This window comes from Phascolarctos cinereus, unplaced genomic scaffold (genome assembly GCF_003287225.1).
Source record: "Phascolarctos cinereus isolate Bilbo 61053 unplaced genomic scaffold, phaCin_HiC Scaffold_726;HRSCAF=1367, whole genome shotgun sequence".
Classification (NCBI taxonomy): Eukaryota; Metazoa; Chordata; class Mammalia; order Diprotodontia; family Phascolarctidae; genus Phascolarctos; species Phascolarctos cinereus.
The window spans coordinates 254,211,290-254,283,378 of NW_027556098.1; the positions used below are offsets into that span (position 1 = coordinate 254,211,290).

Consider the following 72,089-nt stretch of genomic DNA (forward strand, 5'->3'; position numbering starts at 1 on the left):
AGTGTTAACATTTTAATGGAGAATACACATATCCCTTCAGAACCCTAAGGCCATGAGTAATCACAGAGGGAATTAAATAAAACAAAGACCCTAAGAATGCTTTTGTTATATTTTGGTGATCTTAAAGAAAAAAGAAGTGAAGGGGAAGACACAATAGAGACCTAAGGGGAAGGAAGAATGGGGGAATTTATATCACATAATTAGGTTGTGAAAGTAGAAGCCAATTCAAATGAAAAGGGGGAGCAGGCATCAATTGAACCTTACTTTTATCTAAATGATCAAAGGAGGGTAGAATGTGCTCTTGGGAATGTGAACACAGAGTTTGGTACAAAAATATCTACCTCAACAGGAAAAGAGTAGGGAAGAGAGGGGAGAAGGGAAAATAAGAGGGAGGATAGATTCAAGGAAGATTTAGTCATAAGCAAAAAACCTTCTAAACTCAGAGTGGGGATCATGCAGAAGAGTTTAAAAGGAATGTGAGGGTGATCTTTGAGTATATAAATACACACACATATAACATACACACACACACACATATATACATGTACGTATGTGTGTATGCATGCATGTTTTCCACTAACTGAGAACACTTTGGGGCTGGGAGGAAGTAGTGCTGATTTCAAATTTAGAAAGGGACTAAATGAAAAATTAAATTGCTTAACAAAGTATTCTATGCCTGGAGATAAGGTTGCCTTTCCTGATGACAAGTAACTTGAATGAATGGCCATTAAAAAAACAAAAAACAAAAAACAGGAAAAGTAAGTGGGGTTGGTCAGAGCTTATAGTCAGTAAATATTCAACAACTATTTATTTAGCACTTACTATGTACTTATTATGTAAAGCACATTGCTGGGATAATAATATTGAACTTATCTTGGCCTGTACTTCTAGCGTGGCACTTCCTCTCACCTAGCCCCATAGTAGTAATAGACTTGGGATCAGGACAATAGAAGAAAACTTTTAGGAAGACTGGGAGAGTCAAGATTGGGCAAGGAGAAGCTATCTGGAGAACTCAGCCTTCCAGAGTTATGAACATACCAGTGTCAGCAGACCAATGCTTTCCAATATTGGCGCTCTATGATACTTGCTCCATTGAGTTAACCAGGCATTAAGAGAACCATCAAAATCAGAGGTATGTAAAAGGTATCTTTGCTTAACACACACTGGTAGTTGTATAGGGAGGTCAGGGCAGATAATAAAGGTAATGAGAATACTTACCTGACAGGGGTGATTCCATGATCACTCAGGTGGGGTGATCCCTGCAATTTTCCCAAATGAGGGAAACTTGACTGCATAATTTGTGGTAGTGGGGGACTGCATTCATATTCTCCCATGAAAAAGACTTTTAAATAAATAAACAACATATAGGTAACAAGATAGGACATGCCATTCATAAGGAGCATCAAGCTTGAGTTATGACCAAAGGCACTTCATATGTAGCAAGGGATAAATTCATTCAAGCTTTAGCCTGGAAAAGGATAGGGTTGAGTAGTGGATCAGACAGCAAAAGCTCTCCTTCTCCTGGAACCGGGGTCACAACCGCAAGTACTAAAACCCTCTTGAGACACCAGTATAGCTGCTGGGTCTTTGAGTCAAGGCAACCTGGAGAAAATGGCCAATCAACATCATACTTGCCATGAAGAGATCAGTCTAGAGGACATTGTTCATAAGGGTGAAGAAAGGTTTCCAGTAGACAACACATTAAAATGTAAGCCTCTGCCCTGGGTTTGGAAGACCCAAGGAGGGAAGAAGACATAAGAAAAGGAAATTCTGTGCCAAACTTGAAGGTACAAAAGGAGAAGGAACAATCAGCAATTAGCACAAACCAACTCTTCAAGAGAAGAGCTAAAGGAAGATCTGCAGGACAAAGGTGTAAAGAATACTGCATACGAGAGCACCAAGATACCTTGTACAAGTGTGCTTAGGTGTGCTACCTGACTCTGATAAAGGTGGCCTGATCAATAACACTAATGCCAACTGACAAAGGAATCCTATGATCTTTGTGAGTGTGAGTCAATTTCCCTTATGTAAACAGGCCAGGTCATATAACCAGGGAGAGGAGGTAGAAAGGGGGGAGTCTTAAAAGGGGAGATAGTTTCACCATATTAAGGAGGTAAACAGTTGAGCTATGGAGCTGGAAGAAAGCATATGTCCCTGAAAAGGAATGGAGTCTTCTTTCTGGTAAGGCTAATATCAGTGCCTTTCCCACTCTGAGGCTGCCTCATGGGTAGTGTGTTAATAGCAGGCTTGTGGACTGATATTCTTAAACTGGCCCTTATACTTCGGCAGTAGAGCTAAATGTTTGGGTGGGAGTGAGAGCAAGAAGGTTGGATGAGAACTCCAGTTGGCAGAGATATACAGCTTTGGGAGCCCCGACTACTACAGTGACCTTCCCTGTGGGTCTTTTGTGTTCCCTTGTATTGTGTGTCCCTGGGAAGGTCCTATACCTTGGATTATATAACAAGCTACCTAAGACCTGAGACACAAAGTACACCAGAACACTAGGTGGTGATGACTCTGAGTCATAGTGTCAGTGAAGCTATATCTTTATGTTGTATCTTTAATGTTCTGAAACCCTTCCCCATTCTCTTAAGCATTCTAGTGTCATAGATTGTAAAACCCTAGACATCTGCAGTTGCAGGACCTTGTCCCCTGTTTTATCTAATCTTTGTATCTCATCTAGCCCTTAGCAGTGTTCTGAACAGCATAGGCCTTTAATCAATGTTTGATTAATTGAAATGAGTGGATTAAATATGCCTCATGATCACTTCTTGCCTTGGGATCCTCCTTTGGGAACATGCCAATCAAGCAAGCAAGTCAATCAACCAAACATTCTTTATGAAGTGCTTACGATGTGTCAGGCAACATATGATTAGGCAAAGTGTCATTGCAAACCATTCTCAGACACTAGGGAAGCTTTATAGGGACCCAAGGATCTGGATGGAAGGATCTTAGGGTACTAGCTGTCTATATTTATAAAAAGAAATCCCTCAAAGAAGGTGAAAAAATTCCTCTTACAGATTCTGGCAGGGTGTGGGATGAGCAGGAAGAAAGGACTTATATTTTGTATGTGGCATTCTTGGATGTCTGAGAGCCACAGGCATGGGCTGGAACATTAGTGAGTAATGGTGGGCATTAACATTTCAACTAATCATGGAAGTCGTGATCGATTCCAGAAATAATCAGAAATTGAAGAAGCAGGTAGAGCAGAAAAGGGACTTAGAATTTGCAGGGGGATTGTGAACAAAGGGGAAGGGTGTCATGGTTGAACTTGAAATTGGGTGAGAGCTGAAAGCTCAGTTAAAAGAGATTAGAAGAGGACAGGATAAATCTCCATCAACTTTCAAACCCATGAAAAATCTAACATGTTTTTGCAGGCTGCAAGGTTCCATCAGAAGAAAATAACTGAAAGCTGGTCAGGTCAGAAGGGGAAAGGGTTAGCTTCCATCAGCTTTTAGACAGGGAAAAACCTTAACCTGTGCTTTATTTGACAGAGCTTGTTTTAGAGGAAAATCTCTTGGAGATCCACATGGAAATTACTTAGATTGAACAATGCTTTGTTTCTAAAGCAGGTCTAACATGCTAATTATTTTACTGTACAATATTATCTGAGACACCTACAAAGTATGCTTTGGCAAGTAGAAAGCAGTTTATCCTGTGAAGTACGCTCTTTAAGACAGAGATGGTCTATTTTTAACAGTCCTCAGGTTTGTCACCACGGAGGTGATACTAAGTTGTCCACACTGCCTCTTCTTAATTGTCAGGGACCTTTTTCAGCAGGGGGCTACAGCAATGTCTGGAAGAAAGCAGAGAAAATACAGCTGCTCCTATTTTCATGCCCATTATCACTACCTTTCACCAAATTTTTCATCCTCATTTCATGCACCACCTTAGAATTAAAGTCTCTGACAGTGACAGTGTGGAGGTCTCCTCCCCCAACCTTTCCTGGAGACTTGCACATTCAACGGAACAAGAAAAGGCTACAGAGAGAACACTGATAGGTCATAAGGACAGGGAATTATTTGTTTTCAGGGATCTATTAGTCATGTGACTAAATTTCTGGAACCCGCTTAGGCATTAAAACTCTACAGACCCTCTTTGTACATTTTAGTTCATTTCACATCACAACTAGTACTTTTTAATTCAAATCACATCTTCAGGGGTTCATTCTTGTTGGTGGCAATGGGAGAGACAGCCTGGTATGGTAGAAAGAATGCTGGATTTGGAGTCAAATAACATAGGTTTGAATCCTGGCTCACTTCATTGTGGATGCCTTAGTTTCTTCATCTATAAAACAAGGGTGCTGGACTAAATGATTTCACAGGTTCTTTGAAAACTATAAATCTATGATCCTAGAGTATAAACATATGTAGTCAGAGGACCTCAGTTCGAATTTTGAATTTTTCACTCACTACCTATGTAGCCTTGGTCAAATCTTTTACTTCTCTGGGCCATGGTTTTATTAATTCAAAATTCTTTTCCGTGTTCAAATCTGAAATTGTGTACATGCAAATACTAAACCATTAATCAATCATTGTCAAGTCAACATTTATTAGGTGTCTTTTGTGTGCTACGGTGCTAAGCACTGGGGATACCCTCTCCCCTCCCCCCCCCAAGGAAAGGAGACAACCATAAATGCCAGGCACTCTGCTAATGGCTTTATAAGTTTTATCTCATTTGATCCTCACAACAATGGGGATATTATTATCTCCATTTTACAGTTAAGAAAACTGAAGCATACCTACACGCTGAAACCCTATACTGCTTTCAAGGTCCACCATTTTTTATAACTACAGCTAAAAAATGAGACCCCTGCCTTTGAACTCTCAGTACATATTTTGGATTGTGTTTATTTACGTAAAAATCATTTCCTCCCATCCCATCCCAGATTGTAGACTCCTTGTGGGCAAGGATCTTAACCTTCTTTGCATCCTGCCCCCTTCCCATGCACAAGAGCAATGTCTTATGCATAGAATGTAATCAATAAAAGTTTTTATTAATTTGTTAAATCTGTTTCAAAGTCTTTATGCGATATACAGCTCTATCCACATTACATATAACTTCCTTCCATCTGTCGACTCCAGATAGAGTCAGGTTTAAATCCTGATAGCTTCTCTACTGCGGGACCCAGCGGAGTGGAGCTGAACAGCTAGGCTCCTGTCCTGCTGGACAGGCTTCCAGTGAAGGAAGCCTGCAAGGTGAGGGCAGGGGAGGTGAAGGTAGATAAGGTAAGGTGAGGCAGGGCGGGGCTCCCAGCACAAGGCCAGCCACCCTTGTCAGCCACCACTCAGGAGGCTAGTGTGGCTCGGTGTGGGTTGGGGGACGCAATCATGGATCCTTTTTCAAAGCATCGCCCTGATTTCAGTAATCGCCTCACTTGTGCAGGGCTTGGGCCTAAGTGGACTGGCTGTTGTCCAAAGCCCTAATTTTATTATTTTTTTTCAAGTTGGGAAACCAAGTCCAGAGAGGTGGAAGGACCTGGCCGAGGTTATATAGTATCCGGGGGCATATTCGAACCCAGAGTCCAGACTCCAGACCCTGGGCCCCTCCCCACACAGTGTGGTCTCCTGTACCACTTCGCAGGCCTACGGCCTCACCCCCATTCCAGGGGTGTGTGTATGCTGGGGGTGACGGGCTGAACAGAACGTAAACCAAGGAAGTCCTCGGCCCGACCAGAGCCTCGCTCCCTCGCCCTCAGTCGTCGAGCGACGTTAAGCGCATTCTCAATTACAAGACTTTAACGCTCGCATTCTCGGTCGGAGGACTTTAATTCCTCCGGCGCAGCCCATCCCCCTGCCCGCAGCTCTGCTTTCCCTTTAAGCGCCACTTGCGGAAGCTCCGCCCACTACGGGAAGCGGCCGGGCTCCTCCGCTTCCGGCGCTGCCTTGACTTTTGTCTCCCGTTCCTTCCAGTCCCATATCAGGTAACTCGAACCTGAGGCCGCAGCTCCGGGGTGGGCGTATGTGGGGAAGACCCGCGTCAGGGTCACCTCCTCCCCGTCGGGGCGCGGGCGGGCTGCCAGGGCCCACGGGCCGGCGTCCTGGGGGCCACACCTCCTTCCTCGCGTGCCTCGGACCCTGCGCCCCGATACTCGGGCAGTGGGCCTCCCCGTCCCGGCTGCGGGAGGGACGTTCCCGGGCCAAGCCACAAGCACTTACCGAGAGCATACCACTGCACCCCTAGGCACCGGGGGGCCGCGGAGGGTCACTGAGCGGCGGGTGGTGGAGGTGATGACAGCGCAGGGCGGTGGAGGTGATGACACAGCGCAGGGCACTGGAGGTGATGACACAGCGCAGGGCACTGTGGGACCTCGGCGGGGGGCAGCAGCCAGAGTGCTCAGAGAGGAGAGCTCTTGGCAGTGAGTCAGGAGGAGCTGCGTGGAGGAGGTGACAGCGGGGTTACACCTGGAATACAGATTTAACACATAGGTCAGGCTGCCGGCCGCTGAGATACCTGAGCAGCAGCCGACGGTGATTAAACACATACATCCTCCTGGAATTTCACAGTAGCCCAGTTACCTGGGTATTTCTTTTCTACGAGATAGACTTGAGTCCCTCAAGATCACGTGGCTAGTTAGTTGTGGATTTGAATCCAGCTCTTCTGGCTCCAGCCTCTGTCGCTTCCAATAAAGATTCTATGAGATTGGGTACGGGTGCCCATTTCAAGAATAAGCAAGAATGGGGGACAATGCCTTAGACAAAGAGAGACCAGGTTGAGAAAATACTGGAAAGGTTGGTTGGAGCCTAGTGAATGCATGATCTTGAGTTTAAACTTCATTCCTAGGCAATGGGGACCCACAGCAGGTTTTTGAGGTGAATGCAGTGAAGGTGATTTACAGAGGAGATAGTCTGAAGACAGGAGGCTTACAATAGTTAGATGAAAAGAATACCCGAAGTATGGCCGTAACAGGAATGGAGAGGGAAGGCCCCGAATAAGAAACATTTCCTGTTCTTTGGCTTCACTGAACTAGATAGGAGAGAAAGGGGGTAGAAAGGCTTTGAGTGTGAACAATCTTGGAAGTTTTGATAGCGAATTAAACATCCTATCTGAGTGGAGGAGAGGCAAGAGTAAACAGGGTTAAAAAAAAATAAAAAAGAAACAAGCACACTTTCCCTAATCTCGCCCTTTTGCTTTCTCCCATATATCTTGGAAGGACAGCCTTCCAGAAGAGAAGTTCTATTTTTCTTGGATACCCTCATGACATAAAGTTTCTGAAGGAAATAGAACTGTACCATAGAGTTGCCATTCAGTTTGCTCTTAAGTGTTTCAGCTTTGCTAGCGAGGCTAAGAAACAAAGCTACAGAGAATGCAGAAGTATAGTCTCACAAGTTTCTAGAAGGTTCTTGGAAATCAGTCATCCTGTGGCTTCTTTTATAGTAGGGCTCTATCCAAGGTTTTTCCCACATATCTGAGTGAATCTGTGGTATTTTGGAAGGAGCCCTGGGCTTGGAGTCAGGAGACCTATGTTCAGATCCTGTAACACACTGACTGTGAGATTGAACAACTCACTTTACCTCCCTGATGATACTCAGTCTTCTCACCTGTCAAATGAGGAGGTTAATATTTATAGTATAGTTCTGAGGAAAACACTTGAAATGAATGAGGTTAGGCAACTTGACCTGAATTGTAAACACTAGATCATTGTGTGGAATGAAAAGAAAACCTCAGTTTTCCTTTCACACTTTCTCTGCTTAGGTCTTAGCATGTATTATTACTAGGAATATTTTCCTTTTTTTTGTGTGTGGGCAAAACTCAGAGGCATGCAATTGAAAGCAAGATTCAATAGTTCAGTAACAGTGTAGCCAAGACAGCTTCTGTCAGAATCTCTTTCCAGAACTCTTGAAGAACAAATGAGGTATTTTGTAGTGGTGTGTCAACTTAGCTAGTCCATATAATAAGACCATTATTCCACTAGAACTTCAGATGTGTAGCTTTTACATCAAAATAAGAAAGACCTTAACTGTGAATATTGGCCTAATAAAAAGAAAACCTTTGAGTAAACAGTGAAGAGGTTATGATAAAACATTTTTATTTCTAGATCTTTCTGTAAACTATAAGTGTTGTCTCTTACTATCTGCTTCTAAGTACATAGAAGCTAATTAATTTTGTAATATGACCATACAAACTAATAACATTCCCCACCTCCATGATAATTATTTGGTGGTCTACATACAGTATTTAAAATCCATAAACATAATTGCATACTAGAAAAGTCTGATCATTATAAAGAAAATGTAAATATCTGTAGTTTTTCCTCACAGGTGCAATAACAATAATATTTAGTAATTTGCTTTATTTTAAATTCAAGAATTTGTCCCCAAATAAATTAAAAATATTTATCTATTTCTTGTTACTACTACTTAAGTACTTTCATTCCAGTGAAATAAGCTTGAACCACTATTCTGAGGGGAAAAAAGGCTTTGATAGACTCAAACTATTCAGTTGATTGTTTTATTCATTCAACAAATATTTATTGAGCTACTTTTAAGACACTGGCCTAGGTGCTACAACACTAAAATAATTCATCTGGCTAGGTTGTGTTTAAAGCAAACAATTGGCTATTGATTATTTCACTTCAACAGACGTTAAACACCTATAATGCTCAAAGAACTGTGCTGGGCATTGGAGATATGAAAAAAATCCTAGCCCTCAGGGAGTTTATAGTACAGTCTGGTGTCAAGTAGACATAGTTTAACTGTCCTAATAAATTAAATCAGGCTTTCTAAATACTAACTGTAGCTTTAAGGCAAAGGCCAGTCTGGTGCAGTGTAGAAAGGACTGTTGGTCCTGCATCAGTCCTTTCAACCACTGTCAGTACTTCTGTTTTCACATAAGAATCAGCAATATTCCTGGGGCCCACATTGCTCTACAATCAGATGCTACAAAGCTGTAACATAAGAGATTATCAGTCCTAAGTGTTAGCTTTCACATATTCACAGGAACTTGAGAATTACTGTGCTGAGTCACAGCACGGTACATCTTTTCACAATACACTGCTCAAAGCCTCGGGCACGGGATGTTGTGTAGGAGAGAAAGGCTTTCTTTGGTAATTTCAGACTCTAGATGTAACAGATATAGCTCAGCCATCCTTTAGTGAGTTTTTCCTTTAATATACAGTGATTCAGCCAGAAATATAACTAAACCTTTCAAAATTTTGTAGGCAATTTACGTAAGATTTACTTGTCCCAAAATTATTAGGCTTCTTTTGTTGATTCCAAAACTCCATCTCAATACAGGGGGAATTTACTGACGTTCAGTTTCTTATGCAGAAATTTGAAGCAAACAGGAGATACCTTGCTCTTTATTTTCTTATCCAGAACCTACCTTTATGCTATGGCAAGTTTTTCCCTTTACCTCCCACCATGTCTCCAGCAAGCCTCTCAGTTATCATCAGAAACCACCAGTTCTGACATATTGTGCTTTAAGGTGTGCGAAATGTTTTCCGTGTTATTTCATTTGATATTCACAATAACCTTATGAGGTAGAGCCTACTTCATTAACAAATGAGGCCCTGAAAGGTTGATTTGTCCATGGTCACACAAGAATTAAATGTCAGGGATAAGATTCAAACTCAGGCCTTTCTTCCTCCAGATCTAGCACTTCATCCACTAGCACTGCCATACTGCTCTCCAGTATTAATGGGAAACAACAAAGCCTCTGGCCATTTGCCAGCTTGTGTCATTAGGAAAGGACTAAGGCCCACAGGATTTCTGTTGCCACTCATCTCTCCAGCCCTGCTCCCCGACCCGTTTGAGGAATAGAAATCCTCAGTACATAATAAAGGTGAGAATCCTTGAACTAGTCTATTCCAAAGTACATTGATGAACTTCCACTGTGTGGGGGTTATATTTTCCTTTAGTGTTTTCTCCGCCTGGTCTCATGTTACTGCCTCTCTGACAGACAAGAAGTAACCCCACTAGCTTACAGCTATACCTAACTCCATCATCTCACATATTTTTTTTTAATGTCTTTTAAGCGTTTAGGCAGGGATGCATTCAGGGTACTCCCATTCTGTGGCCTACAACACTTCTGGATTTCTCTTATGTCATTAAAAGGAGGCGATCCATTCACTCTCCACTTTAAATGTGTGAAGTGACCTACAAACACGTGAACACTAACTGGATTTGCTAGAGGAACAATTATGAGCATCCCCCTCAGGGTCTGCTACTTTACTTTTAGTATGTTCTTAACTAGGATGATTGAGATCTAGCTTTAGCTACCAGAAAAACAAATACTGATAGGCAAATTTTGGTTTGTCCTTTCCCCCCAGTTATCAGTTTTCATTTAGTTTTCTCAGTGGGCCAGCTTTATGGCCCATCCCATTTAGGATACTCTTGGGTTCTGTATAAAACCAAATACATTGGCCTTCTGTTAGTCAATAAATGATATGAAATGTGTAAGATGCTGTTCCTGTATCTAGTATTAGATACCACAGCATCTCAGTAAATGTCATTTGTATACTGAAGATATTTTATGCATCTGGAATTGAAAGACAGCTAGGAAATAGGCAAATGGCCTATGAGTGCAGATAGGTTAATAGCCACAGATACCCTCTAGTCTTTGGTAAAAGCCTGATGTGAATTTCCCATGTGTGGGATCTTCTTTTCCAGAAACCAAAATTCCCCTAAATTACATTCAGTGGGATACTACAATATCTTCTAGGGCCACAGTGCCAGGTTAAAGGGGAAAAAAATTACTGAATTTAAATAACTTTGTCTCCCTGCTTTCTTAGAATGACAGCTCTTATGAGGAAATTCATACATCAGACTGTGAAAACTAGAATTAATTGCAGTGATAGATATTTTAGTCCACAGATTGTGCAAAAGAGAGCACTAACACAGTTTGGAGTTATCACTGTTGCCAAAAGATTACCACTGCCTACATATGCTAACGCATTTAGTACAGTTGGAAACACAGAAGATGAAACGAACAAGAAAAAAACCTCAAAATCAGCTTTTGGCAATGTTGGGAGAAAAATTCATCACCGAGTTCTTCAACTACTTGATAGTAATGGGAACAATTTGGGAATGATGCACCGAATGAACGTGATTCGTCTAATGGAGGAACAAAACCTGAGACTTGTTTTACGGAACGCCAATGCAGACCCTCCAGTGTACCAGTTAATGTCAGGAAGGCAGATTCATGAAGAACAGCTTCGACTTAGAGAGAAAGAAAAGACTCAAGCAAAAACAGGTAGGTATTTTATTAATCATTTCAAACTTGGAAATTGTGAATATTGTAATATTGTCCTAAAGCATCTGGCATTTCCTTGTTCATCTCTCACTTTACTATTTTTCTCATCTTAATGAGACTCCTTCTGCCTCTATTTCTTCCTTACCATCTCTTAATATCTCTGTTTAAAAAAAAAAAAGATTAAGCAAAAGTATCCAAACAAGTACTTTATTGCCATTAGGGGAAGGAAGGAGGTCCTTATTAGGTATTTTCTTTTCTCACAAATTCCTAGGTGTTAAAGATTACCTTTTTTGAAGTAATGATAGATCTCTGTTAACTATTATGCACAACCAGATAGGTACTTAGTATTGTTTGTGTTGTTAACATGAAAATATTTATTAAATTATTAATTGCTTATAACAGTAAAGCATTTTGGAGAGCAAAGTACATTGAACCTAGAATTAGGAGATCTGGGTTTTAATTTTTGCTCCGCCCCTTCCTAGACATATGACTTAGGAATAAACTGCTTAATCTTTCTGAGCCAGTATCCTCATTTGTAAATAGTAACTTGTCCTTGTTGTGTGCTGTCTGGTGAAATTATGTAATTTATTATGAATTATAAAAACTAGAAATCTCAATAAAAACAAAGTATCATTATTTTCTTCCACCAAAGTGGTATTCTAATTACTTTTTTGTTTACCCAGTTTGTTAGCCCATTCATTGAACAAAAGGGCTAAGGAGGTAGCAACTAGCAATTTGGATCCCTGCTCTAAAAAAAATGAAGTGGGTTAATAGGCAAAAATTCTAGAGGTGACTCGGGATTCTCAAAAACTCTGCCAAGAGAGTATGAACTTTTGAGTATAGTCCAGGCCTCCAACTGTGGTTGCAAGACTAGCCTAGCTAAATTTTGAAAGTTCTGTTAATAGAGGGCTCATCACAAAGCTAATTTTATTTTTTTTAGTACAGCAACTCATAAAACTGTTAAGGCATGGAGAGGTTACAGTCTTTATCAGTGGAAGGAATACTAACAATGCTGAACTTGCTAGATAGAGATTCAGTCCTATCTCATTAATAGTAAGCTTGCAAATATCATTGTCTTTAATTAGGACCTCCCCAGTTAAAGGAATCAATCTTTTCTTCAAATATTGCACAACATGATTTGGACATCAAAATTAAACAGATTCAGCAGTGGATTCAGAAAAAATATCAAGTCCAAATTACAGTAAAGAAAGGGAAAACTACAGACCCAGCAGATAATATGGTAAGTACAATCAGGTATAAATACTTTTTACTGAACATGCTTTTTTAGACTAAGATAAAATTACATGCAACTAAAAGTGTCAAAACATTTAATTTTAAAAGTTAGCTGCTGGGTCATTATCTAAATGGTATTATAGGATCATGTATTTAAAGTTAATGAAGGAACTGGGACACTAAAAGGTTAAATGACTTGCCATAGTCCTCCATAATAGGCTGATCCTTTATCTGGAAGATGGCCATCTACCTGAGAGCCAGTGTGGCTTCAGAAAGGGCCAAGGAACAGATGAAATGGTGTTTGCTGCCCATCAACTCCAGGAGAAATGCCAGGAGCAGAACTAAGGCCTGTACACAAGGTTTGTAGATCTGACTGAGGCCCTTGATACTGTCAGTCACGAGGGCTTATGGAAAATTATGTCAAAATTTGGTTGCGCAGAGAAGTTCATCAGTATTGTATGTTAGTTTCATGATGGCATGCTTGCCCAGGTTCTGGATTATGGACGATGCTCTTGTGCTTTCCCAGTCACCAATGGAGTGAAACAGAGCTGTGGGCTTGCTCCCATGCTTTTTAGCGTGATGTTTTCAGCCATGTTGTCAAATGCCTTCAATGAGGACGAACTTGGCATCAGGGTCAGTTACTGCACTGATAGTAAATTCTTCACCTTGAAAAGGCTCCAAGGCAAGACCAAAGTGGAGGGAGTGTTGGTGCATGTGTTTTTGGTGGTGGTTGTTGTTTGCAGATGATTGTGCACTCAATGCAGGCTCTGAAGCTGAGGTGTAACAAAGTATGGACTAATTCTCTGCCGCTTGTGCTGATTTTGGCTTAACAATTAACACCAAGAAAACAGGTGCTCCATCAACCAGCACCACACCGTCCATATATGGAACCATCAGTTATAGCAAATGGAAAAGTTTTGGATGCTGTGAATAATTCACTTACCTTGACAGCATACTTTCCAAGGATGTTCACATTGATAATGAGGTTGACACACACATTGCCAGAGTTAGCTCAGTGTTTGGGAGGCTCCAAAGGAAAGTGTGGGAGAGAAGAGGTATTAGACCGACTACCAAACTGAAGGTCTACAGAGCTGTTGTGCTGACCGCATTGTTGTATGCCTGTGAAACCTGGACAGTATACCAGCACCATGCCAGGAAACTGAATGGATTCCATTTGAATGTCTTAGGAAGATTCTGAAGATCACCTGGCAGGAGAAGATACCAGACACTGAGGTCCTTTCTCAAACTAAACTGACAAGCATTCAAACTCTGCTTCAGAGAGTGTAACTTTGGTGGCTGGCCACGTCGTTCGAATGCCAAATGTACACTTGCCAAAAGGACTATTTTATGGAGAACTCTCACAGGGCAAGTGCTCACATGGTGGTCAGAAGTAATATAAGGACACTCTCAAAGTCTCTCTTAAGAATTTTGGAATTGATTGTGTGACATGGGACTCACTGGCACAGGACCACTCAGCATGGAGTGCCCAAATGAGAGGAGGTGCCATGCTGTATGAGCAAAGCAGAATTGAAGCAGCTTAAAAGAAATGTGAGGTGCACAAATTTATAGAATCTACCCCAAAATGTTCCCATGGACTCTTCTGAGCTCTATCAAGTATTGGTCTGATCAGCCACAGTTGGGCCCACTGTAGCTTGACTTTAGCATAGTGATGTCATTTTGGTCAAAGGACAACAACCATGCTGTGTGCCAGGCACTAATCTATACAAAAAAAAGGCAAAACCTTGTACCTGCTCTCAAGGAGCTCATAGTCTAATGGGGCAGAAACTGTATATATATGGGATGAATTGGGATAATCAATAGGAGGAAGGCACAAGCGTTAGAGGAGGTCAAGAAAGGCTTCTGGTAGAATTAGCTACAATTAGCTAAAATAAGATTTTAGCTGAAAATTGAAGGGACCCAGGGAAGCAAGGATGAGGAAATGAGGGAAAGAATTCCAGGCCTTCGGGACAAATTGCCTAGAATCTGGAGATGGAATTGTCATTGGACTGCAGAGTTGAAGCAGAGTAAATTTTTAAAAGATTAGAAAAATAGGAGACCAGGTTGTGAAGGGCTTTGAATGACTAACAGGATTTTATATTTGATCCTGAAGGAGATAAGAAGGCAATGGAAAATGAGGAGAGGGCATATTTGTATTAAAATTGACCAGTCAGGCTTTGAACTCAATTCCTCCGTATTCCAAATTCCACACTGTAGGCACTATATCACCTTGCACTAGGGTAACTAAGCAGGTTTGGAGGTAGAAGGTAAAGCATGTCATCTGCCAAACATAGCTGCTACCATTTTCTGGCAGTTACCTCCTCATTACTTGCAACCCTCCATTTCCTGCTTCAAAAGGAGGTTTATGGACCAATCTGCAGTCCCAGAATTTGGTCATGCTGAGTACATATATAGTGTTGCTCTTGAGACAGAGTCCGAGATTGTCATTCTTTGTCGTTTCAAGTTCAGTGCATTTTATCTGTCGGTTACCTGGCCTTTACTTTTTAATAACTTTGGTTATTCTATAGGTTTTCGTTGATTATCAGTAGATGACTATATTAATTTGGATATGCACAACTGATTCATTGGATTTAGCCTAGATTTATACTGTGCTTATTTCCAAAAAGACTTAAATAATTAAACACCTAGAAGACGACAGTAACGGACCAATTTATGATTAAGCGAGGAGGAAAGTAGTATGGTTGGGTAGAGGGCTTTGCCAATTAAAATGATGTATTTTAATTGCATATTACAATTGTATTGCTACTACTAGCTAACACTTTTCAGAAAGGCTTGTTAATCTAACTACATATTTATCTGAACAAAAGGACTTAGGGGGTAGCAACAAGCATTCTGGCTTTGAGATCTCTGCTCTTAAGAAAAGTAAATGGGTTAAGAGGCAAAACCTGGGTTTAGTTTTGTCACTTGACAACCCTCTTAGTCCTTTAGTTTCTCCACGTAGAAATTAGAAATAGAAAAACTGCCTTGTGTGACAGAAAAATTGTGAAGCTAAAGTATCAAAGTGTAATACAAATACAAGGCCATTTATATATTCAACAGATATTTAATGAATAGCTCCTATGTGCAAGCTATTGCTAGGCATTAAAAAGGAGAGGAATTCAGAGATCTGTCAGATAGACTTAAGTCAGGCTAGTCCAGGATTTTCATGACAGTTCTACTTTTTGAGAAAATAAGTCTGCTTTTAAGAAGGCTTTACAAAAGGGATAACCTTTGTGAGGCCATGTATTCTAATTTTTTAGTTTAGAAATATGGTTACTGAAGATATATTATTTGCTTTCCAGAAGCTTACATTTTAGAAAGAGCAGGTCAGACATCAGACAAAATTGATTCAATGGAAAAAAAAAATCTGTTAATTAAGCACTTACTGTGTGCAAGCTGTGTGAGACAGAGAGGCACAGGCTGCCTATTACAGAATGAGGAAGGTCTATGTTGAGTCCTGTCCCAGAGTCACTTGGTGCTCCAGGTAACTGTAAGCTGTAAGTTACAGAGGAGTTTCCAGTCTCTGTTGGTGGAGAGACTGTCTATACTTGGAGCCTGCCTCCTTCCTCTCCCACCCCCTTATCCACCCTCCCATCCCCACCTAGTGCCCAGATACAAAGGTAAAACCGTACACATTTGTCTTTCTTCAAGGACTTTCAATTTGGGGTGTTTGGGGGGGGCAGGCGCAGGATAGAGGATTATGCACAGATCATTGATATAGAGGTGCTATAGGAGTATATAAGATTCCCAAGGGAGAAGGTACCGAAAAAAGAGGGTCAAATGCAAAGACTTGGGTTCTAAGGTAACCTTGTAAGTTCTGAAGGACTGAGCATGTTGAGACCAACTAAAAGGCAATTTTAGTAATCCACATGAGGAAAGAAGGTCCTAAATCACAGTGAGGATGGAAACAAAAGGAAAAAGACCCTAATATAAAGAGTGATTGGACTGGGGAAGGGGATGGGAGGGGGAGGTGGAGAAGGAAAAAAAAAGTTGAAGATGACTCCAAGTATACAAGACGGGGTGTGTTGGAATGATTGTGGTATCATTAACAGAAATAGAGAATTATGGAATAGGAAATCATTTGTGCAAAAAGATGAGCTTAACTTTGATGTTATAGAAGGATATTCAGGTAAAAAGATCTGAGAGCCAATTAATTCTGTTATTAAGCTGTCGTTAAATTAACTTAGATATGAAGACAGCCAGAATCAATTCCACAATACTGCACAGTGCTAGCTCATGTAAGCATTGTCTTCACACATTGTTTTTGGTTTGGTCATTGGACTTGCTTAGCTCATGGTTCTCTGACGTTATCAATACAGGTGATAATAAAAAATATTCATAACTTATTTTTTTTTGTACTTTCTTGAATTTCTTTTTCCAATCATAGTTAATGCTAGCCAGCATCTGGCACAGTTCCTTGCATATAGTTAAATACTTCGTGTACTAAATTAGATCTATATAGGCAAATTCCCTCTGGGAGCCTCTTTTCAATTAACTGTGCTACACTTATCTATAATTAATCTTCATTTCTGTGTCGATGCATGTTATTTATATAATGGTTTATCTTTTTTTTTTGGTTAGGCAGTGGGGTTAAGTGACTTGCCCAGGGTCACACAGCTAGTAAGTGTTGTGTCTGAGGTCAGATTTTAACTCAGGTCCTCCTGAATCCAGGGCCGATGCTCTATCCACTAAGCCACCTAGCTGCCCCACAAGGGCGTTCTAGATTTGGGATAGAAGGCAGATTGTGGCATTTCTCACTCCCTAAACTAGTGCCCACATTCTTAGGCAACTGTTTTGCAGCTCTATCCACTGTGCCACCTAGCTGCCCCATATAATGGTTTATCTTTATATTTTAAAATGGTGTTTAAAAGTATGTTAGGCAAAACATATAAGAGATTATTTATTCCATACAAAGTTTCCTCAGTAGGAGGTATTTCCATGGGAGGTCAGAATTCATACTATAAAAGCTTAAAATAAAACATTTGTAGAGTCTTGATATTATGTGATTTTGTAATGGTACTATCACCTTTTTTTCTTGTCAGATCTTCCCATACTTTTCTCATTGACAGAAGCACCTCACTAGTGGGTGGGGTAAGAGGAAGTCATCTCCCACAAGTGTCTCCCTATCTTTTGCAGCCTAGAGGTATGGGAGAAATAGATCATTTGGCAATACACCAGATTTCTTGAAACTCTGTCACATCCTCCCAAATCTCTGCTGTACACATGTACTACCATATATACCACTATCACTCTCAGCCACCACAATGCAATGACTCACATACTTATCCATTAGCCTAGTTCCATCTTTGGGCACCAGTGGCCCATACCAGACAAGTTAGAGACTTCTTAAAAGGAAGCTCTCTGTGTCAGGTGATGTCCCTTTATGATTTTTGGCTACTGTGTAGCAATTATTTTGTGACTGGCAGCAATATATAAAGGCTCCTGGGCACATTATTGCCAGCGTTGGTCAGGATAATTTCATGCAGAATATGCTGGGTATTTTACCTGATCAAAATCACATCTAGATTTTTCAACCTCAGCTTTCCAACAATGTCTAAACTCTGTGAGGAAAGGAATCACATCACAACCCAAACTCCACAGACTCCACAGTGTCTAGTATAGGGTCATATCTAATAATTGGAAACACTTGACAATCCTAATTTTTACAAATGTTTGTGTTTTAACATAGAAACTTGATTTTGGTTATTTTTTAGGAGGAGCTTTTCAACAAAATTCTGAAGACTATGCCTGAACTAGCTACCTTCACATCCAAGCCCCAAATCATAAGAGGTGGAAAAGCTGCAACCTGTGTTTTTCGCCACTTGAGCAATAAGGAAATGGCTACATATAGGAAAAGTACAGAGACTCAAAAAAGTAGAGACACTCTGAATAAGGAAAATAGTTATGATACGGAATCAGATATTCTGCAGCAGTGATATTTTAATAAAGAAAAACTTTCAAAGGTGAGAAGGAAACTGATATTTTTAATTAAAAAAGCTATTTACGTAAGTCTACATATGTAATATTTAGCCAAGGGTCAGTATTGCAACAGTTGAGAGCATGTTTTCTTCAAAACAGTCTGATGACTTGCCATTTTTTGGCAATGTTTCTTTAATTTTGGGAGGAATGTATCCACTGAGGTGAGAGGCCAGGCTCCGTTTTCCAGAGGGTCGTTTCACCTTTGGGAATTTAAAATAAAATCAATCACACATCCATACAGGTATTTCTCTGAGTAATTTTTATACATCTGAGCAATTTCTTGAAATCTGAGTATGTCATAAGTTTTTCTTTTTGTTCTGGACCTGCAGTTTCATTGGTGTAAAGATTTCCTATGAGTACAACTAAGTGGACAACTCATCCATAACTTAAGAGTCTTAGAAAGTTGCCCAAGGCTCTGAGAAGTTAAGTCATGTACCCATGGTCACACGGCCAGTATGTGTCAGAGACAGGACTTGAACCCAAGTTCAAGCACTTACAATATTACTGTCTCATGACACTGTCTCCTCTTAAGAACTACAGTCAGCATCATTAAGTTAAAAGCAAGGTACTTTGGATGTTCAACAGAGAACTGAACCTGTTTCCTAAGTTATATGTTAACATGAAATCACACTTTTCACAAGTTCCAACTTACTTTAATCTTTAATTTTCTCTTGTCAGGATCGTGTATAACGGCATGTCTTGTAAGACTTTGCTGCAATGAAGGAAGGAGAAAGGTCAAACCAGATATTCTTTATGTACAAATTCTAAACCTATTAAAAATGTCATGAGTTAAAAATCTCAAAAAATCTGCTAGTTGTACTATCATTAAAGACTTGTCTCCTCTGCCACTCACCAAACACTCTCTCTTACTGGAAATACTCATCTTCTCAGGTAGCAGAGGGTCAGTTTCCTGTAGCTATCAATTTCATCTCTCTTCTTCATATAAGCTTACTGCCTCCTCCCAATATTAGTTGTTTCCATGAAAAACAAAACTGTAAAACTAATGAGCCCACACTCTTGGCCCAGTCTAAGAAGGCCAGTCTTAAACAAGAAATGAATGACCACATCTGCTTATCCCATGTAAACTTCACCTTACTCCATGTGCTCTGTAATGCCAGTTTTTTCTATCTCCATATATCAAGAAATGTCCACAAAAAGTAACCCAAAGTCAAAATGAACATACAAATAACAGTATCTATCCTTCATGGTAAAAGTAATTTTACCTTGTGGTCATCATTTAAGTTGTTCTTCCGGTTCTACTCCACTTTGCATCAGTTCATACAAGGTTTTACTAAAAGAATTGCTTAGACAGGTGTATTGGCTTTATGTTTAGTAGCTGGCCACAGGGCAAAATGCGAACTTACTTACTTTCATGGCAAATGATTTTCCACAGCCAGAATATTCACAAGTAAATGGGCGCTGTTCCTCATGAAAGGAAAGAATATGGCTTTGAAGATTAAACACAGTTGTGTACGATCTGCCACAGCCTTCTCTTGGGCATCGGCACACCTCCCGTTCTGGAGCATGAATTTTCTTATGCTGCTTAAGGTAGTCTTTTCGTTTAAAGGTTTTCCCACATAAGTCACATGTTATCTCCTCTAGTTGGGAGCAGGGGAAGGAAGAGAAAAAAGCACAAAACTAAGTTAAGTTACAAATTATTTTCCTCTGTCATACAGAAAAAGTCAGTCTTGAGTTATATTTACTCAGATCCTGAACTATAAAGTGTTAATATCAACATCATTTATAATTAGGGCAATTCAGAAGGGAGAAGGGAGTAAACATTTATTAATGCCAACTATGTACTTTTACAAATACCACTTTGTTTGAGGGAACCGTAATCCAGTTTTCCAGCTTAAATCTTGTCAAGGTTTCTACACTATATAATCCAGAGAGAGTCATTCCCCTGCTATGAAGACCTCAACATGGTGACTATGGAAAGATGGCATCTTTTTTTAATTTTTTTTCCCTAATTACAAGTAAAATCAATTTTTAACCTTTATTTTCTGCAATTCTGAATTTTCCAAATTCTATTCTGACCTCCAACCCCTGGCCCTTCATTGAGAAAGCAAGCAATAGGATAAAGGTGATACGTGTGCAGTCATGCAAAATATATTTCCATGACAGTCACGTTGTAAAAGAAAACACCAAAAAACCCCAAGGAAAAGAAATAGTATGCTTCGATCTGCATTCAGATTCCATCAATTCTTCCTTTGATGGTAGATAGCATTTTTCATCATAGGTCCTTCAAAATTGTCTCAGATCTTTGCACTGCTGAGATTGGTTAAGTCATTCACAATTGATCATTGTACAATATTGCTGTAACTATGTATAATACTCTCCTGGTTCTGCTCACTTCACTTTGAATCAGTTCGTGTAAGTCCAGATTTTTCTGAAAGCATATTGCTTAACATTTCTTATAGCAATAGTATTCTATCATAATCATACACTACAACTCATTCAGCCATTCTCCAATTGATGGGCATTTCTTAAATTTCTTATTTTTTGCCACCACAAAAAGAGCTGCTATAAATATTTTTGTATATCTCTTTAGGATACAGATATAATAGTGGTATTGCTGGATCAAAGGGTATGCACAGATTGATTGTCCTTTGGGCATAGTTCCAAATCGCTCTTCAGAATGGTCAGATCAGTTCACAATTCTACCAACAATGCATCAGTGTCCCAATTTTTCCACATCCCCTCCAGCATCTGTCATGTTTATCATGTTAGCCAATCTGATGGGTGTGAAGTGGTACCTCAAAATTGTTTTAATTTGCATTTCTCTAATCAATAGTGATTTAGAGCATTTTTCATAGGACTAAGCTTTGATTTCTTTATCTGAAAACTGCCTGTTTATATCCTTTGACCACTTATCAACTGGGAAATAACATGTATTTTTTATAAATTTGACTCAGTTCTCTATATATTTGAGAAATGAGTCCTTTATCAGAGATACTTGTAAAATTTTTCCCCTAGTTTTCTGCTTTCCTTATAATTTTTGTTGCATTGGTTTTGTTTCTGCAAACTCTTTGGTCCTAAATTCTTCCCTTATCCATAAATCTGATAAATAAACTATTCCATGTTTTTGTAATTTGTTTATGGTATGACCCTTTATGTATAAATCATGTACCTATTTTGAACTTATCTTGGTATACAGTTTGATGCTGGTTTATAGTTAGTTTTTCTATACTTAGTTTCTGCCATACTCTTTTCAGTTTTCCCAGCAGTTTTTGTTAAATGAGTTTTTGTTCAAAAGCTTGGATCTTTGGGTTTATCATATACTAGATTACTATGATCATTTACTATAATGTAATTTGTACCTAATCTATTCCACTAATCTCACACTCTATTTCTTAGCCAGTACTATATTGTTTTGATAATTACTGCTTTATAATACAGTTAGAGATCCGGTACACTAGACCACATTCTTTGACATTATTTTTCATTGATTTCCTGAATATCCTTGAGCTTTTGTTCTTCCAGAAAAATTTTGTTATTATTTTTTCTAGCTCTATAAAATAACTTTTTGATAGTTTGATTGGTATGATGATGAATAAATTGATAATAATTTGGGTAGAACTGTCATTTTTACTGTATTAGCTCAGCCTACTCATGAACAGTCAATATTTTTCCAGTTGTTTAGATCTGATTTTATTTGTGTGAAAAGTGTTTTATGGTTGTATTCATATAGTTCCTGGATTTTACTTGGCAGGTATACTCCCAAGTAGTTTATATTGTCTACAGTTATTTTAAATGGAATTTCTCTTTCTATCTCTTGCTGCTGGACTTTGTTGATACATATAGAAATGCTAATGATTTATGTGGGTTTATTTTGTATCCTGCAACTTTGCCAAAGTTGTTAATAATTTCATAGTTTTTTAGTTTATTCTCTACAATTTTGTACGTATAACATCGTATCATCTGCAAAGAGTGATAGTTGTTTCCTCATTGCCTATCACCTTTTTCATTTTTTATACTAGTAGTTCGGTTTTCTTTTTTTTTTTTAAATCAAATTAACCCATGGTTTATCTATTTTACTGGGGTTCTTTTTTCCATAAAAATTAGTTCCTAATTTTATTTATCAGTTCAGTTTCTTAATTTCAATTTTATTAATCTATCTTTTAATTTTCAGGACTTCCAATTTGGTGTTTAATTGGAGATTTTTAATTTGTTCTCTTTAGTTTTTAGTTGCATGCCAAATTTGTTGATCTATTCTTTATTTTATTGATGTAAGTGTTTAGAGATACAAATTTCCCCGAGTACTGCCTTGGCTGCAGTTTTGATATGTTGTCTCATTGTTGTCATTCTCTTTAATGAAATTATTGTTTCTATGATTTGTTCTTTGACCCACTCATTCTTTAAGATTAGATTACTTCATTTCTAATTAATTTCAACCTATGTTTCCACGATCTTTTACTGAACGTAATTTTTATTGCATTATGATCTGAAAAGGATGCATTTAATATTTCTCCTTTTCTGCATTTGCTTGGGAGGTTTTTATGCCCTAAAACACAGTCAGTTTTGGGAAAGGTGCTATGTATAGCTGAGAAAAAGGTATGTTCCTTTCTATTCCCATTCACTTTTCTCCAGAGATCTATCATATCTAACTTTTCTAAAATTCTACTCATCTCCATCACTTCTTTCTTGTTTATTGTTTTGGTTAGATTTATTTAGTTCTGAGAGGGGAAAGTTGAGGTCCCCCACTCATATAGTTTTATTTTCTATTTCCTCTTGTAACTCACTTAACTTTTCCTTTATGAATTAGGTGTTATACCATTTGGTGAATGTCTTTAGGATTGATATTACTTCATTGTCTGTGTTACGTTTTAGCAAGATGTAGTTTCCTTCTTTATCTTCTTTAATTAGAATTATTTTTGCTTTTGCTTTGTCTGAGATCATGATTGCTATCCCTGCTTTTTTTTTTTTACTTTTAGTATATCTTTTTTTCATTTGGACCAATTTTGCTTTTTTTTTTTAGGAGTTCTCTTCAGTGGATTTTTTTTTGCCTCTTATCACCTGGCCTATTCTGTTTTTAAGGTGTTATTTTCTTCAGTATTTGTTGTACTTCCTTTAACCAAGCTTGACTCTTTTTCATCATTTTTTTGCATCCCTTTCATTTCTTTCCCCAATTTTTCCCTTACCTCTCTTATTTTTAAAATCCTGTAATCTCCTTCTCACCAGCTGTCCAACCCCCTTACCATCTATGGGCTAAGAGCTCTAGCAGTCGCTGTCACAGATTCAGTTGTGCCCAAAGCCTGCTGCTGGCTGCCTTGTGCAGGGGTCCAGGACCTTGCTGCTGGCTTTCCAGGGGCTCAAGGCCTCACTGCTAGCTTGGCAAGTGGCATGTGCTGGACTGCACTTTCCTCTTACCCCAATAAGACAGACTTTTCCTGCCAACCTTCTAAGTTGCTTTCCTCTGGAAACTGCCTGCCTATTCATATCCTTTGACCACAAATCATTTATCAATTGAAGAATAACTTATTCTTTTTTTTTTTTTGGCTAGGCAATGGGGTTAAGTGACTTGCCCAGAGTCACACAGCTATTAAGTGTTATGTGTCTGAGGCCAGATTTGAACTCAGGTCCTCCTGACTCCAGGGCCAGTGCCCTATCCACTGCACCACCTAGCTGCCCCTAAGAGTAACTTATTCTTATAAAGTTGAATTAGTTCCTTTGAAATGAGACCTCATCAGAAAAACTTGCTGCACCCCCGCCAACTTTCCAGTTTCTCTTCTAATTGGTTTTGTATAAAAACTTTTAAATTTTATGAAAATTATCCATTTTATCTCCTGTGATCCTCTTTGTCCTTTATTTGGTCATAAACTATTACCCTAGCCATAAATCTGACAGATAACCAACCTTCTTTGCTCCTCATTAGTTTACATCTTAAGTTGTGTGCCCATTTGGAGCTTATTTCAGTATATGGTGTGAGTTATCAGTCTATTCCTAGTTTCTGCTATACTACTTTCAAATTTTTCCAGCAGTTTTTTTTGTCAGATAGTGAGTTCTTATCACCATAGCAAAGGTATTTGTCAAACTAGACTACTCTGGTCATTTGCTTCTATGTTGTGAACCTGATTTGTTCCACTGATTTTTAGAATTTTTATTTTGGTCTTTAATTGGATTTTTAAAATTTGTTTTCTAGTTTTTTTTTAGTTGCACACCCAATTTATTGATCTATTCTTTCTCTGAAGAGACTTGATATCATGGATTCAAGTTTTCCTATACTGCTAATTATTTCAGCTGTGCAGCCTCTAAGTTAGAACATCTGTTCTCTTCTACTGTCCTTTTTATGTACTTCTAATTTCTTGTGAACCATTCTGGGAATAGCATGTTGTTTACCTATACTCTCTTAGGATTCCACAAGGTTCTGTGTTTATCAGGTGTTGGTTATGAGCTTTACTTACAGAATTTTCTTCCTTTTGAAACTTTTATTGGTTTTAGTATTTCATCATAATATTCCTATCAATCACTTTCTGATTCCTTCCCCTCTTTAACAGTACACAAACCCCTAGGGATGGAGTGTAGAACTGCCTCCGCTTACTCCAATAGTGGGGAATTTGCTTTTCACTGATCTTGGTCTGTGCTGTAAGAAGTATAGTAGCTTCTGGGAAGATTTAAGTTTCCTTTCCTTCACATTCAGTGCAGCCACTCAAACTACCCCCTGCCCTAGTTCCATCCTCAGTTCTCATTCTTTCCTTCTTTGGCTAAGCTGAATCGGTTTCAACCACTTTTTGCAGGGCATTAGGGAGGAGAGGATGGATCTTCTGGGCAAACTCTGCATGCTTCAAGGTCCACTATCATAAAAGCCATTCCAGATAAAAGAAAGCTCAATCTCCTCCTCCCCTCTAATCTACCCCTCCCTACTAGATAGACAGTCTTCTTACTGCTCTGTGCAGCAGTGTCCGGGAATAGGCAGTGGGGGTTAAGGGGGGTGTGGCACGGTGGTGGTGGTGCTGGCAATCTCAACAACCCCTTTGTGGGTCTTAGGTACAAGCCTACGGACCAGTCTCTACACTCTGCTGGAGGATGGGAGCTGACAGGGGAGGAGTGCTGATTGAGCACTTAAATATTAGTGATCTCCAGTGCTAATTTGTTAGGCTGCTGCTTGTTGGGGTTCCTGTTTTCTTGTGCTGTGGATTTATCTATATTTGTTCTACTTATGCCACATAATTCCTCTTTTAGGTTGACTTTTTTTTTGTGGGAGAGAAATTTAGCAGGCCTGGAGGAAAAAAAAATCTAGTCTGTCTTGTTGGTCATACGGGTCAATAGTGACATGACGATAACATGATGTAAGACATCATTTTTACCTTTATGAGTTTCCTTCATGTGTTTCAGTAGCTCCGTCCATGTTTTTGCCACAAAAGAACAACCCTTTTGGCACATATAACCTATTTTTTAAAAGTGGCATATTGTTAGTTTAGCACAGATGATTTCAATCACAGATTTACTAAATTATTAGGCAAATGCAGAGATTATATGATGCCAATTTTATAATTTAAAAAAAAGAGGTCCCTAGCATCTTGGGTGAACTTATGGAAGTAAGCCTATGAAAGAACCCTAACAAGAGCTGAATAGGATGACAAGTATGAATAAGATGATATCTGATCTGTATCACTGGAAGACATTCAAATAAATAAAATCAGATATTCATGTGAATATATAACCATATATTCTTAAACCGTGTGTGTGTTAACATATATATATATCAGACACATATATGTGCACTTATACATGTGCGTGCATGCACACTCATGCATGCACATACACATACACACACACATACACACACACATACATATACACATATACACACATACACCCTCTAAGAACTTAAAAGAGACAGCATGACTTGGAGGATAGAGGGCAGCCTCCTAACACCTGACATTTCATTGCTACATTAGATACATTCCAGGCAACTCCAATGAAACCATCCACTAAATGATCAGCTTTTATTTCACCACACCTCAAGTAATGGGCTCAGCATACAAATGTAATAGAATATATTGACAACTGCACCTATAAAAATGTAGTATTCAAATTGAACAAATGAGTATGATTGCAGCATTACAGCTTAAAACAGTGATGTCCAAGAGGAAAAACATGGATCCAGGATTAATTTTTCCACAAGGAATGAGGCTATTCATACAAATTCAATTTGAATTAGGAATCTTGCATCATTAGGTCCTGGATTCTCCATTTTGTGCAAAACTTCCTCTTCCAGGAAACTGACACAGCTATGTATGTATGATATGATAGACCTAACATGTGACTCTGTTACTTTTGTTTGTTAATGTATTTGAATGCTATTGAATAAGAGCTTCATTTAATTAAAGGGTATTTCATTTAACTTTTCAATCCCCCAGGCAACTCTCTAAGACTTTAAATTGCAAAGAAATTACCAATCTTTATTGGAAGATGGAGTCTCTTCAATGGGGAATCATAGATCTAAACCCAAAAAATGGGAGAGCAGGAGAGAAGCAACTTCAGCAAAAACACTAACACACCAATTATGTCTGATAGTTTATGTGATATTTCACACCTTCAGTCACTCACCTTTGCAATGAAGGGTGTGAGATATACTTTCTCAACTCTCCTCCAGGGGAAAACCTGGTCATTACAATTATACATTCTTACTTTCATTTTAATATTTCCATTTGTATGGCTGTAGTTGTGTATTTTGTTTTCCTGGTTTTGCTCTCTTTGATCTGTATCTGTAAGTCTTCCCATGCTTCTCTGAATTCTTTATATTTATCGACTCTTTTGGTACACTGATATTCCATTATAATTATGTCCCAGATCTGTTTAGCTATTCCCCAAAAGGTGGGCACCTCTTTTTTTTATAGTATAAAAAACACTGCTATAAATATTTTAATACATATGAGACCTTTCTCTCATTGGCCTAGCAGTAGAGTCTTTGCAACAAAAGGGATGAAGATTTTAGTTCCCTAAAAGGTATTATACAAATTACTTTCCAGAATGATTAGATCTATTTTTAGCTCCACCTATTTTTAGCATATTGCTGTTCCAGTCTTTCCAAAACCCCTCCAACATTATCTATTTTTACCTTTGTCAATTTTCTGAGTGTGAAGTAAAACCTTAGAGTTATTGATTTGCATCCCCCTCATTATCAATGATTAGGAGCAATCTTTCATATGATTGCTAATAAATAACTTTGTTTATGTCCTTTAACCTCTTATCCACTACAAATAATGTATATGGGTCTTGTATATTTTATTAACTCCTTGGATAACCTTGGATATCAGAACCTTATCAGGTACTTAATGCAAAGCATTTCCTAAGGCAGCAGTTTTCTTTCTTAAAACTACCTGCACTGATTTTGTTCACGCAAAATCCGAGGTTGTGCATTTCAATTTCATACATTCAAAATTAACTGTCTTAACTTTTGTGATCTCCTTTACCCTATCGGGTTAAGAGTTCTCCCATTGGTTATAATTATCAAAGTTCCTCTACCTATTTTGCTTTAATTTTATTTAATGATATGACCTTTTAAATCGAGTTCCTTTAGAACTTATTGTGATATGGTGTAAGCTTAAAATGTAACAGGGAAGTGTTTAACAAAATAAACATACAATACAAAATAGATAATGTTAATATGAGGTTTTCTAAACAATTTGTTGGCTACAGGGATCAGTTTCTATTGAGTTTGACATCACTAGTGTAAAATCACATCCAAATCTATTCTCTTCCAGATTACTTTCTAGTTTCCCAGAAGTTCTTGGAAAATAGTCTTGCTCCTAAGTACTTTAATATTCTCTCACATTGGATGAAATTAGATTATTTTCTGATTCTTACTTATCTAGTCTGTTTCAGTGATGTACTTTTCTATTTTTAACCAAATAATTCTTTTTTTTTTTTTTAGGCAATTGGGGTTAAGTGACTTGCCCAGGGTCACACAGCTAGTAACTGTCAAGTGCTTGGTCTGAGGATGGATTTGAACTCAGGTACTCCTGACTTCAGGGCCAGTGCTCTATCCACTAAGCCACCTAGCTTCCCCGTTAACCAAATAATTCTGATCATTACTTAAAAGAACTGGAGGTCTGCAAGTGCTATTCCCCCTTCGTTGCTTCCCCCACATTCTCCCATTACTTTCCTCCAGATACAGTGTTATTATTTTGCTTAGCTCTATAAAGTATTTCCTCCTTGGCTTGACAATATAGCACTAAAGGGCTTGGAGCCAGGAATAAGACCCAAATCCAGATCCTGCCTCAGACACTAATTAGCTACATGACCCTTGGCCTCTCTAACCTCTATGCCTCAGTTTACTTATCTATAAGATATGGAAGCTGGACTTAAGTGATCTCAATAATTCTTTTCACTCTAAAACTATGATTATACTGTCATGGCCAAACCATGTCTTTCCAATTAATGAGATCATTATTTCTTTTAAGAGTATTATACTATGTCGGGTATGTTTGTCTACCTTCATTCTTACTCCCTTCCAGTCATCATTTCATTGGCCCTACAGAAACAAAAGCCCTTAGGCTTAGAATCGCTGACCTACCCAAGTGGGTTTTCCCATTTTCTCCCTCTCATAAGTTTCATGAGCAATGGAAGATACTACTTGGGTAAAAGTGGACTTCCCAATGGCACTCAATTCCAACATATGGACTTAGAAATTCATAAAGCACCAGGATTGGATTATTCTGAAGACACACTGTTGCTATTTAGAAACAAACAGAAAAGATCTCAGCTTCTGTTACCTTATCATTTGAAACACCCTTTAAAAAAAGTCTAAGGCTTTATTCACCAAAGAGATCAAAGAAAGAAAAATATCCATAAGAAAAAAGATTATAGCAGCTTTTTGCTTTAAGCAAAGAACTGAAAACAAAGAGGTATCCAACATCTGGTGACTGCATGAACAAATTATTGTATATTAATGTAACAGAATATTATTGTTCCATAAGATAAAAGGAAAGGGATGGTTCCAGAGAAACCTGTGAAGACTTGCATGAACACTTTCAGCTCATATGGGGAGGAGGGGTAAGCAAGAAGTCCAGACCTGTGATATCATTGGTGTACAGAGCTTGAAGTGAGGAAATTTCCTCTGTCAATGTAGATTAGCAATTATTTTGCAAACTAATTTTAGATAATTCCCATGAGGTTAAGTGAATTATCTGGGTTTGCAGTACCAGAATATGTCAGAACTAATATCTGAACCCAGCTTGTCCTGATTCCAAGGCTTACTCTACTATCCACCATTCCATGTTGTCTCCTTTAAAATCACTTAGTATATTAAAAAGCATACCTATTTATTTTTGAAATTTATATAGTACTTTTTCTTCCCAAAACTAAAACTGTATTAATGTAAATTTGAATATTTCAAATTTCAAAGAACAAATACTACAAAGATTTTTTTTAAAGCTTAAAAACTAAGGAGATTGTGAAAAGTCTGCATGGTATACTTACACATAAAAAGACAGATGACATTCCCTCCAAAGGCCTACTTATTTTGAATACAAAATTCCACAGACATTGGAGAACAACATATGATCTTATTGTGTTGATAGATAAATTTGGAAAAAAAAGATGCTTATAATTTAGAGTAACTACACTCAGATAACAGTTCAGGAACATTTGATACTCAATGTATTTAGTACATAAGGCCTATCTGAAAATACGTACGAGAGCTGAACATGCTGCCGATTATTTCACATCAGAAAATCTTTTTTTTTGCCTATGTATCTTATAGTCTTCCAGGGTGAAGATGCAGAACAATAAAGAAAAACATTTAACGTTCTAGAAAACAAATGCACATTCTCTATAGAATTTGTTGCAGAGTATAATGTGACTGCTATAAGGAAAAAACTAAAATTACCTTCATGTATCTTCTCGTGTCGTTTTAGATGGCCAGGGGAAGAAAAGTGTTTTCCACAGCCTTCGTTGTTACATCTATATAAACGACATAATTGGATATTAGCCAGTCTAAATCGACAGCTACATTGAGTACATAGCTCAAAATTTAAAGATGAGGCACAGATTAGTTTGTCTTGATCTTCCTCAAACTTAACATGTCCAGATCAGAGTTTAGTGCCCTTCCTCCCAAACCTTACCCTCTTCTGAACCTCCTGTTACTGCCCCAGCTACCACCATCTACTCCAAGCTTGAAACCTCGCGTCATCCTCAACTCCTCATTTTTACTGACTCCATATATATCCAGCCTGTTGTGAGATCTCATCACTTCCACCTTTGCATCTCTCTTCTAAGTTCTCTTCTCTCCTGTAATCGTCTTCTAAATGGTGTCCCTGCCTCAACTCTCTCCTCACTCCAAGCTATCCTCCACTCAGCTACCAAAATGATTTTCTTAAAACACAGGTCTGCCCATATTCCCATGGCTTCCACAAGCTCCAAAGGCTCATTACCTCCAGGATCAATTATAATTGTAATAACCAGCAAATTTATATAACGCTTTAAGGTTTGCAAAGTGCTTTACATGTAATCTCATTTGCTCCTCACAACAACCCTGTGAGGCAGACGGTTTATTTTTCCCATAAACCAAAGATGAGAAAGGTTGAATTGCCCAGGGTCACACAGGCAGTAAATGTCTGGGGCTGTCTTCAAGCCCAGTACCTATCCACTATGCCATCTAGATAGCCAGTCCTCCTGTGGTTCTTCACACCATGGCCCCTTCCTGCCTTCCCAGTCCTCTTACATTTGACTTTCCCCTACACACTCTATGTCACACATCACCAAATCTGTGATCTGCCTACACTGGCCCACTTGCTGTTCCTCACACAATACTCCATCTCCCTTCTCCATTCCTTAGCACTGATTTTTCCGATGCTTGGAATGCTCTCCATCTTCCTCTCTCCCTCTTTAGTTTCCCTGAGTATAACAACTTCAAGACTTCCGCTCAAATCTCACCTGCAGGAGGCCTTTGAGATTATCTTCTACGATGTATTTATCTTTTATACACTGATTTATGTGTTTGTTGTCTCTAGAGGCTGTCTTTCCCTTTCTTTATATCCCCAGCACTTACCACAGTACCTAGCACACAGTAAGCGCTTAATAAATGCTTGTTATACTTGACTCCCCAACAGTACATCCTTCTAACCCCTAGACATACTAAACTGAATTACAAAACCTAGTAATGTCCAAATCATAGATAAATTCGAATTACCAGTTGAACAATCTTGACAAAGACTAACACAAGACTATTATTGGGGGAAAATAATTTATCTATATTCTATTCTTGGATGACTTTGTATTTATTTATGACCCTGAAATGTTATTGTATTTCTCCTTCCTGCACATAAGTGAAAAACATACATGGCTAGAAGACAGGTATACTGCCACATGTACTCTTGGAATCACAGGATCCAGTAAGGCCCTCCAGAGGTGATTCCTTCTCCCAGATGTACATGTCATGTAGAACAGCCCTAGTTTACTTAAAACGATGCCACAGAGTTGTGAATTTCTGTGGGAAATAAGGTCAGTAGACACTTCAGTCTGAAGTGTAACCATAAGGGGAAAAAAAAAAGAAGACCCAGGTAGAGCTGCTTAAGCAAAAACATCAAGAAAAACATGAGTCAAAGCGGCATCTCGGCAAGTAGGAACAAGATGCAATAGCTGCAGTCACAAGCCAAAGGACCCTCCGTGCATGTGCAGTGAGCAAAGGAGGGCTGGCAGAGTGTCAGTCTTTCCAGCCACACCTGCTCTTGGATAGGAATCACCATCAACAAAGTCTCAAACTATGTTATGTGTCATCATCTCCAAGGATGGAACTTTCCTTGCAAGCCTATTCCAATGTGAAATCATCATGGCACAGGTCTAGCAACCCTTCCTGGAGAATACCTTACGGTCATTCCTTTTGTTCTTCTGTCCACCGAGCACAATTCATCAGCATCTTCTTCACATTCCCTTTCATATACGTAAGGTCCAACGTGAACAGCCAAGCCCTCTTTTCTTCTTCAGGCTGAACTACAGTTCTACTAAGGTTCCAACAAGCTATTTAATCCCTTAATTCATTTTTCATTTGGACAAATTTAGCTAATTCAAAACCCTTCGAAATATAACTGATGAGAGAGAATAAAGCAATCTTTAATGGATTACGAGCACTTTTAAATACCTACTTGAATAGTGGTTCATTAGTATGTTGGCACTGATGGACTTTCAGCTGCTGATGTTTCTTAAAAGACTTGCTACAACCTTCAAAGTCACACTGTTAAGAAAGATTGGTTAAGATTTTAGAGAGAAGAATCCGTCACAAAAAAAACCATAGCCTACAACATGATTCCCTCTAGCAAGTAACATATAACTGAGGCAATATTTGCTACTTTCTCCACTTAGTAAGTATTAAATTCTTTTGTTTCTGGGTTTTAAAGAGGTCGGAACCTTATAAAGAACTTTTAAAATTTCTGCAGAGCCAGTATACGTAACAAATACTTACTACATATTGTTTTTGTTGATTTTCATGTTTGCGATCAGTATGTTTCTTCAAGTTCGATTTTGTGTTGAATTTCTGACCACAACCAGTAGCAGTGCAACTATAAGAAATCATTAAAGAGAGTCAAAAAGGAAAAAAAAGAAGCAGTTTAACTTTACATCTGTCTACCCTCATATTTTCCTTAAAAAAATCACCTACTCCACCAATAGGCAGTTATTATGTTCCAGGCACTGTAACAGATGCTGGAGATGCAAAGATAAAAAACAGAACAATCCCTGAAATCAAAAAGCTGCCAAGTGCTACACTAAATTAAGTCTATCAATGCTTTTAAAGTTGCATAAAGAAACGTGGATGTTACAAAGTGACTAGGATGGATAAATTATGTTTGGTGTATGGAATCTCAGCTCATATTAGGCATAGGAATGGCACACAAAGTACTGCCTGTCCTAGAAACACAAATACTCTCCACATCTGAACCAAAAGGAAATTAAGAGATTAGGAACTTGATTCCCCTGGCTCCAACCCTCCGACCTGAATTTCCAAAGAGACCAAAGAAATGAAAATGAGCATCACATAAAAGTCAGGAGAGAAGTAGAGAGGGCATTGGGGTTGTGATCAGGCTCTAATGCATAACCAATAGGGAGCTTTGAAGAGTAGAAGTAAAAGATGCCATTCAGGCAATGCATGACAGGAAGAGAAGAAGGAAAATGGGTGGTCACATGGTGAAGGATGACATGTGGTCAGATCGAGTACAGGACAGGTACATGTGACATCAGAAGAAAGTGAAGAAGGCTTCCCACACAGCAGGTGGACTCCCAGGAGTGAATTTAGGGCAGGACATGGATAAGAATCACACATAGACTAGTTGAGATCTGCATCTTCGAAGGAAATATCTCAACTGATGAGACCACAAATCCATGTAAGCATTTTTAGCCTATACTACTTCTTGGCTCCCAGGTAATCCTGATATGCCTCATCACAGCATGGAGGTAACCTTACATCTTTGAAGACTGCACCAAGGAAGTACAAGCTCTGGCATGTCTCATCATGCAGAAAAGGCTTTAAGTACAGGCCTGAGGACATACTGATCTACCAAAAAAAAAAAATACTGACCTACAAACTCTTTCCCCCATCCATTAAACACACACAAGTGAGTGTTGTTATTGTCAATTCACATCAGAAGATGAAAATATTGGGAAAATATGTATTTTTGAACATGTGAAGTAATGGCAAAGTTTCCTTCTAGCTGGCCACTTACAAGGCACCAACCTCCTTCCAAAGCCTCTGAAAGATAACACCGACTTACACGAATGGCTTCTCTCCCGTATGTGTCAGCACATGGCGACTCAGATGGTAGTCTCTGATAAATGCTTTGCCACAGCCTTCATAATGACAAACAAATGGTCTCTAACAAAGAGGAAAAAAAATCATTATTTTAATCTTGCCCTAGTTGGCTGTTATGATGAAGATACTAATGCAGTAAATTTGGCATCATTTAAGAGCCTTAATGCTAGATAAGGAAAGGAAGCTAGTAAATGCTTTCTTATATTCAGAGATGTACAGTTCTTATTCATTCAAACACTTATGGAACACCTACTATGTTCAAGCCCAGAATAGCACTTTCTGTGCAATCCTTAATTATTAGCCACAATGAATTACAGAAATGCCACAGCCCTGCTCTCTTCATTTTAAACTATGCCAGTCAAGTCTTATCACAAACTTCAAGGCACTACTCAAATCCTCCTACTGAATTGAAACGTGGTCCTATGAAATACTGCTGGAAATAAGTGGAATATGAATGGGAAGTAGGCCACATTTGGCCAGAGATTTTCAGGGCGTTGGTACTAACCTATAGGAAAGCTGACTTGTAAAAACACAGTCCTTCACATTCAAAAGATGAGGACACATTAATACAGAGTTAAGTTACATTAAATGCTGAGATTTTTTTCAATATAGGATTATACTGCAACCAAATATAGCAACCTCCTTGATTGAGTCTCACTGTCTGCTCTTGGTGCGCCAGGTCTCCACCCCAAGGCATGATTTAATCTGTAATGACGGAACCTGTGGTAAACATGCAAGTCCTACTTCATCCCAGACAAGCCCAATGACTACCCTAAAACAAAACCTCATACATACCACACCTGAGAACGCACACAGAAGTACTATTAAAGCATGGAAAACACCATTTGAAAAATGGCAACACAGTATGGATGCTAATTTACAACCAGGTCCCTAAAGACACTCATTAGGCCCTGGCATCAGATCAAGATAAAATATGTTATTACCAAGGGCGGGCAACCATGGAAAATTTACCAATCCAAATATTAGGAAGTCAACAATGTATGTAATAATGTATATTTAAATCCAAATCAACCATCATCACATTATAAACTGCTTCTTGACTGTTAGTTTTCTCAAGGCATATTTTAAAAAATATTTGGTATCAATTATTCTCTTTGGCTATACACAAATGACATAGATATAAACAAGTAGTTTCAGGGGATAAAAAGTAATTTACTGGCCTAACAATGACCCTTTCCAATCTACTCCCACCCACTATACGTTGAATGAACACTTCTGCTACTTCTCTTATATGGAACAGTCAGTCCTGAATTTACAAATATTTTAATTTTTTTTTCATATTTATGGGGTTTCATGGTTCACCAGGTTGTTTCTCATTCTCACATGATCACTTAGGAACATGCTTCCTATTCTGTTCATACATGTTCTTGTTAATGCCTTCTGGGCCACCTCCTTGGTGTAAGACATCACTGGTAATATACCTATAAATCTACCACATTTCTCCCCGTTGCCCTTAGAAATTACTTATAATTTTGGTTCTTCTGAGTTCATGGTGTTCCATGATTCACAATCATAAAGCAATACCTGGAGAATATTGGTATTAATAAAACAAGCAACAGGAATATGGGTTGATAGTTTCTTGGCTGCCCTTTTTTTTTTTTCTTATTATAAGAACCTTCCATTATTTTCTTCCTTTCTTTAGTCATCTTCCTCTCTTCAAGATCAAAGAATTTCCAAGTTGGAAGGGCCTTTAAAATCATCTAGTTCTTTCCATATCTGCACAGGAATCCTCTCTACCCTACCACCAACATAGCAACTGATGTAGCCTACAACCTCTATATACAAAACTTCCAATCCTGCCTGCCGCATCACCTCTATGCCCCCAACAGGGCTATTCTCCTCCATTCCCAGAGTAGCCAGTTATGGGCATTTACTGTGCAACCCTAGAATCTTATTGTTTTCATCAAACATCTAAGATTTCCAATGGGATCATCTGAAGAAAGGAAATAGGTGCTTGGATTGGAAGGAAGAGGAAAGAAAGACAAATTTTGAGGCTTGGAACACTAATAAACTGGCAGGCATGGTCAGAACACGGTAGTGGACGGGTTTGGAACAGTCTGAGGGTACTGCATGACATGTGTATGCTCTCTGAAGGCCAGCTTACGAAATGGACAAATACCCAAACTAAAATAGTCCTCAGTCCTATGCAGCAGCCTCATTCCAGTGACAGTGGGAGCGTGGGGGGCAGAGAAAGCAGATGTGGCTAAAACCATGTAACATGTAGACAGCTAAAATGATGTCTGTCAATACTTGTTAACTTTTCACTTCTGTTCAAAGAGCAGTGGAGATGAGGTCACTACCAGAGGCAATGAGCTATATCCCCATTACATTCTCATGATCAAGGAAACCAAGACACATGAGTAAATTATAGCTAGATGGAAGGACAACTCAGACAGAGCTGGTTTATCATTTACCTACCAGCAACAAGAAAACATGACTTCCTAAGTCATCTGGTCACTCTGCCTTCATCTTATAAAGGTAGGGATAAGCAGATGAGCTCTGAGGTATCTTCTAACTCTAAATTCTATGAACTTAGAAGAAATTTGTAAGACAGACATACTAGCTACCACTATCCCTGTTTTGCTGCTGAGAAAACTAAAATTCAGCAGTTAAATGAGTTTCCCACCACCACATAGATGATTTAAATATCTGCATCTCTCCCAAATCCAAACTGAGAATTCTTTCCACTCTCCCACACTGTTTCTCTCTAATAGTAGAGCACAGGCTTTTCAACAGGTGAGGGAATGAAAAGAGTGAGGGAAAGTCTGGATCAGCCACTACTGGAAGTTTCTGGTGATAGTATTAAGAGCATTCCTGTTCACAGAAAGAACTACATGAAGCCCAAGGTCCTTGCAAGTTGGAAGTTCTATTATTTCAATGAGGAGAAAATGCCACAACAATGCAAGAAGATAACAGACAGTTCTTTCATTAAGGAAAAAAAAAAGCAATCAAGATACCAATCAACTCGCATTTGCTGCTTGTTTTATCAACGCCAATGTCTTATAAGTGTTGCTGTATGACTGTGAACCAGAATACTGTGATATAAATAATTCAAAGGTCAATGGAAAGACACATGGCGGACATTACCAATGATGTCTTGCACCAGAGAAGTGACCCAGAAGACATTAAAAAGAACGTGTGTGAACAGAATAAGAGTGTGTGCTCTATCAAGAATGAGAAACAGTCTAAGTGGCATACTGGAACTCCCTACATATGAAAAGAAATGAAACGAAAAGAAGGCCTCTAAACATAAGTTCCCAACTGGAGAACTAATGGAAAGACAGAGGAAAGAAATATAGACAGCAAGAAGGAATGGAGAGTAATGCCCATGCTGATGAGGAGAATGCAGTCATTGTGCCCACAGTGATGAATCATAGTTCCATCACCTTCACAACAGGGCATGAAGGACCTGGGGAGAAGGGTGTTTTGAAAGTTTCCAAATGGGATCCAGTTCATCTGATGTAGAAAGCAAAAACAAAAGATAAACTTCCTTCATTTCAAATTCCACGTCTTGGTATCTCGGCACCCAAATGATGAGGGAACAATCAGACGCTGCAAGGCTTCTTACTCCCAAGAGTAAGAACTACAACTGGTTCTATTACTCATTCATCAAACATTTGTTAAATACCCATTAAGTATAAGAAAATGCTAGACTATAACCCTACAATTAAATGACCTTATGGCTAAAATATAATGCCTTTATGGGCTAACATTGGATCTAACCTTGTTTTGAAGATTGCGTACCTTAAAGCTATATATATGAGCAAAATATTTTACATATATGATCTCATTTGTTCCTGAAAACAACTCTGTGAAGCAAATGCTAATGTTATTCCCATTATACAGATGAGAAAACTGAAGGTCCAAAAGGTTAAGTAAATTGCCCAAAGGCACAAGGCTAGTTAAAGTCTCAGATGTGATCTGAACATGGGCTTTTCTGACTCAATTTCCACTGTTCTATCCACTGTGGCACACTACCTGGCAACACAGAATAGATTCTTAAGATAAAGGGAATCTTTTTCTAAGTCCAATTTACTTACGAATGAACTTTTGGAACACAATCCTTTCTTATGCTGAAAAGTACAATACTGTTTTGCACCATTCACCCACTGAGCATTTTGATATTGCTATAACCTGTCGCGGAACATAATTTCCATCTATTATTTCTACTAAAAACGCTTATTTATCTGGTACTTTAAGTCTTGCAAAGCCTTATCTCCACAACAACCCTGAGAAATGAGTAGTTCGTGTTTAAATGAGATAAATGTATAAAAATACTTTGCAAACCTTAATCTATTACATAAATGTCAGCTATTAGTTTTATTATATTTAACCCCACTGAGGAAACTGTGGATATGAGCAATTAACTGATTATCAACTAGTATGTGAAAGGAGTGAGAGCTGAAACCTAGGATCCTGACTCCAGGACCAGCACCCATATACTACCTCTAGAAAGTACCAAGAATGTTCATAACTAAGGTGTATGTTTAATTCAGCTGGGCAACAAATGAGATTACAGCACCTTTAGGGAAGGAAGAACTTCATGTCTACTCCTGACAGGTTACGCAATTTCTCTAGGTCTAAGTTTCCTCCACAATTCAATAAGGGGTTGGACCAGTTATCTCTAACACCTCTTCTGGCTCTGAATCCTATGACAGAAGAGGTGGGCAACTCCACTAGACAGAATTTAATGTTACAAGTTAAATTAATCTTCAGTGAATACAGTCAGGCATAGAATTGGATATCATAACGAGGGCGGGCAACTTGGTATAAGAGATAAAAGCCCTGGACCTGGAGTCAGGAAGGTGTGGGATCAAACGCTTTTGTGACCTTTGCCATATCATTTATCCACTCTTGATCTCAGCTTTCTCATCTGCAAAATGGGGTGATTATAAGAATTACATGATGTAATTGTATGTAAAGCTAATTTTTGTTGCTGTTCAGTTGTTTCAGTCGTGTCCAACTCATTCTGACCCCATTTGGGGTTTTCTTGGTAGAGATACCAGAGTGGTTTGCCATTTCCTTCTCCAGCTCATTTACAGATAGGATCTGAGGCAAATAGGGTTAAGTGACTTGCCCTGGGTCACACAGCTAGGAAGTGTCTGAGGCTGGATTTGAACTCATGAAGATGAATCTTCCTGATTCTAGGCCCAGCCCTCTATCTTTACCACCTACCTGCCCATCTTTTGGGGGTTTTTTTGGAAAAGACACTGGAGTGGTTTGCCATTTCTTTTTCCAGCTCATTTACAGATGAGGAAATTGAGGCAAACAGGGTTAAGTGACTTGCTCAGGGTCACACAGCTACTAAGCGATTGAGGCTGGATTTGAACTCAGGAAGAGAAGTCTTCCTGATTCTGAGCCCACCACTCTATCCACTAAATCACCTAGCTAGTGAAAAGCTAATTAGTGCTACATAAATGCCAGCTATTACTCTTACTGAAGTCTACCTGTCCTCAAACAAGACACACCATCTCTTGACTCCATGAATTTTCACTGGCTGTCCCCCACACCTGGCAACCTCTTCTTCACCTCTGCCTCCTGGCGTCTTTCAAGACTGAGCTAAATCCCAGGAAACCTTTCCCAATTCCCCTTAGCTCTAGTGCCAATCCCTCTGCTGGTTAATTCCTGTTTATTCTGTATATAGCTTGTTTGTACATAGTTGTTTGCATGTTGTCTTCCCCGTTAGATTGTGTGCTCCTTGAGGGCAGGGGCTACCTTCTGCCCTTTTTTTTTTTATTTTGGTATCCCCAGAGCTAAGCACAGAGCCTTGGCACATAATAGGTGCTAATAAATGCTTACCAATTGACTTTATCACCTGAGTAGGACTCAGAACTGGGGCAAAATTAACACACCAGGGCTCAAACATGAGGCATAGTAAATGTTTAACACATGGTTCTCCAAAAATAAATGTACAGGCAACACACTTTTAGGTTTAATCTGCATTATTAACATTTTCCTTATCACTTTCTTAAGTCTGGACAATTAACCAATTACATCAAGCCCTGATTGACAACTTTTGCCCATTTTGAGGTGTAAATGTGTGCACTAAAAAATTAACCATCCTATTAGGTTAGAAAGCTGGCTCTAGGCTACCCTTGGGCCTGGGTTTTATAGGATCCTAGACTTTAGAGTTGGAAGGAACCACAGAGATAATTTGCTTCATTGTAGAGATGAGGAAATGAAGCCCTGAGCAGTGAGTGACCTGTCCAAGTGACCCAAATGGCTAATTAGTTCTCCGGCTGCAAATCTAGCACTGTACCACACTGCCTCAATCGGTAAAAACAAGGGGGTTGGATTTAGATGGCTTCTGAGGTCCCCTCCGGCTCTGGACCTGCCTTTCTATGACCCGAGATCGAAATTATGAATATTCCTTGGGAGCTGATGACAGGAAAGAACCGGAAAGGACGCAAATGGGTGCCTAAGTCACAGAACAGTCTCCTAGATGGCATTCTGGTAGTAATGATACCACACTTCTCCTTTAGGAACTAGGAACTAGAATTTCCTGGAAATTTCAATGCATATCTGAAAATCCCGACAAAATCTAGATATGATTCCGGCAAAAAAAAAAAAAAAGCAACATTTCAGGTCACTCATGCCTCCAACGGCCACCACATCCTTCTCCTGGGGCCAGTCTGAATTTCAGAAGCTACACATTCTTAAGTGTGTAAAGTCTTAGATTAGTGCCTAGCCCTTTTTATTGAAGGAGGGGGAGATGCTGGAGGGAGGGATGGAGACAGCCACCCAAACCTGTGGTTTTTTAGGTTGAGAGCTCTTGGAGGAGAGGAAACACTACCAATGCACCTCGACAGCTTTATCTCAACTTGGGGTCTCAGAGAGTTCCTGAAGGGGGTGGGGAGAGGAGGGACCGGAAGGTTAAGTGCTAACTACGTCCAGCTAAGGATGTCCCTGAGGTAGCTCCCGAACTCAGGTCTTGGCTCCCAGACCAACTTGCCTCTGCCTGGAATTCCATAGGCATTTCATAAATGTTTGTTAAACTGACATTTAGTCACTCAGGGTTTACGTCCAGCTTGGAAGGCAATGACAGATAATGAAGCTTATTTAAATTAATTAAATTATTTAAACACTTAATGTGTTTAACACGCACTATGCTAAATGAAAGACACGATGCTCCCACTACAACCGATCCTCCGGTCGTCACTCTCCCTTTCCCTCCCCGGGCAGAGCAACCACCTCCACCCAAACTGGAAAGCACTTTCCGCAAAGCAACAAAAGCGGGAGCTGGACCGAGTCCCAGAGGTGGGACCACCCTGCTCTAGTCCTGGCGGCGCGGCGCGGCAGTCACCAGACTAGCCAGAAGGCTCGGCTCGCCACGCCCACCTCGCTCGGCCCGCCTCCCACGGGGGGGGTGGTTGGGGGGTGGGACAAACCCGTAGGGCTCCCCGGTAGCCGTCCCCCGGTGCTTTTACCTCCCCCGTGTGCTTGCACAGGTGCGCGTCCAGCTTCCAGGCCTTGTTGTAGGTGGCGCTGCAATCAGGAAACGAGCAGAAGTACTTCTTGCGGACGATGGGAGAAGAGGACGAGGACACTGAAGCTGGGGCAGCCGAGGGCCCGCCGGCCTCTTCACCCCCTACCATGCTTCCCAGCGGAACCTAAGCGCTTCTTACCCGAGCACAAGTCCGGACTCGCAAAGCAAGCCCAAGAAAGTTCCGGGAACGGCCGCTTGTCGTAAGCGGCATTAGGAGGCCCGAGCATGCTGGGAAAGCGAGTTTTTAATCTCACCGTGGGGCACCTTTCAAGTGCGCGTGCGCAGAGAAAGGACCAGGCTTCTCGCTTCTACCTCAGTTCTCTGGTCACCAGTCCCTGAAACCCCAAGTTGTCCATGGATGGATTTCAGAGGATCCGTGAACTTGGATGGGAAATGAATTGCATCCTTATTTTCACTAACCTTTGGTTTCCTTTGTAATCCTATGAATTTTACTTTAGGCGTTTACAAACATGATTCTGAGGAATTGTCTGTAGATTTCATTAGACTTGGAAAGGGGTCTGTGACACAGCAATGGATGAAGAACCCCTGCTGTGGAGGCAAAAAGCAGAAAACCTCCTTGTGATCCGTGTAGTTGCAGTGAGAAGAGCACATGTCTAGATTTCCTTGCCAGAATAAAAGGAAACATGAATGACGAGGCAATCAGGTGGCGGACTTAGGAAGAATCAAGCCTCGGAAGCTTACTAGTTGCGTCACCCTGGGAAAGTCACTTAACATCTGTTTGCCTACGTTTGCCTCTCTGTAAAATACAGATAACAATAGCACCTATTTCCCAGAGTTGTTGTGAGGAACAAATGAGATAATAATTGTAAAGTACTTAGCGCTGGTACTGTATAAATGTTAAGTATTATTATTACTTAAGTTCACCCTATAGGGAAAGACTCCTATTTTTCTTGGCAAACCAAATATTTCTGTGAAACTCCCCTGGTTTTTGTGGAACTTTATCGTCCTAGTTTTTCTCCTATCTCTGACTCCTGCCAATCAGTCCCCTTCACCTGTGGTCTCTGGAGTTCAGTTCTCAGCTTTCTATTCCTCTGTCAGCGTACTTTCTCCTTCAGTGACCTCTTCCTACCCTACTTGCTTCAGCCATCCCTATGCAGATGACTAATGATATATTAGCTCCACCACAGCCTGTTGGTGAGGTCCAATTTTGTGTCTCCAGCCTCAACCAGCCTCTTGCTCCAGCCATACCTGTGCAGGTGACTAATGGTATATTATCTCCATTTGTTGGTGAAGGCCAGTTTTGTATCTGCAGCTGGTGGTCAACATTTCCATGTGGGGGGTTTTGCCACTGTGGCAAAAACAACACGTACAAAAACAGAATCACTCCTCTTCTCCAAGCTGAGTATACTTTCTGATGTTACCTTTTCTGCCACAGGTGTCATCAGTCTTCCAGCCCTAAAACCGCATGATCATTTTTTGTCTCCTCGTTCCCCATCTTCCTCCCCTCCCCCAACCCCTACAACGTTCAGTCACTGAAGTCCTGTTGATTTTAATGGTTTTCATCAATGTTCTTTCCAGCCTTATCCTGCTCCCACTCTAGTCCAGGATCCCTTCATGTCGTTACCACAGCAACTCTCTTAACCAGTTTTACAGTCTCACTCCTCACCCAAAGCCATCCATCCTGTAAATCAATCCCAGATTAATCCTAAAACACCTGTGATGTTTTCAGTCTCCTTATAATGTGAGCTCCTGAGGCTGATATGTAGGGGTTGTTTATTTCCTTCTGGGCATTCTGCCTGCAATTCATTTCCAATTGATCCTTCATGTGGCTACCAAAATCATCTCCCTAATATATAGGTCTGACCTTGTTGCTTTCTTCCACTGAAAAACCTCAATGGGTTCTTTTCCCCATTAGGATAGACTACAAATTCATTAGCTTAGCATTTAAAGGTTTCTACAATTTGGTTCCAACCTATTCTCCAGCCTTATTTCACATGACTGCCCTTCACACACTCTACATTCCAGCCTACCTGGATTACCAGCTGTTTCTTGAAATCAACATGCTGCCTCCCACCTCTCTGTACATTGGCACAGGGCATTTCCCATGCCTAGAACTCACCAGAATGAACTTCCTCCTCCAAAGTTCAGCATGGGCGTCAGTTCCTATGGGAAACATCTCTTGCTTTTCCCAGCTAAAAGTATTCTATCTCCCTCAAATTTCACTACTGCTTCTTTTGGACCTTTCCTTTACCCTTATAGAAATCTAAGTAAATAAGCAAGTTAAGTAAAATATTTATTAAGCCTTATTATGTGCTGGGCACCAATCTAAGTGCTGGAGACAAAACAAATACAAGCAAAAAAAAAAAAAGACAGTCCTTCCCCTCAAAGAGCTTGCATTCTAACGGGGGAAGAAAACACAGGGAAGAGAGGAAGGTACCTGGTATGCAATTGTTGAGAAATACAGGATAGTTAGGATTAGTCTGGAGAGGAATTTAGACATGGCTGACCTGAGTGTCTAAAAGGAGATTCTGGGAAGAACCAGCCAATTGGAGGGTGAGATGAAGAGGTGGAGGGTTCTTCCAGTGTCTCAAGTCCAGTAATAGAGTGGGCTTCCAGAGTAAAGATGATTGTGGAGAAAGCCCAGGAGGAGGAGTACAGCCCTATTTTAAAAGCTCATACACAATTTAGATTAAGAGTCAAAGATGTGTAAGCCCATAGGAACAATTAGGTGTCTTTCTCAAAATTAAAGTGTTGAGTTTTAAGCCAATAAGACAGGCCTGTACAACATGCAGCCCTCTGTCACTTGTGGCCTGCCAAAGGATTTCCCCAGGCCCTCTAGAAAAATGTAGGGTCACCACTTCATGGGTACTGTTTGTCACTTGACAATCAGCAGTCAGTCTGTCTCTATTCTAACCTACCTGGGGCCCAAAGAAATTTAGCCTGTTTTAATTTTGGCCCCTACCTACTTCCAAGTTGTGCAGATCTGCAATAAGATGAGGGGCATCAAAAGCTAAGAGGAAAAAGACAACCTTATTCAATCTCTGTCGTGTTGTCAACTAACAATCACATAAAAGCATTCCCCAAAAGATCCCTTATTTCCCCATTTGCCATAGGTCAGGCCAGGTGTATAAACATAGCTTCATTAGTTGTACTGATTGCTGTCACGGTGCAAAAATACTGTTGAAGGAATTTGGCCAGGCATAGTTGTGTACGCCTGTAGTCCTCATAACTGAGGGAGGCTGAGACTGTTGGATCACCTGAGGCTCAGGAGTCTGATCTATAGGAGGGCTAAGTCTGGCACTAAGATGGTGAACTCCCAGGAATAGAAGGCTACCTGGCTGCCCAAGCAGGGTGTAACCAGCCCAGGTTGGAAAACCAGAGCACATTAAAGCTTCTACACCTATTAGCCTTGGGTTCAGCCTGTAAATGGCTGCTGCACTTTCAGCCTGGCAACATAGGGAGACTGAGTCTTTCAAGGAAAAGAAAAGGGGAAAAAAAATCTGAAGAAAAAAACAAAAACACTAGTGTGACAAACTAAAGGTTTCTTGAGCCCTGAGCATTGATTAGGTTTCCTCTGCACGGGAATGCATCATTGATTTCAAATTAATCTGAGGAAGTGACTTGTCTAAGGTCACAAAGAAACTCTTAATGGAATTTAGGCTGAGCTGAGATGGAGTCAATGGGCCCTAAATCTCATAAACTCAAACTGTCAGAGCTAGAAAAGACATTTGAAACCATCTTTTAGAACTCCCTTATTTTAAAGGCAGAGAGAGTCCCAGGGTGATCCAGCAGGGTGACTCATACAAAGTTGTCTCCCAAGCCATGGCTCTTACAGCCAGGTTGTTAAAGGCTGACCTCCTTCAAGGGTGCCTTTTCAGAGCAGCCCTCCTCATCTCATAAGCAGTAAAGTATTGCCCTTAGGAGGCAATTGTCCTGGGCCTCCAAGGTTTGGTAAAGTCAGAGGGCAAAATTATAAGGAAAAGACAAGGTCTCTGAGTTGAGACAAATGTCACCCCCTCACAAAGCCCCATTGTCCTAGCCCTGGTTCTCTCTCTTTGCTCAATAAAGGTCCATTCAGCTTCTCCTTAAAGACCACCAGTGAGGGCAAACCCACCACCTCCTCAGGCAGTCCGTTTCTTTTTAGGATGGCTCTGATCATTTAGAAGTTTTTATCAACATCAAGCCTAAATCTGCCTCTTTACAACTTGTCACAGTTACTCTTGGTTCTGGCCTCTGGAGCCAAGCAGGACAAATGTAATTCCTTTTCCTTTCGATGGTCCTTCCAAAAGTCAAAGACCAAACCATCATGACCTTCCTTAAGTTCCTTCTGCCAACACTCATAATGCTTGGACTCAAGGCCCTTCATTTTCTTGTGTTTTTCTTCTGGAAGCTCAATCTATCAATTTGTTGTTGTTATTGTTCAGTTTGTTTAAGCATGTCTGACTCTCTGTAACCCCATTTGGGGTTTTCTTGGCAAAGATACTGGAGTGTTGTTGTTTTTACAAATGAAGAAACTGAGGCAAACAGGATTAAGTGACTTGCCCAGGGTCACATACCTAGTAAAATTTGAACTCAGAAAGAAGACTCTTTTTGACTCCAGGCCCTACACTCTATCCACTGCCATGTCCTTCCTCAAGTCTGTTTCTCAAAACGGAACACAGTGCTCCAGGTATGGTTTGATCAGGGCAAAGTACTGTGGAACTATCATCAATGCATTCCTAAGACCACAGCTTTTTTATCTGCTTTGTCACACTGTTGATTTATAAGCCTTATCCTTAACAATAATAAATCACGTCAGACTAAATATATTTCCTAGTCTGACAGGGAGACTAAACTGCTGGGTTAGAGGGTTGCTATGGATTTAATTAACCTACATGTTAACAAAGCTTTTTTGATAAAATATATTGTGTTATTGCTGTAGAAAAGATGGAGAGATATAGGTATAAATGATCCTATAATTGAGAACATGGGAAAGTACCTACTTGATTAAGTACCTACTATGTGCTAGGCACTATGCTAAGTGCTTTGGTTATTATCTTTAAATATCACCTCAATATTATTTCAATTATTATCTTATATTAAATATTAATATTAAATATATTATATATTAATTTTTTCATTTGATCAAACATTTGTCCACTTCCTTCCAAAATTTCTCACAGGAGAGTCTATCCAATGCACTGGAGTACTTCTTTGCTTTTTTGTGACTTTAGGAAGTTACCAGCACAGCACTCATCCTTCCTCTTCTTCCCTTTCTCTTGCCACTTGACCAGCCCATCTTCTCTTTGTAGCATATTATTCCTTTATTCCTTCAGATTTCCTTGTTGATTATCTGTTGCAGCCTACTTACACCCACCATGTGCCTCTCCATTGCATTTTCTGTAATGCTTATTTTCATAGCAATTCTGCTAAAAATCTTAGTATTGCAGAACCAAGTCCTTGCTTTCATGGGAAATTTGGGGTCAATGGAAGTTCCCAAAAGCAATTAAATCATGAGCCAAAAATGTTCCCTAATGATGTCTTTAATAATAGGTTCCAGAATTTTCCAAGAAATAAAAGTCAAGTCCATTGGCCTACAAGTTGGAGAATTTATTCTTTTCCTTTAAAAAAAAATCAGGATATTTTCCCTTCTCCTGTACTGTAATTCCTCTACCATTGTCCACCATCTTTCTAATATTACTGACAATGATTCAGCAGTTACATCAACCATTTCTTTAACTACCTAAGGATGGAGTTTACCTGGGACAAGTGACTTGAATCCATCTAGGGCAACTAAGCGCCCTCTTACTATTTCCTTATTTATCTCGAGACTCACTTTTGTTCTGTCCCTCCTTGTCATTCTCCTTTACAGAGAAACAGAAACAAAATAAAATTTGGGTGGCAATTCCTTCTCCCTGTCACCAATTTTCATCATTACATCCACTCTGAGCAATTGTACTGTCCCCTTCTGTGGGTCTTCTCTTTTTCCAATTTTAATTTAAATGAATACATCCCCCCAGCGCCCTGTTTTTGGTCTTTAGCTTTCCTTACCAGCCTTAGCTCATGCTGGACATTATTCTTATAATACCTCGGTACTTTTTTGTACTTATCCTCTGTAATCTGCCCATGCATACAACTTTAATTTAATTAATTAATTTATTTTTTGGCAAGTCAGTTGGGGTTAAGTGACTTGCCTAGGGTCACACAGCTAGTAAGTGTCATGTTTCTGGTCTGAGACCGCATTTGAACTCAGGTCCTCCTGCTTCCAGGGCCAGTCCTCTATCCACTGCACCACGTAGCTGCCCCCATGCATACAATTTTTAAACTTAACTTTTAAAAATCTAAGTTCGTTGGTGAGTTCTCGGTGTATCAATGTTGGTTTCTTCAGACAACTTCCATTTTCCCTAACCAGAATTGTTTCTTTTCTTGTCCTCTCTACCCAACTGCCAAATTAATAGTTTTAAGACCCAGCTTTGTACCTCTCCCCCTCCCCCCGCCCCCCATTTAAAAATCTTCAATGACTCTTGTACCTTTTAGGATTAAATTCAAAAATCTCAGCAAAGCAGGGAAACTGTCTTGATGATTATGATTAAACAGAAAGTACCAAAGTTTGCTGTGGCATTGAGGCGACCTTAGGCTCTCAACATCAGTGCTAGCTATGCACAAGAGTAATAGTTGACATTTAGTGCTTGAAGTTTTACAAGCACTTTACATACATTATCTCATTGATCGTCCTTATTGGAAAGAAGAAACTATTATCCTTATGTTATAGATGAATGAACTGAGGTTCAGTGACTTGCCCAAGATCACGCAGATAAGATATCAGAGGTGTGAATCGCACTTAAGTCTTTCCCAAATCCAAATGCAGTACTTTTTTTCAACATGCCATGCTATTGGGGGCAGTGGATAGAGCACTGGCCCTGGCGGCAGGAGGACTTGAGTTCAAATCCAGCCTCAGACACATAATGCTTACTAGCTGTGTTACCTTGGGCAAGTCACTTAACCCCATTGACTAGCCCCGCCCCCCAATGCTATGCTACTATCGTGTAAATTCTATAAGGTCCTACCAACTTGGAAAGGCTTCAAATACATACCAAGCAACAAACCAAATTACTATACCTGTAATAATTAACAATGTTCATCTACCTTTAATTATGTGTTGTTATTGTTATTCAGTTGTTTCAGTCATGTATGATTCTTCATGATCCCATTTGGGGATTTCTTGGCAAAGATACTGGAATGGTTTGCCATTTCCATCTGCAGCTCATTTTACAGATGAAGAAACTGAAGCAAATAGGGTTAAGTGACTTGCCCAGGGTCACACAGCTAGTAAGTGTCTAAGGCCTCATTTGAACTCAAATCTTCCTGACTCCAGGCTCCATATTCTATCCACTGCATCACCTAGCTATTCATTTAACTATGTACTCGTTTATTATGTGTCTTTTTGGCCTTCTGTTCCTCTTTTTTTTTTTTAATGCCCAATTGTACCATTCACCAATTTAAACAATGCTATCCTGTGACTATTTTAATCACTCTTCCTTATAACAATATTACATTATAATGAACAGATAATCATAGTTTAAAAGCATATATCATGTGTTTCACTTGAGAGGCAGTATAGCATAGCAGAAAGAATTCAGAGTTGGAGTCAGGAAAGACAAGGATTTGCTTTGCCCCTCTGGGTGTTCATTCTTATCTTTGTGTTCTGAGGATTATCCAGGTTGGCTAAGAAGACAGAGTCTGCTAAAACTATGTTCAAAGTCTTTCCAACATGATGTATGGAATCTGATCAAACTTGCTCTTCATTAGTACAGCTTTGGGGAACTCAGGGTTGCTTCCATACCACAAGGATGGATCAGAATATTCCTGAAAGAGTAGCTCTTAATAGTTCAGTGTTAAGTTGGCACAATATCTCCAGTGGGATGCCTCAGAGATTTGTGCTGGTGAATGCTTTTATGAATGACACTGACAAAGGTAGAGATGGCATGCTCTTCAGATTCAAGGATGAAACCAAACTGGGAGGGAGAGCTAACTACCGACTAACACAGTCAGGAACCAAATGAGCATTGCTATGAATCTAATAAGGTGAAACTCAGGGGTGATTAATGTAAAATCGTCCACTTCGGTTGGAAAATAAATTTCACAAATATAAGACAGGGAAGCATGGTTACACAGTAGTATGAAATTCTGGGGACTTTAGTGGATTGCATGCTCAGTATGAATCAGTAGTGTGATATGGGAATCAAAAAATTTGGTATTATCTTAGGCTGCTTTGAAGGTTGGCAATAAGGAGATCATGTTTCTGCATTGGTCAGATTTTATCTGGAACGTTGTGTTAGTTCTCAGATTATAAACTCCTTGAGAGCAAGGATTGTCTTTTGCCTCTTTTTTATCCCAGCTCTCAGCACAATGCCTGGCCATAGTAGGTACTAAATAAAAGTTGGTTGATTGATTGATTGGGCAATGTAGTTTAGGAAGGACATTGATAAGCCAGAGGATGTGCTGAGGAAAACAACCAGCATGATAAAGGGTCTTGAGTCCCTGTCACCTGAGTATAGTTTAAAGGAACTGAGGATGTTTCAAAGAGAGAAAATTCAGAGGAGACTTGATAAGGGTCTGCCATATATATGGAAGAGAGATTTAGACTTGTCTTGTTTGACTCCAGAAGACAGTACCAGTGGAAATTATTGGAAGTTGCAAAGAGGTGAATCTAGGCTCAATGTCAGGAAAAACTTAACAATGAAAGATGTCCAAAAGTGGAATGGGCTACCTTGAAGGTAATGAGCTCCCTGTCACTGAAGGTCTTCAATCAGACCCTGTATGACCACTCACCAAGTATGTTATACTGGGGGTTTCTTTTGGGTTATGATTCAACTAGGTTCCTTTCAACTCTAAAATTCTGTGATTCAGTGAACAGAATACTGCTTACAAATTTTATTCTTGAACAAGGAAAAGGAATAGTGCTAGTGAACATGCCATAAAATTCATGGGCTTTGCTTGTGTGTTAATTCATAGGTTTTAGTTGGAATTATCTAGCTAACCAATATCGTATAGGCCAGGGTTTCTTAACCTGGGATCTCTGAACGTTAAAAGTAATTTTTTAGATAACTGTATTTTGGTATAGTCAATGTCTTTTGGAATTTGATGTATTTTATGCATTTAAAAAAATGTTATTCTGGGGCAGCTAGGTAGTACAATGGATAGAGTTGTGGCCTTGGAGTCAGGAGGACCTGAGTTCAAATCTGGCCTCAGATACTTGACACTTACTAGCTGTATGACCCTGGGCAAGTCACTTAACCCCAACTGCCTCACCAAAAAAAAAAAAAAGGCAAAAAATCTTATTCTGAGAAGAGGTCATAGACTCCATAAGAATAACAAAGGGGTCTGTGATACACATACACAAAAGGTTAAGAACCCTTGATCTAGTCCAACTTCTTCATTTTTAGCAATGAAGAAATTGAGACCAAGAGAGTTCAGGGTCACTTGCCTACCTCAGGTTTCAATATGGTGCCAGTTCATAAGGAATATGCACCCAGGCAACTTCTGACCATGTCCACCCCCTCACCCTCTACTCAATAAAGTCCACTTGCTCTCTATCACCTCCCAGATTAAATATAAAATCCTTATATAATATTGAATATTAAACATAATAGATTTGCAGTTTCGTGTGCAATCATCTTTTTAAAAAAATTCTGCTGTTTTCTAGAAATGTTTGTTTTATTTCATAAATAAAAAAATTAAATTCTCTATCATTCAAAGCCCTTTATAACTTGCTCGCCACCTCACTCCTACCTTTCCAGTTCTCTTACAACTTACACCACCCTCCCCTCCTTCCATCCAATGACACTGACCTTCAAGTCACTCTGTCTCCCCAACTCCAGGGGATCCATTTTCACTGGCTGTCACCCATTCCTGGAATGCTCTCCCTCCTCATCTCTGCCTACTGGCTTCCCTGACTTCCTTCAAGTCCCATCTTCTACAGGAAGCCTTTCCTGATTTCCCCTAGTTCTAGTGCCTTCCTTCTGTTGATTAATTCCGGTTTCTCTTGTATGTTGCTTGTTTGTAAGTAGTTATCTCCCCAATTAGATTGTGAGCTCCTTCAGAGCAGGGACTGTCTTTTGCCTTTCATTGTATCCCCAGTGCTTAGCACAGTGCCTGGCTCATAGCAGGTTCTTAATAAATGTTTATTTCCTAATGCACTGAATTCTTGATCTGGCTGTTGATGCAAGTGGCATACACTTGACCATCCTTTGAGGAAATTTGCATTGAAACAAAGGATAAAGCCACAGATGTCTTCTGACTACTTCTGCTTCCTCAAGGGTTGGTTTTCACCCAACAGTTATTAACAGTGACTTTGTATGCATGTGTGTGTGTGTGTGTGTGTGTGTGTGTGTATAGGCATATATATGTATATATGTGTGTGTATGTATATGTATATTTGTATGTATTTATACATATACCTATGACTCAGGGTACATAAAGGTTTGTAATCAATAAATCTTTGAAAATTAAAATTGCTCGTTCAATAACATTTATACTATACCTTCTCTCTCTTTCCTATGTTCTTAGATTCAGAATTTGACCTGTAAGGCCCGCTCTCTCCTTTAGGACAAGGGACCTGCATTGTTTTAAAATAGTACATTTCCCACTTGGTTGTCAGCTCATCAAGCAGTTTATACTTCATTTCTCTAATTAGCCTTCCTCACTTCACTGAATCATCACATTTTTACCTACTGTTGTTACATCCCTCCCCTGGGTAAAGCTGCAGGACTGGGTTTAATCACCTCGTATCCACTTTAAGTCCATTTTAGTCCTGAAGAGCCAGAATCCATTTAGTGAGCAGCGTCTGATTTGTGCTAATTGCTGCCTGATTACCCAGAGGGTCAGAGATTCGAATGTGCACAGCGTTTCTGTCTATACTACTGGAAAGTTTTATATGCCTGATGATTTCTTATGATAAAAACTCTTTTCATGGAGTCATTGGAGAGGTTTGCAGCAGCTTTTTAGAGTCTTGCTTACTTTTAAATAGTGTCTTGAATCATCTTAAATTACGAATTCCCTACTCCTCCCTCAAAAAAAAATTTTTAACTACGCAAGCTACCATTAAGCAGCAGAAATTACAAAGGCACGTCATTACCCATTATATATTTTTTTCAGTCCAGTGTTCATTGATCTAGATAACATTTCACATGAACCACATTTGATTTTTTTCATTGAAGTATTTAGGATGTACCGTAGGGTCCTATACGGCTCCAGGATTCTTTCCTATCTCTAGGTCCAGTGTGGGGTATTTGGGGTAATCATAGTTATGTATTTATGGCTCAGATGCTCCTCTAGTGCACTCTCCCTCGACAGATAAGGAACCGTAGGTAAAATAGCAAAATTTTTAATTAAGACAGAATAACAAGAAAATAATGAAGGGGAAAATCTGTTACATGATGGAAAATGCCATGAGCAAAGGGCACAATTTTCCACAGATTGTCCTACCACTGACAAGAGAAAGAATACTCCTCAGAGTCCTCTTCCTGTTTTCTATGATTCAGTGATACCAATTCAACAAATATTTATTGAGCATTTATTATGTAAAAGGCATTTCACCCAACCAGGGAAGTCAGAATCTTCCATTCAAGACAGTTACAAACAAAAAGTCCACCTGTCCATAGGTTTAAGCATAAAATTGTTTATTACAAGTGTTCTAGAGGAGTTTGTCATGAAGGGACAGAAACCAACCCCTTCCTCTGCATTTTTCTTATAGGGAGAATTGGGGACAAAAGGGTACTAGAATGAGAGAGATATTCTATCATCCCTGTCTATCTGTTCCTGATTATGCCTGTCTGCTTCTTCATGTCTGGAATATTGGGAATAGTGCCACTGATTATATAGTTAGAATGAGCTAAGGCGTGGAGCCCAAGGTACCAGCCTGGACCTAAGGTGCTTTGCCTCTAAGCCAATTTGTTAAGGAAGCATATTTCACCTCCCTAAGTCATGTTATGCTTAATCATAAAAATGAGGTGATAAAAATATTTGATCCTTCTCACCCATTCCTTTCTCCTGTAGGGTTTGTCTCTGAACTTAGTCACCTTGGCACTAGATGTCAGAGACACAACTTGTCTCTATCCCCAGCAGAAGGAAGAGGAAGGACCCTATCTTGCCTCTTTCTCTTCTCTCAGTTCCACAGAAACAGCTATCCTAGGATGGCTATTGATGAAGGTGGAGTGAAGTCCATACTGGGTGACCTCTGTTCTAATCTTTTCAATGGTGTAAACAAAGTTAGGCTATAGAAAGGACTTCAACATAATCCTCTAATGGGATTCAGGTTCCTTTGGAGAGGAGAAAATAATTTGCCTAAAATGTTCATTCATTAAAAATAGGAATTTTGACAGATGCTTGAACAGTTGCTCAATATCATTTCTACCTGACCTGTCTGACTCTTCTGTGTAGTGGAAAAATGGTGGAGGAGGGGAGAGAGGGTGATAAAGGAAAAGGAATCTAAAGGGAAAAAAATAGTGTGCTCTTCTGCAGGTCATTGCAGTTGATGGTATGCAGGGCCTCACCTCTGTGAGAGGGCTACATCTAATTTCATCTCTGTCATTCACCAGCTGAGCACTCTTCGGGTCAGTCACTTCATTTCTCTGGACCTCATTTGCCTCTTCTGTAAAATGGGGGTGATGAATTTGTTGATCGCTGGGAATAACATTGAGTCTCTGCCTCCAGCTTGTCTACTTGCTTCTTTCTGAAGCTTGTCAACGTCTCCCACGGAACTGTGTTAGATGAAATCGACCTACTGCATCTTGCCATTTTGCTGGTAAAGTGTGGAAAGGATAAATTACCTGAGCACTGTAAGCATAACCATGGTCATGCTTGGGAGCCATCATTAACTGTAGTTGGTCAGTTCTCCAGAGGTTCAGCAGAAAAAAGATGTTGACATTAGACAGCACGTGAGACAATGAAACTAGGAAAACTGGAATTGAACGGCTGCTCATTTGGTTTTTCTTCGTTGTTGCCATTTCAAACCTTGGAAATTATGATTGTTTCAGGCTCAGATTTATCCACCAGAGGCAAGGAGGAACCCAGTGACTTTCCGCATCTACTTAGCAAAGCACCAGAATGTGGCTTCTCCTTAGGAGATCAACAGTGGGCATTGACTTTCACGCTTGTTGAGAAATGCCCACAGTGATAGATGGAATGAGAAGTTTGTAATTATCAGCTTGTAGGAAAGCAATCTACTTTTTGCTTATGAGGTCAGCTGTAGGGACACTGTTTATTCTGATTATTGTGAACCATCCAATGTTGCCATAGGGATCCATTTGTTCTATGACAGAAAGGGGAAGGGCAGCAAAGACTCATTCAGTTGCTTATGTGCAAGTTTTAATATTCATTCAACAAATCAGTTAATATGTGCTTCTTGTAGGCAAAACATTGTGATAGATAGTTAGGTGGCACAGTGGATAGAGCACCTGGCCTGTAGTGAGGAAGATTCCCCTTCCTAAGTTCAAATCTGGCCTCAGACCCTGGGCAAGTCACTAAACCTTGTTTGCCTCGATTTCCTCATCTGTAAAACGAGCTGGAGAAGGAAATGGCAAGCCATTCCAGTGTCTCTGCCAAGAAAACCCCAAGTGGAGTCATGAGGAGTCAGACATGACTGAAATGACCAAACAACAACAACTTTGGTAGGCACTGAGGGGAATACTAAAATCAATAAAACTTTTACCATCTAGTAATATGGAGATAAGACCTATCTAGAAAAATTACAGTGCAAGGCAGTTCGTGGTAGTGAGTGGCACTAAGAAAGAGTTCTAAGAGTTCAATAAAGAGAAATTCCTGATAACTCTTAGGGATGGTACCCTCCAAGGATGCAAGCTTGAATATATATGCATATGTATGAATGCATGTATATGTGTGTGTGTGTGTGTGTGTGTGTGTGTGTGTGTGTGTGCGCGCGCGCGTGTGTGTGTATACATATGGGGCTAGCTAGGTGGCACAGTGGATAGAGCACTTGCCCTGGAGTCAGGAAGACTCATCTTCATGAGTTCAAATTCAGCTTCAGCACTTACTAGCTGTGTGACCCAGGGCAAGTCACTTGACCCTGTTTGCCTCAGTTCCTCATCTGTAAAATGAGCTGGAGAAGGAAATAGCAAAGCACTCCCAGCATTTTTGCCAAGAAAACCCCAGGGGTCACAAAGAGTCAGGCATGACTGAAATGACATATGTATACATATATTAATACACAGTGGCATTCATAATAAATGCAATAAAATAACATGTAAATCTATAGGAAATCCAGGGCATTGTTCTGCAAAAGGAAATTCCACTTCCTATCAAATTTCTTTTAGTCAATTCTTATATAAATGTTGATTTTATTTACATATTTAAAAGTTAATGAATTATTAATACTGAGATTATGTTTACTTAGAAGGCATTGTTCTAATTAAAGAAGTTTGATCATAAGAAAGAGATAAAGGAAATGAGATATCTTTTTGAGAGGAGAGAGCCATTCATAACATCAGAATCACATTGTCAGAGTTGGAAGGCAGAGGTCAACAAATTCGGCCCACATCTGAACTGAAATCCTCTCTTCAGTCCCAATCAGAGGAACTAGACTTGAAGATTTACAGTGATGGGGAATTTAGTACCTCCTGAGGCAGCTAGCTACTTTAGTTGCTAGGAAATTGTCCTCATATTGAGTTGAAATCTGTCTCTCTCCAACATCTACTAATTTCTTCTAGCTTTACAGTCTTAGAGCAAAGCAAAGCAAATCCAATCATCTTCCACAGGTACTTCAAATACTTAAGGATCCCTATCAGGCCCTTCTCTTCTTAAGCATTCTTTTCCCCAAGCTAAATATCCCTGCTTCCTTCAACTGATATTTCCATGACTTGACTTCCCATGACTTCCCTTGACCACTATCCTGGTGGGCCTCCTCTGACTGTGCTCCACTTTGTCACTGCCCATCCTAAAATTTATTGCTTAGAAATAAATATGATACTCTTGATTCAATTTTGACCCAGACATACCACCTCTCTTATTTTGGTAGCTATTCATCCACCTATGCAACCTAAGATCGCAATAGCTTCATTGGCTGCCACATCCCACTGCTGTAGTGCATTAAATCAACCCAAATTCCAACCCCCTCAAATGATTGCTTAGTCACACTTCCCATCCCACTCCTAACAATCTTGTGTCCATGAAAGTAACTAAGAAAATAAACAACCTTCATATTTGTCTCTCTTAAAATTTCATCTTTTTTGCATTTGACTCATCAGTCTAGTCTGAGATATTTTTAGATCTCAATTTAGTAATTTAATGTGTTATTCATCTCATCTTTTTGTCATATACAAATCTGAAAAGTATGTTATCTGTGCCTTTATCCAAAGCATTGATAAAAATGTTGAATGAAACATAAGCAAGGACAGATCCCTGGGGAACTGCACTAGAAATTTTCCTTCAGTTTGACATTGGTCCTTTAATCATTACTCTTTGGGTCTAGTAATTCAATCAGCTCCCAATCCACTTAGTAATACTATGATCTAGTACACATCTTACTATCTAGTCTAAAAGGATTGACATATACCTTTCTGAAATCCCTGTATCTTGATAATATGGAATTTTGATCTATCAGCCTAGTAACCATATAGATAGGAAGTTATTATGATGTGACCTGCTCTTGATGAAGCCATTCTGACTCCTAGAGATCATCATTTAACTTTCTAAATACTTACAAACCATTCCCTTAACAATACATCCTATATTTTCTCCAGGAATCAAATCTAATCTCACATTTAAGTATTATTTTTTGATTTTATTCTCTTTTCTGCCAAGGAGAATAATCTCTAGACCAGCAAGGATAGAACAAAAATGACTAATAAACAGTTGACACCCAAGATTAGTAGGGTAGTGATAAGAGAGCAACTTTTTGTTCTTGAAGAGTTCAAGTCATCAGACCTAGATGAACTGAATCTCTGAGTAATACCCTCAAGCCAAGGAGATAATGAAATAGCCCTTATGGTCTACTTAGTTTCCTTCTCTTTGGCCTTAGGGAATTTATTTTAGTTGAAAAATCCTGAGTTCAATCCAAATCACTCTAAGGAAAAATTGCCAACACTTGGGGAGAAGTTCAGCTCTCTGACTAACCTTACGTTTATATCTCTGTCTCATTGACCTCTGGTGTCTTTGTGGATGAGGCAAAATTCAGTTTATTGGAAGCATTTGGGTGATGAAACAACTGGTTATATTATAGTGTCTTTGGATAGACAAGTATTGGGAAGGGAAACTGGGGAGAGAGCTGACCTTTTCTTGGGACTTCTCTTAGCCTAGATCCTCCTCTTTTTGATGACTATAGAGCCAAAGACTTTCCCTTCTCTGCTTACTCCAGCCTCTGTAATCCAGATGCTTATAAGTCTGAGATAGCTTTCCCCTTTTACTCAAAGTGCTAGGTCCTGATTCAGTCTCTCACACAATGACTGATTCAAGAAGGTAGTACAGGCCCTGTTCAAGCTCAATTCTGAATGATTCTTTTTTTTTTAAGTATTTATACCTAGTTAAGGCATCAGAACCAAAGGGAGTGGTTTCTATACCACCCATATACATATATGCTGAAAGCAGTTGTCCATATTATTTGCTAAGCCAATGTCATTGTTTTCTGAAAATTTTTGGAGAATGGGAGAGGTTCTATAGGACTAGAGAAGGAAAAAAATGGAATAAAATGTAAAATACCTGATAGGAAAAGGAGGTGACCTGGAAAAACAGATCCAGGAGAGATAATATCAGAATCATTGGACTACGTGAAAGCCATAATCAAAAGGAAGACCTGGACAGCATCTTTCAAGAAATTATCAAGGAAAACTGCCCTGATATCCTGGACCCAGAGGCCAAAATAGGCATTGAAAGAATCCGTCGATCACCTGAGAAAAGAGATCCCAAAATAAAAACTCCAAGGAACATTATAGCCAAATTTCAGAACCATCATGTCAAGGAAAAATACTATAAGTGGCCAGAAAGAAATAATTCAGATATGAGGGAGTCGCAATCAGGAATACACAGGACTTGGCAGCTGCAACATTAAAGGATCAGAGGTCATAAAACATGATATTCTAGAAGGCAAAGAAGCTAGGACTACAACCAAGAATCACTTACCTGGCAAAATTAAGTATAATACACCAATGGAAAAATGGTCATTCAATAAAATAAAAGAATTTCAAGCTTTCGTAAGGAGAAGACCATAACTAAACAAACAAACAAAAAGACCCAATATCAAGACCCAAGAGAAGCATAAACAGGTAAAAAAGGAAAAGGAAACATAAGGAATTCAGTAGAGCTATTTCACATGAAGAGGCGTGAAACACCTATTACAGTGGAGGGGAAGATGGGAAGGTGGGCAATGAGCATTGCTTGAACCTTACTCTCATCTGTATTGGCTCAAAGAGGGAATCATATACACAATCAGTTGGATATAAAAATCTCTTATTGGACAGGAAAGTAGGAAGGGAGGAGATTAAGTAAAAGCAGCAGTAAGGAGATGGGAGGAACTGACAGAAGAGAGGGCAGACCAGAACTGGAGAAGAGCAAACATCATCCCAATTTTCAAGAAAGGGAAGAGAATAGCATCTACAAACTATGCCCCAGGTTTGACTTTGGTTCTTGGAAAACATTCTAGAACATATTTTAAAAGATATATTTATCATCCTCTAGAAAAACAAGCAGTGATCCCTGAGTTAGCAAACATAGTTCCATCAAGAAAAGGTCATGCCAGACTAATCTAATTTACCTAGACCCATGAGAAATCAGTGTACCATAGTGGATAGAGGGATGACTTTGAAGTTAATGAGATATGTTCAAGTCATGACTCCATGACCATGGACAAGTCATTTAACTTTTCCATGCTCCAGATAACTTTCTCAGACTGTAACTTACCAATGAGTTTTCACGTTGGAAATTTCCCACAGTGATAAAATAACAGTTCAGCTTTCGGAGGGCAGAGTAATACTAGAATTTTGGATCAAGAGAATGATATTGCTATAGTCTATCTAGATTCAGCAAAGTATTTGACAAAGTCCGTCATGGTAAAAAAAAATTACTCGCTCTTCAAAGTCAGTAAAAACACTTTATTGATATTATAAACCATGACAGGGTGAGTTCGTTTGGCTGATAGTGAAAAACCCTTTAGGGCAAATGGGATTTGAATGCAAGCCATTTCCCCAAAATAAACATAAACTAAAATGAGGAGAAAAGCAAGGGCAGTTTTCTGGATCACACACTGCTTCTTAAGTACAAGGAAATAATGTTCCCTGAAAGGAAAGATAGGACAGAGTAAGCCTTTCTTGGATATGGATGGTTGTGTGACATCTCACAACCTCGTTCACTGAAATGATAACAAGGACACTGATAGTGAAAACATATTATGACAAGCTTTGCAAAAAGCCTGTTATGGAAGAAGTAAACACAATGAGGAACATACATGGCTGGTCAGTTTGCACTAAAATGGAGGCAATTCTAAGATGGGGAAACTCATGCCAATGCAGAGCCTCTCTCTCTTCATCCCTAGTTTCTCAGGCTGTTATTGAAAAGATGGCAAGATCTAGAGTAGGTGATAGTAGAGTTAGATGGACTTGCAAGTGGTTGAATAGCCAGAACCAAAGACTAATCATTAAGCTTTCGATGTCCACTTGGAAAGAAATCTATAGTGGAAGGAGCCAGGGATCTTGGCAATAACCCTATGCTGTTGGCATAGATGATTATTTATCCTCAATAGTATGCAAACTCAAGAGTGGAGGTTATTTTATTTTTGGTTTCATAGAGATCACAAATATTGAGCTATGAGGAACTTCAGAGACTATCTAGTATAATCAGCTTGATACTTAGTATCAATGACATATTTTGAACCAAGGTTCTCTAAATCCAGACTGCTTATTAAATCCAGTCAATACTTTTTCTGACTTATATTTATAAGTAAATGCTAAATATGTACAAAATTAATCCAAAATAATTTTGGAGCTGGGGAGGGGATCAGGAAAAGCTTGATGCTGAAGGTAGTGATTAAGCTAAATCTTGAAAGTAATTAGATATTCCAAGAAGAGGAACTCCAGGCATGGGAGATAGAAGGAAAAGGGACAGAGATGAGATGGAATGTCATCTCTAAGGAACTATAAAAAAAAACCAGTTTGGCTGAACTGAGATTGTGTGAAGGGGAATAATATATGATAAGGCTAGAAAGGTAGGTTGAGGCCAGGTTATGAAGGGCTTTAGATGCCAAACAAGGAGCTTAAATGATACTAGAAGTTCTAGGGAGCCACTGGATTTTATTGAATAGGGAAATGTTATTTCATACTTTCATTTTAGAAAAGCTTTTGTTGATATCTCTGTGGAGCAAGGATTGGAGTCCAGAAAGACTTGAGTCAGAGAAATTAGGTGTCCTAATACTGCAGTAGTCTAGGCAAAAGGAAATGAAGGCCTGAGCTAAGAAGATAGCTATATGAGTGGAGAGAGAAAAACATTTGATAGATGTTGTAAAAGTAGAAATGATGAGATTTTGCAACTGATAGAATATGTGGAATGAGACTGAAGATCGGGGTGAGAGAATGATTACGAAAGCAGTTTTCAGAGTAAGATGGGAAGGGATGCGATCAAATGTATATGTTGACAGCTTGGCATTGGGAAGGATAAGGGTCTCCTTTAAATCAGATAGCAGATTGAAGGAGAAAGGACTGGAGGTTGATGTAAAGAGGCTGTGAGATGGAGAGAAGAGGGATTTCATAGTTAATGATTTCTATTTTCTCAGTAAAGTATAAAGTGAGCTTTTCAACTGAGAGATTTGGGAAGTAACGTGAAAGGCTTGAGAAAAAAAGAGAAGGTTCAGATAAGCCACGGTAGAGAGTGGGACAGATAATTTTTCCAGAGAAACAAGAGGGATTACCTTACTATGGTGAGGGCCCAATTGAGATTAGATAACATAAATATGTAATGGACCCAGTCATTATTATTTTGTGACTTCTTCCTGTCCTACTGAGCCTCAAACTGGGGAGCCCCAAACTGAGCCCCAATAATGGAGTAGGCAGGTGGTAGTAATAATCCAAGGATGGGGTTTGACAAGGCCAAACTTGTCGTGCTTGGCCTCACAGAGCTTTTTGAATTGAGTGGCATGTTTATGACATTTTCCTTTGACACAAAGCTGGGAGGGTAAGCAAACATGATAGGTGACAAAACAAACATCTGAAAATAGCTTGACAGGCTGGGACAATAGCCTGAAATGAATAAGATGAAATTTTATATGGACAATTATCTTACATTTGGCTTCAAAAAACTTAACTTTGTGAGTCCAAGACATATGGTACTAGACATGAAGTATACATGTCTAGAGAATAGTTTATCTTAAAAACCTGGGGCTTTTAGTAGACTGCCAAGTTCAATATGAGTCAACACTGATATGGCATCCCCCCCTAAAAGCTAATGAGTCATGGTAGGCATTAAGAGAAGAGTAGTGTCCAGAAAAATGACACTAATTGCCCTGTTGTATACTGTGTCCTGATCAGACTACATCTGGAGTATTGGGTTCTGTTCTGCATGCCACATTTTAGGAATGATATTGATAAGCTAGAGAATGCCCCAAAAGAGGGTGATCCAGATAGTAAAAAAACCAGAACACATGCCATATCAGTTGAAACAGTTGGTGGGGAGGGAGGGAAGGTAGATGTTGCTTAGGTTAAGTAAAGAGAAGATCAAGGAGGGGTGTGATATCTGCAAAGATTTGAGGATGTTTAATTTGGAAAAGGGATTAGGCTTATTCTGGGTGGCCACACAGGATCAAGCTCTGAGCAGTAGTTGGAAGTTACGGAAAATCAATGAATCAGTCCCAAAATGGAATGGGCTGCTTGGCTTCCCCCTGGCCAGAGATCTTCAAACAAAGGCTAGGTGATCACATGTTGGGTGGGGTTGCTCTAGAGAAGGTGCTTAGGCAGGTATGGGTTATCTCTAAGATTCCTTTCCAATGCTAAGATGCTAATTCCCTCTGGATAGGTTTCCTTTCACTATAAAATAAGGAGCTGAGACTAAATGATCTCTACAATTCCTTCCAACTCAAATTCATTGATCACAATTAGAGGTGAGATGAGGTGGGTAGGGAAATCATGGAGCTAACATCTCTCTGTTATGGACTTTCTACTATTTCTATTCCTTGATGGACCGAGGGCTTTTTCTGGTACAGACTGAATTGTCCTCAGTCTGGAAGTGTGGAAAATCTGTAGCTTGGAGGTCTCATCTTAGGTAAAGGTCAGAAGCATGAAAATGGTATTGTAGAGCCAGTGGACAATGCATAGGTCAGAAACAGGCATCAATAATAGTGTTGGGCAGCCAGGAACAAGAGAAGTGAGATCGCAATAGTAGAATAATAGCAGGCATCTGAGTTCCACAAAAGGTTCACACAATTTAATTCACTGATCATCCACTCTGTGTGTGTGTGTGTGTGTGTGTGTGTGTGTGTGTGTGTTTATGCACAATCACACGAGGCCTTGTCTTCCAACTTCCTTAGCTGTAGCCGGAGAATACTTTCTACCTCTTATATGATATAGACCCCACTCTGCCAGACAGTGAGAACTATCAGTGAGATTTAGAATACTGGAGGTAAGGAGGGCAACAGACCTATCCAGAGGTCACAGAGACTTTGAGACTGGAATTTGGTGCTGCGATCCTAGGGAGAAAGTACATGCAGAGAATTCATCTTCCTGAGTCACAAGGAAGCAAAAAGTTGGGTGGAGGTATTAGAGGAGCAAACCCTGGCATTGTGTGCGGCTTTTTTGTTCCTTCTCCTCTTTCCTTCCAGGGGTGTGCTGGTAAATGTTTAACAATCAAACTCTCCAGGAATTAAAAAAACAATAAAAGTATGGCATACTTTTAAGTTTAATCAGCATCATTAACATTTTTTCCATCACCTTTCTCACGTCTATATTCTGGATGATCAACAAACAATAAATCAAGTCCTGATTTGTAACATTTGCTGATTTCTTGGGTGCAAATGCTCACACTGAAAATTTAACAATCTCATGTCTCAGCTGAGTCCCACACACCCCTGCCTTCTCCCTACCTGACCTCTGCACACCATGACTTTCGTAGCTTGCTATTGTAGAGAATGGCAATATGGTTTCCAGTGACACAGTGGAAGAAGCTAATCTTGGAACGGGCTTGTGATCCTTGCATACATAATCCCCAATACCTTTCTTTTCTGCTCTTCCTCCCCACCTGAATTCTTTATTCCCTATTCTCCTTTCCTGGTGAAGAAGAGGAGTTAGGAAGAAAGGTCTATTCTGTCCTCCCAGGTTGCCAGCCAAAATCTCACACTCCTCTTGCTTTGGCTATAACCTTTTCAATTGTAATGTCCTAATTGTTAGATTTTTAAAATATATATATATAAATTTGTTATCTGCTAAATTAAATTTTAAAAATTGTCAGATTTTGGGGGGGCAGTTAGGTGGCACAGTGGAATCAGGAGGACCTGCATTCAAATTCAGCCTCAGATACTTGACAATTACTAGGTGTATCATCCTGCGCAAGTCACTTAACCTAGATTGCCTCCAAAAAATTTTTTTGAAGTTGGTTACCAACACAATCCTGACTGGTGTGATTTAATGGCAATAGGAAGACATATTTTCCCTTTAAAGAGACCAGAGACAGTATTCCTTTTAAGTAAGAGTTTAGAGGGGATATGAAGAGAAAAGCTGTGGAGCCACTACAAAAGAGAAACAAAACCAAACAAAACCGCTGGAGCAATAGAGTATTATTATATATATTCAGTACCAGTGAGCCCTACATAAGCATGCTTTTCATAAGTGGGATCTGGAAGCTCTTTTCTCTATGTTCTGTATATATTGTGACTGTACATTGTTCTTTGGGTGTTGTTTTCCCCATCAGATTGTAAATTTCCTTACAGGAGAGATGGCTTTGTCTTTCTTTGTATCTCCAGGATTTAGCTCAATACTTGGCACATGGTAGGACCTTAATAAATGCTTATTGACTTTATTCTTTACATGTGGAGGCTTATCTCTCATAGCAGTTACACATGGCAATTCATTCTTTCCAAACACAAATTCAATTCAATCTGATGTGATACAACAGTTGAATTCAATTAGATGCAACATTTGAATTCAATTCAATTCAACAAATGCAAAAATATTTCCAGCGGCTCTTTTTGAGGTGTTGAGGTATTGGAAACTGAGGTGGTGCTCATCATTTGGGGAACACCTAAACAGATCATGATATGTGAATATGATGGAATACTATTGTGCTGTAAGAAATGATGAAAGAGATGGTTTCAGAGAAACTGCAGAAGTCTTAAACTGATGCAGAGTGAAGTAAGCAGAACCAGAAAAATTCATACAATGACAATAAAATTGTAAAGACAAACTTTGAAAGACTTAGGAACTCTGATCAACATAATGACCTAACGTGATTCTAGATGACTTATGCTGAAACAGGCAACCTGCCTCCTAGTAGCATGTTTCCATTAGATTAGACCATTAATTAGATTGTGAGCTACTTGAGGACTTTCTTTGTATGCTTAGCTCTCAGCACAGTGCCTGGCACTTAACAGATTTTTTGACTAATGGATAGGGAGGTAAGGGACTCAGAGCATCTAATGAGACTTTAAAAAAATGGCCAACGTAGAAATTTATTTTGCTTGACTGTAGCTGGGCTTTTATTTTTCTTTCTCATTTGGGAAGGGGAAGGGGAAGGGGAAGGGTGGGATGTAGAAAAGGCAGATTTTTATTGATCAAAGACAATTTAAATTTTAAAAAGTGATTGCTTGATCCAATTTAACATTTATACACAGTTTTTAGGATCACATATCAGACTACATATGTGTATGTATGTGCATGTGTATGTATATATACATACATATGCACATACATATACATACATGTGTGTATATGTACATATATAAAGAGAGAGACTAAACTTATTGAGGAGAATTCTAGGGTATCCCTGAGGAACAGGGTGGTTATTTCTTCTCTAATGCTATTGGCTTGGGTCCCCCATATCAGTTATGTCCTGCCCCCACCCCTTAATTTCTAGTAATTAGCAAAAGTTTCATTTAACTAATTAACAAATAAGCTTTTATAAGGGGATATTTATTTTGAAGATTTAACAACAACAACAACAAAAACAGGCAACACATTCCTGTCTATACCGCCTTGGTCCCTGGGGATTATTGGCTCAGATCTAACATAATTTGTGCATAGCACTTGTCCTACCAAGTTTACATCCAAATGCAATATGGCTGATGGGTGGGTAAGTTGGCACCTTGGCGACTGAGAGACTGGGCTAGGCTGGTGGCTCAGTTCTTCACTTTTCACTGTCTGGTGTCTGGCAAATCCCAGCATGGATTCTGGCTTCCAGACATCTGGTGGCTCCTTCTCCTGACCTTTCATGGACAATGGGCCTGTTTGACTGCTTGGAACATTCTGCTTATGAATGAGGAAACTGAGGCCCCCAGAAGGAAAGTGATGTAAAACTGGATACTGTGGTGGCCAGTTAACTTTGAGGAAGGCAGCAGATTAGCCATGCTTCTCTCTCTGGACTTTAACACGATTGGCTGGTTCAGATCCCAGCATTCCTCCCACCTTCAACTCCCAACTCCTTTTTAATGTGTTGTCTTCCTCCATTAGGGTATAAACTCCCCCAGGGCGGGAACTTTCTGTTTATGTCACTATCCTCAGCACTTAGCATATTGCCTGGCACTTAGCAAGTACTTCAGAAATGCTTGTTGTTGTTACTGTAACCAGACTGTAGAAAGCCTTGAATGCCAGGCTTAGGTACTCGGATTTGATGCTGCTGAAGATGGGTAGTCATTGGAGATTCTTGGACCAAAGAGTGACATTGTGAAATCTATGCTTAACAACAACAACAACAACAAAAAAGGGCAGGGCAGCTAGATGGCGCAGTGGATAGAGCACCGGCCCTGGAGTCAGGAGGACCTGAGTTCAAATCCGGACTCAGACGCTTGACATTTACTAGCTGTGTGACCCTGGGTAAGTCACTTACCCCCATTGCCTACAAAAAAAAAAAGCCAATTAATCTGGCAATGGTTTGTAGGATGGATTGGAAGGGGAGGAGACTGTAGACAAGGTAACTGACTGTAAGCTATTAAGTTGTTTAGTCATGAAGTGACAAAAGCCCAGGCTGGTAATGGTGGGGATGTAAAACATGAGGTATACTCAATAAATGTTCCAAAAGAATCAACAGAATTTTGTACTGCCTGGGTAGTAAGAAATGAATGTATGTGCAGTCATCAGATGCTTTCCTGAGAACAAGTTTTGTGACCTAGAAACTGGGGGAGTTGGGAATGTTACTGGGGCAAAGATGAGGAAAGCAAGCAGTCATAGAGAAGGCACGCCAAAGTGGGTAAAGGACACAGAAAGGGAAGGCTGAGGGAATAATTTATACACTGCCACCACAGAGCTTTGCTTAGAGATGCTCTTTCCCCTCCTGTAAATAACATTAATTTGGGGCATAGTCCTGGGTATCATGTGATTCATGGAAGGCCGTGCAAAAACTGTATACTTTGTCAGGTCATGCTTTTTTGTTTGGAAGTGGTGATTTTAGTCATAGTATGTATGACTCTATATGACAGACAGCCAAAGGATAAAATAAACTCGATAGAGCCATCTTGTGGTTGAAGAAAGACAACACAGCTCTCTACGTGGGGCTTGAGCTATTTATGAGTTTAATCTACCATTCAATAATTGTTGTCAATCCAGTCTCAGGTTTATTTTAACTCACATAGTTAGGGAGCATTTAGAAGTAGTCATCAAATGTATATTGACACTTATACTTGGATTACTAACAAACACTATGGGTGATTATCTGATTTTTTGAAAAGTAATGATAATAGTAATAGATAAAAGTGATGATGAAGTAATAGAGTTAAAACTGTGGTATAAAGGTGTTTCTCTGGACATTTTCTCCCTTTATTTCTGTTGTTGTTCAATCATTTTTCATTTGTGTCTGATTCTCTATGACCCCATTTGGGATTTTCTTGGCAGAGATACTGGAGTGGTTTGTCATTTCCTTCTCCAGTTCATTTTACAGATGAGGAAACTGAGGCAAACACGGTTAAGTGACTTGTCCAGGGTCACACAGTTAGTAAATGTCCGAGGCCAGATTTGGACTGAGTCTTTCTGACTTGAGACTGGGCACTCTGTCTACTGCTCTACTCAACTGCCTGCATATCCTTGACTAGATATATATATATATAATTTATCTATATATATAGATCAATTTTGCAATAATTTGGTAATTTTGATCAATGTAGACAGCCAAGTTGGGTAACCAAGGCTCAAAAAAAATATGTTTTTTTTTATTGTTAGCCGAGAGTTCAAGAGATAGGGATGTGTGTCGGGAGAAGGCAAAATTGTCTGGTGGCTATATTTGTTGGAGGAAAATACATTAGAGTATTGTTAAATCTCCATTTGGAAAAACAAACAAACAAACAAAAATCTCCATTTGGCGTTATCTTCCCACAGCCTTTATGGTGAGTGAGACCCAAGTCATTAAGCATATTTATCAAATATTCCATTTTATAACTTTGCAAGTTTCTAACTTGCAAAACATACAACTACATATTTTTGTTGATAGAGTGCTGGACTTGGTATTAGGAAGTCCTAAGTTCAAATCTCTCAGGGATTTGAAATAACCTAGGGAGGTCATTTAACCTCTACGTACCTCAAACAGCTCTTGAGGACTTAGCAACTGAGTCACAGACACGTTGCAATTGGATAAAGTTCCCACACCATGATGAACTCCCTACATGGATGAAATCAATAAATCCTTACATTTTCCAGCATTTAATCAATAGGATCATAGAATTTTAGAATTGGAAGGAACCTTTCAGGTCATATATATCAACTTCCTTACTTGTAAAGTGAGGAAACTGAAGTCCCAAGAGGTCAAATGACTTGCCAGAGGTCATACAAGCGCTAAATGATAGTGCTAAGTCTCTGATTCAAAAATGATGCTCGTTCAACCATAGCAATATGGGAGTCAGTCATTAACTCTCTATTATCTTAGCTTAAACAAATAACAACAAAAGTTTAGTATTTTACAACCAAATCTTTGCAAGTGGTTACCTGCTGAACTGCAATCTGGGGAGTAGGGATAATAATGCAGATTTAATGTGGAATTTTCTGCTTAGATCCAAAGCTGCCAAACTGTCTCTTGTGAGAGACTTTGCCTAATGCTGTGTTGAAATCCACATAGACTGTGCATGTGGAATTCCCCTGATCTACCAGCCTAGTGAGCCTGTCAAAAATTACAGTTTTAAATTAAGATGCCAATGTTATGGGTGGTACTGGAATGTTAGACTGAAAAGCTTAGTCAGAGAAATCAAGTGTAATTTATAACAAAAATACTTGCTATATGTATGTTTAAATGACATTCAGTCATGCTTTGTGAGTTCTGTACAACAAATAGCAGGAAAGTCACTTCCTGTATCAAAGCTTCAATTTTCTCACGTGTAAACTAAAGTACTTGAACTAGATGACTTTTTTTTTTTTAAAGCACTTTATAAATCTTAATTGTATGTGTGTGTGTGGGTGGGTGTGGTGAACTAGATGATTTCTAAGGGGCTTTGCAATTCTGAAAATCTATGAGCCTATTATGTCCAAGTCTTTCTAAAAGTCTATGTTACTATTTATTATTATTATTATTATTATTATTATTATTATTATTATTATTATTTTGGTGAGGCAATCAGGGTTAAATGACTTGCCCAGAGTCACACAGCTAGAAAGTGTCATGTGTCTGAGAATGGATTTGAACTCAGGTCCTCCTGCCTCCAAGGCCAGCATTCTATCCACTGTGTCACCTAGCTGCCCCAGTCTACGTTACTATTAAACAATTTTTGATAAAACGAAATTCAAGTACATAGTACTATAAAAGTCTTTGCATGCCTTTTGAAATTTGTTACAATAGGACTGGACCTTTAGTTCAATAAATACAAAACAAAGCAGATACTTAACCCAAGAGGCAAGTTAATTAGCCTCTGTCTGCCTCAGTTTCCTCAACTGCAAAATGGAGATAGTAATAGCACCTACTTCCCAGGATAATCATAAGGATAAAAATAGAATAATATAACATATGTAAAGCACTTTGTAAACTTTAAAGTGCCATATATGTGTTAACAGTTATTTCTAAATGTCAGATTTTAATAATTTGTAATGAGCAAAGCTTGTATCAGTCTAAATATGAATGGTCAAAAATCACCTCTTTATCTAACAACATTGATGCCCTTTATTAGCAGTGTCTGTAGAGGCCTGGCTACCTTGTTTTTCTCCAAGCATTCTACTAGTATAGAAATCATATTATTCAGCTTCAATGTTATCTCTTGAGCAACTGACTATTCTAATCATTTACTTATAAGGATGACTAAAAAGTACAAGGATGTGGCAATCCAGGACATTTTTTCTCCCAAATCTTCCTGAGTAAATGATCTAGCTGGCATTTCAATTTCTTCATATACTTTGTTGTAGAGTAAAGCAACTATCTATTTACCAAAGAGATAATAAAAGTGAAAGGAGGATCAAATAAGATAATGAATGTGAAAGTACTTTTTAAACTATTAAATGCTATGTAAAACTGGAGGTGGTATCAGAGAGGCAGTGTGGGACAGTGGTGTTGGCTCTGGGCTTGGAATCAGAAAACCTGGCTTATAAGTCTGGTTCAGCAAGTTTCTAATCATGAGACTGTGAATCAGTCACTTATAAGCTTTCTGTCATATAGCTTCATTCATTGTAAAACAGGGAAGATGATATTTATACTACCTACTAGTACCTTGTACTAATTCATTTAAAGCTTTAATATTTTGATGGTTCTGTGATCTTATCTGTGTGGGTACTATCCAACAAGATCACAGATTGAGAATGGGAAAGTACAGCAGAAGATGTCAAATCCAGCCCCTTTATTTTACATCTTCACATATACAAATGCAAAACTTTCCATTCCCGCTCATCTTGTGTGATTCCAGACTGATCAAAAATGTTCTCTTCCTCCCTTCCCCAGTCTCACACACACACACACACACAACTCCAGGGAAAACTTTCTGTTTTCCTGTACAGGTTACTCTAATCCTTACCTCCTAAGCCTCTACAAAAACTGTCCTACATGCCTGGAATGCTTTCCCTTTTTATCTCTGACTCAGTTCTTAGTTTCTTTCAAAGCTTAGCTCCAGAACTATCTATATAAGGCTTATTTAGAGCTTCCCAGTTTCTAGTACTATCTTCCCCATAAAGATTGCTTTCTATTTACTCCTCTATATTCGATATGTGCTTATCTGTATATGTTTTCTCCTCAATTTTGTTTACAGCAGTCCTTTGAGCAAAAAGTCTCTTTTTTTCTTTTTCTCTTTCTTTCTTTTCTTTCTTCCTCTTTTTTCTTTCTTTTCTTCCTTCCTTCCTCTCTTCTTTCCTTCCTTCCTTCCTTCCTTCCTTCCTTCCTTCCTTCCTTCCTTTCTTCCTTCCTTCCTTCCTTCTTTCTCTCTTCTCCTCCTTCCTTCCTTCCTTCTTCCTTCCTTCTTCCTCCTCCTCCTCTTCTTCCTTCCTTCCTTCCTTCCTTCCTTCCTTCTTCCTTCCTCTCTTCCTTCTTCCTTCCTTCCTTCCTTCCTTCCTTCCTTCCTTCTCCTTCCTCTCTTCCTTCCTTCCTTCCTTCCTTCCTCTATTCCTTCCTTCCTTCCTTTCTTCCTTCCTTCCTTCCTTTCTTCCTTCCTTCCTTCCTTCCTTCCTTCCTTCCTTCCTTCTTCCTTTCTCTCTTCCTTCCTTCTTCCTTCCTTCCTCTATTCCTTCTTCCTTCTTTCTTCCTTCCTTCCTTCCTTTCTTCTTCCTTTCCTTCCTTCCTTCCTTCCTTTCTTCCTTCCTTCCTTCCTTCCTTCCTTCCTTCCTTCCTTCCTTCCTTCCTTCCTTCCTTCCTTCCTTCCTTCCTTCCTTTCTCTCTTCCTTCCTTCCTTCCTTCCTTCCTTCCTTCCTTCCTTCCTTCCTTCCTTCCTTCCTTCCTTCCTTCCTTTCCTTTCTTTCTTTTTCTTTTTTTAGTATCCTCAGAGCTTAGTATGGTGCCTGGACTATGTTATGTGCTCAGTCAATGCTTACTGAATTGAATTGAATTTTTGTCTACATGTTTCCATAAATTCTGCCCAAAAGGATCTATCCAATGCACTGGAAATCTTCTCATTCTCTAGGGATCTCACAGGGACCAATATCGCATTCAGGCTGTTCATCTGTTGTCTTCATTCTTAGCATGCGTGACTGGCCCTCCTCCTATTCCACATCTTTATAGTCTTATACCTCTACTTCGATCCTACTCCAGTGTGTCATCTTGGCATGCAGGTTCTCATGACCCTGGGCTCTCAAAAGCTATGCCAAATGAATGCAAGCTGCAATCTGGAGAGACTTCATTTATGCTGAGTTTGGGGAATACCAAATAGGTCATTTGGACTGGAACATGGAAAGTGTGAGGGGAGTG

The 72,089-nt window shown here is 39.4% G+C and overlaps 2 protein-coding genes and 1 pseudogene across 4 annotated transcripts; 2 read left to right on the forward strand and 1 right to left on the reverse strand.

Annotated features, from left to right (window-relative positions):
* Positions 1-1,210: 1,210 nt before the first annotated feature.
* Positions 1,211-1,335, forward strand: LOC144454704 (U1 spliceosomal RNA; annotated as a pseudogene).
* Positions 1,336-5,835: 4,500 nt separating this feature from the next.
* On the forward strand, positions 5,836-21,978 carry MTIF3 (mitochondrial translational initiation factor 3). Of its 3 annotated transcripts, XM_020997135.2 has the most exons (6): positions 5,836-5,923; positions 9,592-9,783; positions 10,733-11,193; positions 12,279-12,433; positions 18,138-18,386; positions 19,081-21,978. In XM_020997135.2, the coding sequence occupies exons 3-5, from the start codon at positions 10,734-10,736 to the stop codon at positions 18,357-18,359; spliced, it is 837 nt and encodes a 278-aa protein (XP_020852794.1). In that variant the 5' UTR covers positions 5,836-5,923; positions 9,592-9,783; position 10,733; the 3' UTR covers positions 18,360-18,386; positions 19,081-21,978. The 3 variants fall into 3 exon arrangements, with proteins under 3 accessions (XP_020852794.1, XP_020852793.1, XP_020852795.1); XM_020997134.2 differs by lacking the exon at positions 19,081-21,978 and having other exon boundaries at positions 18,138-18,640; XM_020997136.2 differs by lacking the exons at positions 9,592-9,783; positions 19,081-21,978 and having other exon boundaries at positions 18,138-18,640.
* Positions 18,388-41,846, reverse strand: GTF3A (general transcription factor IIIA). The gene is made up of 9 exons (XM_020997133.2): positions 41,599-41,846; positions 34,113-34,213; positions 32,810-32,906; positions 32,493-32,581; positions 30,239-30,312; positions 25,710-25,790; positions 19,771-20,000; positions 19,055-19,114; positions 18,388-18,602 (listed from the first exon to the last, which is right to left on the reverse strand). Exons 1-9 carry the CDS (start codon positions 41,764-41,766, stop codon positions 18,450-18,452), a joined length of 1,053 nt encoding a protein of 350 aa, XP_020852792.1. The 5' UTR covers positions 41,767-41,846; the 3' UTR covers positions 18,388-18,449.
* Positions 41,847-72,089: the final 30,243 nt, after the last annotated feature.

What these genes read in the sequence shown, in the direction of transcription:
- GTF3A (XM_020997133.2), bottom strand. Translation starts at nt 41,766, where the DNA reads ATGGTAGGGGGTGAAGAGGCCGGCGGGCCCTCGGCTGCCCCAGCTTCA. An exon ending in ACGGGAGAGAAGCCATTCGT is followed by an intron (nt 32,907 to 34,112) that starts GTAAGTCGGTGT and finishes GATTTCTTATAG; the next exon opens with TTGCACTGCTACTGGTTGTG. An exon ending in ATCAACAAAAACAATATGTA is followed by an intron (nt 32,582 to 32,809) that starts GTAAGTATTTGT and finishes CTTTCTTAACAG; the next exon opens with TGTGACTTTGAAGGTTGTAG.
- MTIF3 (XM_020997135.2), top strand. Translation starts at nt 10,734, where the DNA reads ATGACAGCTCTTATGAGGAAATTCATACATCAGACTGTGAAAACTAGA. An exon ending in AAAGACTCAAGCAAAAACAG is followed by an intron (nt 11,194 to 12,278) that starts GTAGGTATTTTA and finishes GTCTTTAATTAG; the next exon opens with GACCTCCCCAGTTAAAGGAA. An exon ending in CAGACCCAGCAGATAATATG is followed by an intron (nt 12,434 to 18,137) that starts GTAAGTACAATC and finishes GTTATTTTTTAG; the next exon opens with GAGGAGCTTTTCAACAAAAT.